We start from the raw sequence: 68,741 nt of genomic DNA, 5'->3' as shown, positions 1-68,741 counted from the left end.
CTTGCTCGCCTTTTACGCTCTTTAATATCAATTAATATACTTGAAAAAATGAAATCGGAACACTGCACTTGTCCCCCAAATTTTGGGGTGTGACGCACCTTATGTGTGGCTGAATATCTAGTCCGTGAAAACGCTCCTCCTCATCACGCTAGTATCCACAGCACTAACTATGAGTTTGCTCAAATGTCAAGATGTCTAGTTGCTTATTTTCTTTGTTAAAGGGACAAAATGACCAACTTTTGTAAACAGACATAATTCAAAGTAGCTAAAGCTTGTATTTTGATGAACTTAAATCCTGTAAGAAGAAAAAAAACGTAGTTCATATGTATGTATTAGTCAACCTAGATCACGGTCGCCATGTATTACCTTGAAATAAAACAACGGTTGGTCTCGGTGGTAAGTCGTAGACTCTTTTTTATTCAGAGCTAAACATGGCTTTAAATACAGAGAAGAGCATGCGCTTACGGCGCCTGTTCCAAGTCTGTCGCAACATGTGGGAGCATAGAGTCCCTCTTTGGGATCAGGGTGTGGTTCTCTCATGACGATGCTTTAGTTCGTATACATGTATCATAAGTATCTTCAGTTTACTTCCCCCACCTGGGTTTGAAGCCACAACCCTTTTTTCCCGAATAAAAAACAATCGGCCAAAGAGGCAAGTTTTTTTCGAGGTCTACTAAAACTTAAGCATCTGCAAAACAGATTTATAAATTAATATTCAAGTCAAAACATTAAAAAGACAACTATTAATAATGTTTGGCTAAGATTTTGGACCATAATGTTTTTTAATGTACTTTGAAATAATTTGATATACTAATCCGAGTTACTTTCAAAGATGCTTTTTACAAAACTTGTAATTTTGTTTCTTCAACAACAACCTCAGACAGGAGACGTGGCGTAGTGGTTAGCTCAGTTTCTTGCAATGAGAAAGGTCCCCAAGTCGATTCTCATACCCTACATTTCTCAAGGAAACTTTTACACGCTAAACTACACCCACAGACGGTGAACTCTGACCACTCTGATACTGGACATGACACTTCCTATCGGAAACAAATTGGACAATGTGATGAGTGGCTTTGCTGGCCAGGCACCTCTCCGACCCTCTCCCCCCAAATACATACAAAAGAATAAAAACTCTACTAGAAGACTTGGCATTTCAGCAAAACCTTCAACAGAAATTATAACCACCGTCACATGCAATGAATCTAACGTGTTTCACGGAAACGAAACCAATATTGCATTTACCAAATCAAAGTACGGTGGAACTCGCTTATATCGTCGCTCTCGGGACCGAGCCAAATCGACGATATAGACGGATTTTCTTTTACAGTTGCATAACGACGTTAATTACGCAAATAAATCTTAAATTACGAGTGCCTTAATACGATATAACACAAAAGAAGCTGCAATTTTTCAATCTTTATTTTAATTTCCAAGAAATCTTTCAAGGGTACTTTGCTTAAATGCCTTAACCATATAGAGCGACAAGAAAATTCTGACTCCGCGAGAAACCCAATACTGTTCTTGTACCAAGAAGTTCATGTATTTCACCTTGTATCCTGTGTGCTCTCCATTCAATGCCACAACCTTTCTCACTCTATTTGGCATCGGTTCAACCAAAGCTTCCAAGGCATTGCCATCAATAAGTGACCATGCCTTTTGCAATTAAGCTTTGAGTTGTGAAATTGTAGAGGCAGGAGACATTTTCGACACTCTCATTTTTAGAATTGCCCACAACTTTTCAATGAGATTCAGGTTAGGGGAATTGCCTGGCCACTCCTCTTTTCGCCAATACCGTTGAAAGTTATTTTCCAACAATTCAGTGGAGGTATTTTCTGTATGCGGTGGAGCGCTATCCTGCATGAAAATTTGGTTGGAAGTGACCTCGGTCAATCTTCTTCTTGTTAAAGGGTCTCTTTCTCAGCCACAACCAGGCATTGTCCTTTTTTAGAAGAGATCGGCGATGCTCAGTGGTATGGGCCAGGTCTGGAGAAAAGGCCCCTAACTGGTTGGCCAGTCCTAGAACAGACCTGAGCTCGATGAGCATTGTAGGTCTAGGGAAGTTGGCAATCATAGCGAGTTTGCCAGGATCAGGTTTGATAACTTCATTGCTCACAATATGACCTGCAAACTTCGCTGATTGTCCGATTTCTAATTTGGCAAGCAAAAGCTTAATTCCGGCGTCCTTGCACTTGAGTACTATCCGGAATTGTTGGAGACACTCATCTTTGGTCTCTGCTTGAATGAGCATGTCATCAACTAATTTCAATAACCACTGACGGATATCCCGGAATGGGAATCAGTCATGAGGTTGAAGATATCCATGCTAGACATTAATCCCATTGGAACAACAGTATATCTCCACTTTCCGCTCGGCAAGAGTAACGCTGTCAAGAGGGACGATTCATGGTCTAGGGTAATCTGAAAATAACCACGAATCGCGTCCAATTTGATAAACTATTTGCTGGTAGGTAGAACGCCTTTTAACACGTCACTGGCGGATGCAAATGGGTGTATAGGTCTTTTCACTGCTTTGTTGAGTTGTCTATACGTAGTCTGTAACTAGGTGCACTTTTTTGCCACCTGGTTTTTCAACGAAGTGGGCAGGGGAAGTCCACTTGGTTGGTTCGTCCCACTCGACTACAGCTCCCGCTGAAATTAATTCATCCATTAAAGCGTCGGATGTTTTTGATTATGAATTGGTATAGGTGGAGCAGTAGTCAATTGGCAAGGGTTTTTTCCTCGAGATTCGTCCATCTCAATCTTTGCAGGTCCCCCCACGATAATTCCGGCTGCACTACCTAAAGAAGTGCACATGACTTTGGGAAACTCCGCAATACAGAGTTCCATGTTGTCGTCTAGCCGTGGATCAAGTCGTGGATCAACCCTTTTCTCAAGTCTGTTTATATCAGTGAAGCCTTCCCTGAGTTTGGAGTTATTGTACCAAGATATCCCACTTTGTCTGTAGCGCATCTGCAGAGCCGGAAAATCCGGTGGAATGACTCCAAGCTTGATAAGGTCATGCCAAACTGTCAGAGGTTTCCCCTTGAGATCCGGGGAGAAGGCAACATCCAACAATGCCTCTCGTCCCAAGTGTGGCAAGATGACTCAAGTGTTTACGCAAATAGCGCCTTCATTGTGAAGAAGTGAGTTGTTGGCAGCAATTAGTTGTGTTCTAAAAGGCCTGAGGATCATCCTCTGTCCTAACATTCGGGAGGGGAATACTGTTCAAGTTGCGCCCGTGTCCGGGGTGGCTGTGATGCTGATTTTGGTGTCAGCTATAATGCAACGGAGAGAAATTGGTGGAGTGGCTGAGCTTAATCTCGCTTGCACACAGGCAACTCGGGAAAACGATGGACTCCAGCTTCCATGGTCCCAATGAGAAGGCGTAGTGTCTTATCTTGTCTACCTATATCTTTCCTGAGGTTGACGTCTCTCCCTGGAACGGCCTCTCTCAATCTTCCTACACATGCGTTCCAAATGACCTTTTTGTCTGCACTTGAAGCAAACAACATGGTACACTCCGCAAGTGTCGCCTTTTTTGTGCTCTTGGTCGCCACAATTTCCGCAATTTGCTTATATAGTGTCAATATGTTTTGTAATCCCTTCAAAACTGGAATATATTTCTACATTTACAGTTGCGGCTTTCTTAGCTTTCTGTGCGGTCTCGTAACCATGAGCGTGGGCCAGAACATCCTGAAGAGATGGATTATTAAGTTCCATAGGCTTTACGAAAAGCGGCGTTTCATTTCGGCATTTGAGGATTAAGTCAAATTTTGGTAAATCGTCCAAGGTCATATCCCCGAGTTCGGCAGCCGCACTTAATCTCTTCTGGCTTTGGAAAAAGTCCTTCATTGTTTGAGTCCGTGCTCTTTTGGCTCAAAACATTTTAAGCGTCGGTTGAAGAGAGGGTATACCTCTAGGAAATGCTCTTCTAGGTGTTGATGTATGTCTGAAAGAGGAGTGCTACCTCTAGTAATCTTATCAGTGACCAATGATTTGATCGTGGGTTCAAGCCTTGCTAACAGGAAAGCCTGGTGCTTGGACAGTGGCAGGAATTTCATCCTGGAAGAATCATGATAATCCCGGAAAGCCATGATCCAATCGGCTAATTCTGGTGGCGTGTGTTCGTCTGTGAGAATAAAGGGCTTCAATTCACTCTGAACTTTGAATTGCACTTTTTCAGCTAACATCGATGACATAGCAAATCACTTGTGTGCGTGGATCAACATCTGGTTCATTTCCGCATCCATGGCCGTTATGGCCGTCTCGGCTTCTTTCTCAGTTATCTGGCCTGTGTCCAATGTCGTCAAGTCGTTGTACAATTCGGCAATCTCATCGGTCTTGTCCTTGACCCGACCGACCAGCTTCAAGTACAACCTGCAATCGCCTTCTGCTGGATCGGTTGTGTTCAAAGCTGCCAGTTGATTCTTGTATCTGGTAAAGTGACCTTGGTGAGCCTTGATAGACTTCTTCAACACATCCATTTTGTGTGAAGTCTCTGGCTTTGATGGCTTTGGCGCTGCACTTGAGCTTCTTGAAAATTCACGATTCTATTACACCTGGATCACTCTTAATCCATGTGAGTGCAGGCAATTAGCGTGGGAGCGTGGTTCTTAATCATTGAAGAGTACCTTGACTGTGCCATGGTCGATCCCTAAGGCTGACGAGAATAAGGTTGATCTAGACAAAGTCAGAATCCAAACATGACTGGCTTTATTTCGTTTCCCCAACAAACAGTTGCACCTCTCCAGGTGAAACCTTAGGATGGCTACAATAGAACATGGAACACCAACAATACACCTGTTTCCCACCATGTTAGAGTTCCTTTACTGGATTTCCAATCTTAAGTTTATTTCGACCTCAAGTGTCCATTGCTTAATGTGACAGAGATAGAACAGACTCTCATCAGAACACATAACCCTTTTCGAATCATCAACAGACCGTGAGAGCTTGTCCTGGGCAAATTTTACCCGCGCAGTCTTTATTCTTGGGGTAAGAAGGGGCTTTTTCTATTACCAGTAAGACTTGGCACCCATTTGATTCTTGAAATGCACTCCGACAGTCTCTCTTGATATTGCCTAACATTTTTTGGTCAATTTTGAGGCCAACTTCCGGGTGCTTTGCCTTCTTTTTCCAAGGCTGAGGGAAAGAACATGCTGCACTACTCCTTTTACAACTTGCGGCCGACTAGATCTTGGTTTGTCTTTGTGTGTTTACCGGTTTTGTGGCGGGCCCACCAGCGTTTGACAGTGCTCAAAAAGAGCTTCAGGGTCTTGGCAATAGCAGGTTAGCTCATTCCGCCTTCAATCCTCCCAATTATCCTCCCACATTGGCTACTTTTTGAGTCAGGTGCCATTTTTTGAAGAGGGAAGGTGCTTAGAATTAATAGAGATTGGAAAAGGCAATGGACGATGATGATGCTTATGAAGTTGAATGTGGACAACAATCTAGATTTGTAAAGGCTTATTGCTAACCATTGAAAAGGTTGTTTTGCTTGCATAGTAATGGACAATTAGTGGTTGGACAAAGGAGCAAATTTAAAGAGGGTCTTAACTTTCCTGTCACAGTGTAGTTTTGTTTGCTTCTATTTCAAACTTTGCCAAAGTTTTGGGACAGAAATCTCGTGAGATTAGGTCTCTCCTAATCAACGACATCAGCATCCACAATGGCATCTTTGGAAGATCATCATAGGCTTGAAACTTGCTTCCTTGTTTTTAACTGAAAGATTGACTCTTGACGAAGGCAAATTCATACTCCGGACCAAGTTGAGCTTGAGATTCAGCCAAATGAGCCGGCAGGGCGATCATTTTTTTTTCTGTATTCTGTTTTGTTTTCAAGACAAAGTTGACAAGACCAGATGACATTTTTCAAAATTTCAAGTGAAAGGTTTATTTAACTGTGGTGGGTAATCAGAAATGAAAGATATTTTAGCAAAAATATAGTGGGCAAAAAATTGTGCATAAAAGTTAGCCTCAAAATGACAATATATCCGGAGTGAGGTGACGTCATAAGAGGAGTCAATTCATTTAAGAAACTGTAAGAATAAATCGGGACTTTGAAAAATCGACCATATAAGCGAATTGACGTTTAAAACAGCCACTAGCAAAATAATGAAAATGCAAAATGACATATGTATATAGACATACTAATAGCAAATTGAAGAGCCAGTCAAAAAGGGTGCACAAACTTACTAGAGTACCAAGAAACCAAGGATGACCAAATGATCAGCTCACGAAAACCCCAGACTCGGGTAATGTATGAACATCAGTTTTAGTTTGAGGTACATGAAGCTAGATTGCCAATCTTAAACAAAAAAAAACGGAAATTAAACAGGCTACAACAGGCGCAAAAACATGGCTAATTTGGAAATTACGTTCGTACAAGTTCCCAAATCTAAGAGTCTTCCCCTAAATCTGGTCAACCTAAAGGTACCATTGGTAAATTGCAGATCCATAACAGATCCATCCGAAGTCGTCGCTGCTCTAGGGACTCTTTCCCCTGTTCCCATTTCACGTTTGTTTGCTTATTATTGCTTCTTTGAAATGATTTGCTCGTTTTTGTTTGTTTGAAACCCTTTGAAATTTGGTTTTCCTTGTCTGTTCCAATCAGTAGTTATTAATGCCCATGTGAAGCTTTCTGTTAATATCAGGTAAAGGTGGTCTTGGAAAGTAGGCCTCAATACATGAGAAAAAGTGAGCGAGGTATAACTATTTGCCTGTCCAAGGCATTTTGTTCTACCTGTAACTTCAGTTCTATGCCATGCAGCTTTTTGCTTTGTTGGGACATCTCTTTTGATCACCCTAGTGTCAAACATAAGAAAGTGCTCTCGACGTATGCCATTGGTCAAAGAGAATCTCCTTTCCATCTTAAAAAAATGAGAATTTACAAAGATTATTTTCACGGAAAAGGGGCAAAATTAAAGGAAAAACTTATTCTTTGAGCGAAAATGGCGAAAAAATGCAAAAAAACACAATTTCCTAAATGATGCACTCACTTATGCAAAAGGAATAGAAAAATGAAGCTTTCTGAGAAAAATGAAAAATGGAATTCATTTGCATCTTTTGGACAGCCCTTGTGATAACTAAACAATATTAATTTCAAAAAATATCTTGCGCAATGAATGGTGGATATTTATAAATGTCCCGTTTCGAGTTTTGAACTGAAATCAGGGCCAAAACATTTCGCTCAAACATCTTGACAGCAAAAACTTTGAGCCTTCCCGTCACCTTTCTTCCCCATGTTTGTCCATTTTCATCACCTTTTCTGAGCAGAATCGCATCTACCTTGTAGTTAACTCCCGACTTAATCACTCTTGACTCTAAGGTTGGGCGCCATCAATGTAAAGGCCAAGCCAAAGGCCGAAGTCATCAAGGAGTGAGAAACTTATCTTGAGGTGGAAATTATGAACAACTTTCAGAGTTCCCCCTTTGTACATCATTTGCTTAATCTATAACTTTATTCAGGTAAACCTCAGCGGGGATTAAGTGAGCCTTGGATCTCTAGTACTTATCAATTATTCGGGATAAAAGATAATTGATATTTGGTTTTATGCCGATGCCGTTTATTTTTTGTCTTTGGTTTATTTCTACCTTTTCGGACATTTAGGCAAGCGCTGGTACCAGCAGACAAACTTGCCTGCCAATGCCAGTGATGCAAATTGGCGCTTAAAACTGGTTTAAACGAAGCTGACCTTTCCTTATATAGCAATGTGAAAGAAAGGTCAGCTTCTCAAAAAAGTGTATGAAGCCCCAAACTTGCATCCCTGACATTGGTACCAACTAGAGGGCTAGTACCAACAAACACACGAACCTACCAGAGCTTGTCTAAACGTCCCCATAGAGTTTCATTGAAAAGTTTTAATTTCAGAAAGTAGGCAACATTTTTTATAAAAGACATGAAACTTATACTCATTTGATCATATCCTAGATTAGAAGTTAGTTCTTATCGTAACTATTCAACCAAGAGCACGACAATCAATGAGTTGTAAGAGGTATACGGTAAGGAATAAAGGCTATAATATACGTAGAACTGTGCATCTTATCAGACAGAATTTCCCATTCCAATCCGAATTGAATTGAAGTCTGAATTTGAGTCGAGGCGAGCAAATTGTGGATTAGTCCAGGGACTCCAGGAACTAGTGTCCTTCATTAGCTCGACAATCATGAAACTATGCTCTTAACCCAATTTATTTGAAGTAAACGCTAAATTTGTGCCACTTGAAAAACACCTTTTTTATGCACTCAAATCTTTTGATAATACTCGTTTTATGCGGAAGAATGCCATTTCCAATCCCGTACTAATCTCTTTGTAAATTGATTTTTTATGTCTGACTTTGTAGTGGATTTGTAGGAAAATGCTTTCGGTTTTTACAACAAGAAATCATCCTTGGGCATCATTTGTTACGAGGTTTTGAGATTTTGATTCGATGTTCCGGAAGTTCCAAATCGTTCCAAAGCACTCAATGTCACTTTTGATTCTCTTGGATCTCTTCCTTTCTTTCCTTATGTATTCAGGTAATATTATATAACGCTGACATGACTTGTAGTTGCAATGCATTATTACTGTCACACAACTATTTTCTTTAAGATAGAATGAAAGCTTCATACAATATTCATCACAATTTAGAGGGCGTATCAATTACATTAACCATTAGAGAGCAATCACTAATTGCTTACTTTCTGTTGCGACAGACATGTCATGGGGCTATTTGTGGGTTTACATCGTTTATTACCTACTACCTTTGCTTCTCACTGGAAGTTTTGGTTTAATTGGGAAAACTCCATAATGAGATTTGAAGGAATCTTGTCATGTCTGTCATGTATAACGACGATTCCTTTGCTATTGATATAATCAGTCCTGCTTCTCTTACTTCATAAACGTAAAAAAATTACAATAACAGATACATCAGTTTAAAATGTAATAAATCATAATTACTTTACTGTCAAACTGTTTCATTTACTTTTCAGTAATGATTCAATAACATTTTCTTTTCCTCTTGTAAAAAAAACAAGAAGTTATTTACGAATGTTTTACCAACTATGCAAGAAAACTGCCTTGCAAATTTTGCCAGCAATTTGCACTCAGGATTTATTTGAAATTGTTAAGTGAAAAAATTAGGATTTACTTTCATTGCTTGAATTGGACTATTGGTGTTTCAACCAAAAAACGAAAGAATATGTAGTTGTCTATGGTTTCAACCATCTTCATATTTTCCCAAGAATTGTTTTGAAAACAAACATTGAACGACATCTTGTCATGGTGCGTTTGTATTTAGACATGCAAAGAAAATTGTTTGCACTTAATTTTTTTTAGATAATGCCTTGCTAATATCTGTTTATTTAGCACCATGACATGAGTTTGCCACAAACGCTGGAATTTGATGAGATACGTAGATTTGCCTCAAGCATATCAAGAACCGCGCGTAAAACGGTCAGATATAAAATATTTTGTGTGCTGAATGACGACGCATATTTCAGAATGATTTAAAAGTTTGTGCATGAAAACCTGTCATGTGGGCGAGAATGTAACTATAATCTGTTATTGATAACGCTCAATTACTAACATTGATCCAAAGGTACAGTACGTCCAAAAATTCATGGCGGTATTTAGTTTCGAAGGATTTCTGTAAGTAGCAGCAGGACTACGAGATGAAACTTGGCTGATGTAATCTTTTGAATGTTTGCCTCCCTTTCTGATCCAAGTTTGTTTGCAATTGCATTATCCAAAAGTACATAAACCCTCACATTGGAATTGTTCAAGGTCAGTTGTAAGTACCCTTCCTTTTCGGTGAAAGAGCAAGACATCGAGCTGCGGGCTCGGGCTGTTGACATGATTCAAGCCGGATGACCCAGAGGGCCGTTTACGAGAGTCTAAAGATCTCTTTGCGATCGGTGGATAACTGGTGCCACCAAGCAAAGGCTGGCAAATCACTACAAAACCGACCTGGCCGTGGAAGGCGCCCAAAGATCTCCACTGTTATAATGCTCATCATCGCCAAATCTCTTAACGAAGAAGCGGCGATTTAGGCAAAAGCTGGCACGAAGGCTGACTGCAAAAGGATATCCTGTGTCTAAGTCCTCAATCCATAAATATTTGAGCGAAACACTCGACGCTCAACCGTACAAACCCCAACTGCAACCAAAGCTAAGCAAGCCGTAACAAGAGGCACGGCTTCAACTCTGCAAGGATCGGAAGAACTGGAACTTAGAGGGCTGGAGGAGGGTATCATTCAGCGACGAGAGTTCATTCAAGCTTTTTCATCCTCCAAATCGCCAGACAGATCGCGTTTCGGCCAATAACATTGACAACGTCTCAAAAATACTGACTGTCCAGTTTCCATTGGAAATTCAAGTTTGGGCCGTTATCAGCCATCGGGCAGTTTTCGAATTGCATTTTATTCACAAAAAAACAGTCTGAGACTTCAGAGTATTTCGTTGATGAAATATTGTCCAGTTCATTTTTACTAGCTTTGTCAAGGACTTGCAAAAATTGGCACAATAACGAAGAAGAGGACCTTTTGCTGAAAGATGTTGATGTTGGTTTTATTCCCGGGATCGTTCCGTATTACAGCACATGAATCATAGACAGAGGGCGACATAATTCAATGAGATACACGCAACCTAAGCGTTATAAATAACGCGATACCACTACATCTGCCATTTACATTTATTTTATCTACACCAATAAAAATGAACTGCGATGTTTGCATATTCCCTTAAAAAAAAAAAGATTTTTATTAGTTGCCTGCTCGTCTCCCTCCCATGGTGTCATCTACATTTCAATCTTATAATGCATCGGTATACTGGGCGCTCAGAAAAAAGTCTAAATCTGAAACCTCATCAACATCCATCATTGCAAAAAATAGGATTAGGTCCACAATAAATACACAGGTTCTAGGACCAGTAAGGGATGTGGTCCGCCAATCGCCAATCACTTCTGAGCCACCTTGGAGGTGTGTGCTAATGCCCTATCCCGTTTGAGCACCACATGCCCATCCGGGAAGTTGGCTTGAACCCTCTGCAACGAGTGTCCTCCCAGGCCTTCACGTAGTCATTCCCCGTGAGCTTGCACCAGACCGGGAACCAGACCCGGGGGGCGGCCTGCCATCAAATGCCACAAAGGCCAGGGACATGGCGGAGCAAGGTGCTTCGTGGTGCTGAGTGCATGAACGGCCACGCCAACATCATCAGAGCTCATAGATCTCGGTCGGGGCCTTTCCAGCATCAAAAAGTGCGTGAATCTAATTTCGTTTGTCTCGTTTGGAAGTTATTTTCTTGGGACAATATTCCACCATGAGAGCAGAATTATCTCTTCTTTTACCAGTTTGAGAGCATAACCTTGATTAATTAGGCAAAAAAAAATATTTTTGCCGAACGCCCGGTACTTAGCATCGCCGAATAAAAGTTATTGACACAGGTCTGGCACTGCCCAAACATGCCAACAACACAGGAAAGACCACAAAAAGGAAAGACCTAGATACTAATATGTGTGTCAAAATTAAACTTGGAATCACACATTATAAATGTCACCTCTAGCTCGAGTTTCCCTGATGTCAAAAAGTGCCTCTAAAACTAGAAGATTTTGTTTGGGATAAGCTCCGATTGAACTAATGAGGTCATGTTTACTAAACAACCAAACCCTGACCGAATACGGTTTTGAATGCTTATTCCATCAAAAACTTTGGTGCTTTGTACATGTGCAAGTATTTTTTTTTGTATTTGGGTGCTAGGGTCGGAATGATGAGCCTCGCCGGGCCAGCAAAGCCAGCCATCGCATCGTCCTTATACTTTTTCCGATAGGCAGTGTCGTGTCCGTTTAAGTTTGGTTCTCCGTCTGTGGGCAGGGTTAGCGTCTTAGAGTTTCCTTGAGAAAGGTCGGGGAGGAGATTCGAACCGCCGACCTCTCTCGTATAAGGAAACTGCGCAAACCACTACACCATGTCTCCTTGTCTTTGGTTGCCTTCGAAAGATTAAATAGAGCTTTTTGTTTCTCAGTTGCTTTTATTTTGGAATTTTGCTTTTTAATGACCTGAACTGTCAACCAATTGATTTCATTTTTTTGTTGTTTTTTATCGTTGCTGAGGGAAGGATTGAGCCGGATCTATTTGGATCCGGAGGTAGGGATATTGTGGGATTGCTTTGGGTTTGGTTTATTTAGTTAGTTGAGCTCCGTCAAGTTTTCTTAGAAGATGGATCCACCACGGTATTGGCGAGTGTTGGACAATTGGACCTCTGCGCTCTTGGTGCGATCTTCGGCCTCCTCAAGCTCTTGTTGAGCTTTACGGTACTTGGCCAAGTTGAGGGCTGCAATCTCTTCGGCTTCCTCGATCTGTTTCTTGTAAGTTCTAATCTTCTGTTGAAGCTTAGTGGCCAATTCACTCATCCTCTCCTGGTTCTTGTGATCCTCGTCTTGTTGGAACTGGAGTTCCTTGATGCGACGCTCACACTTTTGGTAAGCCTTGTAAGTCTCCGAGGTTCCAGATTGGGTGTTGCCCAACTCGATCTCCAACTCGCGAATTCTAGATTCAAGTTTGGCCATGGCATTGCGGCCCATCTTGGCAGCCATATCATTGGCTTCGATGAGACGTTGCTCGAGCTCAACAAATTGACCTTCGAGAGCCCGCTTGTGCTTCTCCTGGGTATTGGAATGGTCTTGCTCAGCTCTCAACTCATCAGCAAGTCTGGCAGCATCAACCATGGCCTTCTTGGCCTTCTCCTCAGAGTTCTTAGCTTGATGGAGCATATCATCAATTTCGGCGTGCAAAGTGTGAATGGCACTCTCCAGTTGTCTCTTGTCGGCGGTGGCTCGGTTGTTGACGACAGTCATCTCATTGACAGCGCCTCGGGAGTCAGCCAATTCCTGGTCAGCTTGTCGCTTGCCACGATCAGCAGAGTCCAAAAGAGCACGAGCCTCCTCCAACTCGCCTTGAAGAGCATTGGCCTTGCGATCAGCAAGTCCGGCTCTCTCGGCAATCTCTTGGCGTTGACGGCTTTCTTCCTCATAGGACCCTTCCACGTCCCTGAGTTGTCCTTGGTAACGCTTAATGGACTTGTGTGCCTCGGCATTGGCCTTGTTGGCATGGTCCAACGCAATCTCCAGTTCATTGATATCCGATTCAAGCTTCTTCTTGATCCTAAGAGCCTCAGCCTTGGCTCGAGCCTCAGCCTCCAAAGAAGCTTGCATGGAGTCCATGGCACGCACATGGTTCTTCCTATAAGAAAAGATAAGGCGACGGTCAGGATGCTAGATCGCACAATTACCAGTGTATTCGAGTTTACCTGGTGTTTTCGAACTCCTCCTCCTTCTCTTGGATCTTGCGATCAATCTCTTGGCGGACTTGCCCCAATTCCAATTGGGCACGTAAGACTTTGTTCTCCTCTTGTTCAAGAGCGGCTTCTGCTTCCTCCAAAGCAGCTTGAAGCTCCTCTTTCTCGACCTCCAAACGGCGTCGTTGTTTGTCCAACTCGTGGATAGATCGGCCGCCATCTCCCAATTGCTCGAGCAAATCTCTGATTTCATCAGCCAAGTTCTTGTTCTCCCTCTTGACGACATCCAATTGCTCAACAGACTCGTCCCAAGCGGCACGAAGACGGAACAACTCACTGCTGTAGTTTCGAGCCTCGGTATTGGTTGCATCAACCTCAGCTTGGAGGTCCTCAACCTTGGCCTTCCATTCTCCGATGACCTTGTCAAAGTTGCGAGCCCGCTTCTCAGAAATAACGGCGGAAGCATGAACACGTTCATACTCGAGCTGAAGATCCTCAAGCTCAACCTCCAGACGTCCACGAGTTTTCTCAGTGCTTGACACCTTCACATTCAAAGACTCGATGGTTTCTTCAGCCTCGGAAATTCTTGCTTGGAGCTTGCCCTTGCAACTATCCAAATCCTCAATACGGCTCAAGCCCTCGGTCTCATACTTGGATCTCCACAATTGCGATTCGGCTTGGGCCTTGGACAAAGCTTTGAGCAAGTCAGATTTGTTCTCGGACTCCTGCTCGATGCGATCCCTCAAGGTCTCCAGTTCAGTGTTCAAGTTCTTAAACTTGCTCAACAGAGACGCTCTGTCCCGAGATTCGGCATCTGCCAACCGCTTGGTGTCCTCAAGTTGAGTGGTCAAAGAAATCTTTTGCTTCCCGAGCTGAGCAATGGAGTTCTCAGTATCCTCAATTTGACGTTGAAGATCTTGGTTCTCCACGTTCAGTTTCTTCTTGGAAGCCTCAGATTCGTTCAAGGCTCGAGCCAACTCGTCCAACTTCTGGTTTCCCTCCACAATCAATCCCTGGGTCATCTTTCCATTTTTCTCGATGTTGGCACGCTCACGCATGGCTTCCTCCAAAGCAGAACGGTTGTCTTGCAAGTCCCGCTCCATGTTGCCTTTGTCCTTCTCAGCCTTGGCCTTCATCTTATTGATGGAGTCGATCTGCTCTCCCAACTCAGACATGGTGTTGTTATGCTTTTGTCGCAAAGCGGCCAAAGTGCCCTCATGAGCAATGTTAGATTCCTCCAACTCAGCCTTGAGTTTGTGGAGCTCACTCTCACGTTTCTTGTTCAGCTCAATTTGGGTGGAAGTATGGTTACCAGCATCCTCGAGTTTCTCAGCCAAGTCCTCGATATCTCGGGACAAGATGGCCCGGTTTTTCTCTGCTTTGGCTCTGGCTTGTCTTTCCACAGCAAGCTCCTCATCCAACTCTTCGAGGCGAGTTTGGAGTTCCTTGATTTGCTTGCTATGTTTTCCTCCCAAAGTTTGCTCATCCTCGATCTTAGCCGACATGCTAGAAAGCTCTTTCTCCTTGCGCTGAATGGTTTGGCTCAACTCGGCTTTGATGCGCTCCAAGTCGGACACAGCCTCCTGAGTGAGCTTCAGATCTCCCTCCACTCGTCTCTTCAGCTTTTCAACATCAGCCTTGGACTTCTTCTCTCGTTCCAGGGAGTCCTCCACCTCGTCCAATGACAATTCGAGCTTGCATTTGACCTTGTTCAGGTGGTTACATTTATCCTCATAAGACTGGATGTCCTCCTCAATCTTCTGTTTACCCTCGCCAACGCCCTTCTTCTCTTTCTGAAGCTTGGCAATCATATCTTCTTGGTGAGTAATCTCCTCCTTTAGGGTTCTGATTTGGCCATCCTTGGTTAGCTTGTCCTCCTCGCATTGTTCCAATTGAGATTCTAACTCCTTGATTTCTCCTCTCAATCGATCAGCATCAAGGCGAACCTTTCCTCCTTGCGCTTCAATTTGAGCTTTTGCCTCCTCTTCAGATTTGACCCTGGTAACGGTATCATCCACTTGCTTTTGCAAGTCGTTTTTCATGCCCTCGATACGATTGGTCTTGTCAATAATGTCTTGAACTGCCGATCCACCGCTTTGAAGGGCAAGCTGAAGATCGGACTTTTCAGCGGATAAACGTTCATGCTCCTGGGTGACCTTCTTGCATTCAGCTACGGCCTTGGCCATGTTCTTCTCGGCAATAGCGATCTTCTCCTCGTACTCAGCTTTGTATTGAGCGAACTTTGTGCACTTCAAGTTGGGCTTGATGGCCAACCACAATTGCCACCACAACCAGGTCTTACCAATGTAGTAATTACGAATGGTTCGCTGACAGCAGTAAAGAGCCAACTTTTGATCTTGCATCTTCTTGAAGACCATACGAGATGTCTTACCACGGGCTTGGGATTGCAACCAAGAGAGAACCTCACCGATCCTGTCTTCGCGTACCTCCTCCATGTAACCCAAGATACCCGCCCTGAAGAACACCTTAGTGTGACCAAGACGGTACTTCTCAGGTTCCAACTTGATGACATCCAAGACAGCTTTGGCTGCAGCCTTGTCATTCTTGGCTTTGGCAACGGCGGCAGCTGCCAAAATGTTGTAGCGGACCCTGAATTCGGGATATTGAACCTTGTTGGGGAATCCCTTTCTGCAAATGGCAATACCAGCCAAGACACCGTTACATTGGTATTGATGCATAACAAGGCCAGACTCCACTCCTCCGGGTTTCTTGTGAGTGTTGGGCACCACACAACGGATGAACGCAGGATCAGTGGCGTACAGGGTCTTCATGAGGTCATCCAGTTGACCCTTGTAGAAAGAAGACACGGTCTTGCCACCGCCCTTCTTTCGGGGTCCACCGGAATCCTTTTTGGCCTCCAAGGGTTGACCAGGGTGATCCTTGAAACATTCGATCAACAACTTGTTGCTTCCGTTCTTAAACAATTCAACCACAGAGTCATTGAGAGGATCCTTGTTCTTCTCGAGCCATCCTGTTAGATTGTAGGAAACAGTAGCGGCATAATGGATCACGGCAAAGTGAGCATGGGGATCAGGCTTGGGACTGGCTTTTTGGAAGTTCTCACACTTTCCAAGTAAATTCTCGTGAAGCTTGGCGGCAAAAGTTTGATCAGTGGCCTTGGGGAAAAGAGACTCCTCTTCAAGAATGGCCAGGAGACCCATGGGCTTCTCAAACATGTCGATACATTTCTGCAAATCCATACCGAAATCCACATTGGCCCAATCTATACCCTCTCGAACGTATTCTTCTTGTTCCAAGACGAACATGTGCTGGTTGAAGAACTGTTGAAGTTTTTCGTTACAGAAGTTGATACAGATCTGTTCGAAGCCGTTGTAGTCGAAGATCTCGAAGCCAGCAATATCCAAGCATCCAATGTATTGGACTTTCTTCATGGATGGTTCCACTAGAGTCTCGTTACACTTCTCCATGATGAATCGGAAAGTCAGCTCATAGATCTTACGAGCGATACCAGCCACGGAGTTGGAAGCCTGAGGACAAGTTTGACCCTTGGTAACCCATTCGGTACCGACCTTCAGCTTTGGCTTGCAGAAGTAGTTGATCATCCATTCGGCATCAATGCCGCACAACTCAGCAACTTTCATTGCATTTTCATCAGTTTTGATTTCAGCCTGTTCCTCTTTGCCCACTGGCACAAAGTCCTTGGTCATGTTTCCCATGTGCATAACGACAGAGGTGAGCTTGTAGATGTTGTAGGTCTCCTCCTCGCTAAACCCAAGAATCCTGTAGGCATCATGGGCAAACTGCATGTCCTCTTTGTCGTCGATGGACTCCACAGAGGTCTTTCCTTGTGACACCCACCAATAGTCGTAGATGTTGTCAGACAGAAGGCACTTCTCTTTCAAATCAGGGACAGCATCTGACATCAGATTGTAGAAAGCGTGGTAACATCGCTCCAACTCGGCTTGGAAGGTCAATCGGGACTTCTCCAAGAGGTAGATAACCATGTCAGCCCCAGAGAGCTTGCCACCTTGGTTGAACCAGATACGGATGAACTTTCCAAATCGCGAGGAGTTGTCATTTCTCACGGTCTTGGCGTTACCCCAAGCTTCCAAGACGGGATTAGTCTGGACGATCTTGTCCTCAAGAGAGGCCTCGCCTTCTTTCTTCTTGCCAGAGGCACCAACGGAGGCAAAGTAAGCAATAACCTTCTTGGTGTTCTCAGTCTTTCCAGCTCCAGACTCGCCAGTAATCAGGATGGACTGATTTTTGCCGGCCAACATCATACCCTGGTAGGATCCTTCAGCTACACCAAAGATATGCGGGGGAGCCTCAGTTCGTCGCTTGCCAATGTACAAATCGATGGCTCGTTGAGTGTAGATGGGGAACCGTTTGTAGGGGTTAATGGCGATACAGAAGAGACCAGAGTAGGTGTAGATGAGCTCATTCTTGTACCTAACCACGGAGTTCCACAAGACGCAGGCGTCATTGAGGTAAGTCAAACCAGCCATGTCATCGCAACAGTCAAACTTGGGAGGATTGACCTGACCCACTTGATCCTTCTTGAAAACCTTTTTCTGAAATGGAAAGTGATCAAATTATTTTGGAGTCCAATTCATAAAGATTCAAAAAGGAACTGTTCACAACCATCAGGTTATAACTTTTCATTCAGCGTAGGAAGAATGTACTGTTCAAATTTGGTCTTGGTAAGCAAGTGCTTTCTTTGGTCTTCAATACCAACTGATGTTTTGGCAATAGTGATTGGTTCAAAAAAAGATAGGCTATTAAATTATTATTTGTACAGCAAATCGCAAGTGGCCAAGCAATCAGTTCAAGAACCCTAACCCATTTTCGTCACGAAGTCTTATGTGAGGGGGAAACATTCAAAAAGGGTCCATTGTGATATTTTATCAACTGAAGGGACGTATGTCCTGACCAAAAATCTGTGACAATCTTAGGATTATATATAGCATGTTTGCAGTCATTTTACCTCTTTGGTCTCCAAGATGGTGACGGTGACCTTATCTCCGTCCGTGGAGTCAATCAAACCCTCCAAGTATCCACCAGTGGCCTTCTCAGGCACCCAGCAGGACTTCTTTGCATCGTAAGGCTTCGCTTTGAGCTTAACCCTGAGCTCATCGGACACAATCAACCATGGAGACGGATCTGGATCGGGTCCTTCGCTCTTTTTGATGTGACCAGGCATTTTTAGAGAACTTTCAAGTCTTCCACGAGAATGAGAAATGAAGTGGATCAGCGAATGTGGACAAGGAGCTCTGGGATCTCCACCTATGGATGAAGCTCTAACGTCTAACCTCAAGAAATCTTGGGTTTATATACTTGAGCTCGTTGGGCAACCTCAACTCTTCAGGTCAGTCATATCACCGAGGTCGGTCTTGGCCATTGCCAAAACACGACCGTCGGGGTGGTCAGAAATAGTCATTGTTCCCATTTCAAGAACGCGTCCATCAGAACACACATTCATACATACATATCCGTTCCAAGCACGCCACCGACCCGGATGAGTCATGAAGCAGAAGTGGTCAGAGCTGGTTGGCTATTCAACCCTATCTACCAATCGCCCTCAGAAGGGGTGGAACAAGGTCATTTTCTTATTTTCAGCATGCTTCATGTGCGAATCGAGTCAAGTTATAGATTTATAAAAGAGAACTTGGATCAAGTTGGTGCGATCATATCTGAGCATTGAGACGAGTCGCATTGGATTGTTATGAAGTGGGTGGAGCTTTCCTCTTGACGTTGTTGCACTTGTCAATTCCCTTGGGAGGGACGAAAGATCAGTTTGGCAGTCTCAAGTACCTCGAAGCAAGTTAGTAGCTCTGAGGGCGAGAGAGAGAGAAGGAGGAGGAGGAGGACAATAGGCGAAATTTCCAAAGGAAAAAGATGAAACACTGACACCTCACGTCCACTTCAAATGCTCATTATTCAGTCCTTTGACAAGAGTTACGTGTCACTTGAAAGTGTCATGATGGAGGAGCTAAAGCCAAAGTTCTTCAGAGCTTCGCGTACTTTGAAGAGCGTTGAAATATGCATGTCCCAAGTTCTCATGGGCATTGTTTATTGTGACATTTCTAAAGCTAATGCACGCTCATAATGGCCATTTGAAATCCGTGGATCCCATATCTCTCCAATTTGAAGGAGCTGTTCCAAAAATACCAACAACTGGAACCAGCCCTGTCATTCGACTCAATTTGTTGCTAAGACTCGCTCGATTAGCTTTGTTTTGAAATGTTGATGGTGAAGATTCATCGGGTGACCCAGGAATGTCGAAGGTTCAATTGACTTATGTGCTGCTGTCATGAGCATGTAATTTGTATTCCCTTGGCCGCCGTTTTAAGAAAGATGGAAAATTAGCGACACGGGGTCCAAATTTCCTTGTTGAGACTCTCGATTCAAAATACACGGACTAACTTCTTGAGTGGGAGAAAGTTAGAGTTGTTGTTTCGCGGAGTGAAACAGATAAATGAAGTCACACATTCTTGGCCACGTGTCACCAGACGCATTTGTTTGCTCAAATTCTCAAATGACTGGAGAGAAGTGGAGAGATATGTTAGGGCTTCATCACAAAAGTCGAAAGGTAGCTAGCATGTAAAATGAATTATGTATACATTTCAACTTTGCACGGTGGTCGCACTCTAATGCGTGGACTTGACATGGCCATTGTACGAGTAGTAAACACATGAAGTACATCTTTGTTCTCGCATTTGCCTAATACGAGAGATATCTCAAGCAAGAATGTGCTTTAAATACTATTACCACTTGTGTTTCGTAGCCTTTCAATTCAAGTGAAGATTAGCAAAACCATAAGTCTGTATTTTCTTATACGTACGTATAAGCTTTGATCAAAGGTTTCTTTTGATTTTTAACTGATCTGATCCAAACCTCAAAATGAAAACGCTCTCATTATGCCACCTGACTTCTTTGATAGAATCATTAGCCAAGACGAACTTTGCCCTTTTTGGTTCTTTTTATCTCTTTTGCTGGCTGGGAATGTAATCCCCAGTACGACTGAAATTAGACATAATATTTATTCTATTTTGAGTTGTTAATCTTTATATGATATTTGGACTACCACCGAATTTGATTTGGCAAACCTAGCGAAGCCGTGTTGTATGTAGGGTTGGCTGGTTTTTTTTCTTACTCATGATGGTCCGAACATTTCGTAGAAAAGATGTTATGAGTTAGTTTTGCGGTTTGCATTGTTTAAATACTGACTCGTTTAGATATGTTTACTCTTTTACTCCCCACATTATGAGGAAATTTGAATTTCAAAACGTCTAACACATTTCTAGACATTTATTTTGTAGAAATATACCAATAAAATGATCATACATTTCTCGCTAACTTCCCTCAATAAACTAGTCACTACGCAAACTGTTTCGTTAATTTTCCAGATAGAAGTGTTTAAAAACAATTAGATATCAATTTAGTGATTCTCAAAGTTATTGGGGCTTGGGCGGAAAGTTCTAGATTGTTTCTGCATGTCGTTTTTTTGGCAATCATGGGAAATGTCCAGCTAGCTCTATTAACACGCCAAATAGAAAGGGCTCATGATATGTGCCTAATATGCAAGACAATAAGATGCTGTAATGTCCACAATTTAGTGTAGCTGACATTTTCATCTCAATTACTTGCATTTTTACCATTAAATATTGTGACATTAAAAGACACACCTGATTTTACCAGGCGGAATGATGGACTCCGCTATGATTCGTGAATAGGGATAGACAAGTGATCCGATAAAAGAAACTGAAGTACGTACGTCCAACAAATCACCCAAGGTCACCCTGCTCCTATTGCAATACACTATTAAACTTGGTGCATCAAAATGGTGATGATGACTTTGATGGCGGTGATGATATGGTGGTTATTCCTCGCGAGCTGCCAATGCACTTTGCTGAGAACTCCGGACTGAGGATGATCATGTGCTTTGGATGTGTTCAAGACATCTCGTGAAATGTCATCGACCAATTTAAATCTGATGCATTTCCTTGTTAGACAATTGGATCAAAATTATGGCATCCAGCCCGAACATTTTTACTCTCTTCGAGAAAAATGGTGTCCCTATTTCTCGGATTGGTCCATGTTACGACAAGGTATTAGGCCTGGAGGAGCCCTAAAGCGCAAATGAGGTGCCTTGTTAACTAGTGTAATGTACAGACATACGTACGTACATGCATGCAATCCAAGGGAAACACATCGGGGAATAGTAGAAGGACGTTAGTTAAGGGGGAAATGTCAATTCATATCCTTGCCAGAAAGTAAGTAGCTCGTCGTTCTTGACAAACTGCACTTATTCTGGGATGTGTTTCACATTGAGATGATAAGCAGGGCCGTGGTGAGAAGAACGAAAAAAAGACATCGTGGAATCGCCGACGGTCCGTCGTACGTATCTTGAAGGTTGAATCGATTTATATCCCCCAAAATGAGACACCGCCAAATGTTGTTGTTTCAAATGACGCGGTTCAAGTTGACGAATGGCTGGTTTATTAATCCTGAGCGATGCCACAGATTGTCAGAACGATTATGATTTGGACATGAATGCCAACGAGATTAAACTGGATGCGTTGTGTTCACGTGGCGAAAAGTGCAAAAGATTCATCAATAATCCCCGTTTGAACACATTAAAACTCAATTAGCGAACTGTTGCTAACGACGATTTGTTTTTTAATTGTAAATACTGTAAGTGCAGAAGTCTCCATGAGTAAAAATGTTTATGAAATTATGTTTTCTAACAATATACAGACCACTTTGGAGGGAAATTTTGAAACCTGGCTGTACGAAATAATACAAAGCTTTGAGGAAATGCAAATGGATGTGCCTTAAAATGGCGACATGAAAATATATGCTCAGGATTATGGCCACTTTGTTAGGCTTTCAGTGACCATTCTTTGAGATTAAGCATTGAAGGTAAAGTATGACTCCCTTTCTCAATCGATTGCAACAAATGTCACATATTATATCATTACCGGTTTTGAAATAAATGACAAAAAGTCCAAATATTGGCCAATAGTTGAAAGTCGGCTTTAATATACTAGAAATTTATCAAAATGTTTTAAAGACACATTGGTCATCTTGGAACCCACCTAGTTTGGGTTTAGTTTTTCCGTTTCGTGATCTTGGAAAAAGGTGCTTTTCTACATTTTTCTACTAGTGCTAGTATACGTACCAGAGCTGTGCATCGGAGCCGACAGGGTCTCCGAATACAATCCGAAGTGATTTTTTGTAATCCAAATCCGAATTCGAGAATTTCTTCCCATTCCGACCGAATCCGAATCAGAAATTTTCTGCTCAATCCAAATCTGAATCCGAATCCGAGATATATTTGCTTAATCCGACTATAATCCGAGACATTATCAAATTCAAATCTGATTTGTTCACCCAATTGACTTTAAAAATAATTCATTTAACTTTAACTAAATGTGCATTTTGCCACTTAAACGTTTTAGAATGATGTGATTGAATGAAGTTGCCTTGGTCAAAATTCAATTTTCCTGTTGCAATAATGTCATTTTTTGTAACACTAATAGCATAGCATAACTTGTCTTTATTTCATATGCGTCAATTGTAGTACTATTGAATATAGTTCTGTTATCGAATGGTGCAACAATTGTTAATTTACAGGCTTGATATGCTGAGGTATGCTAATTTCCTTTTTCCTAATATTGACTGTATGGCCAACAAATACTTTGATTCTTTTCTCTTTTTGTGAAATTTTGGGTTTCTTTATTTGCGTGGGATTACCTAACAATTGTTATAACTTTTGAGACAGTATGTCCATTCACAGATTTTAATTTTGATGTTCTTTGATTTCCCTCACATTTCCAATCCGATTTTTTTCCCCAATCCGAATCCGAAAATTGTTGGTAAATCCGAATCCGATGCACGGCTCTAAAACGTACCCCGCACGCATAATACATATGAGTAATGTTTTATTAGAATGGACCTCGAAGTGGAACAAGATTTCGATTGACGGAGGGGGTCTTTCAAAAGAAGTAGGAAACGAAAGGACCAACGAGATTCAGAAACCTGCAAGGATCTTGACCATTCTCAAAACCAGAGTAATCACACGATTTCTCATTGTTGCATTTCCGCTTTGATAGCGTTGTCAAAAGGTATCAAATTGAAAGCAAAAGCGAAAAAAAGATTGCCTTCTGAACAAACGTAGACCAAAACGGAACAAAGCATTAGACTCAACGGAAAAACTATAGATTCAACGTACAGACTCTCTTCAGTTGATCAAGGTTAAACTTTATTGCTTGTTGAAAATTCTCAACCAATTTCCAGACTTGCTTTACACAAAAACTTCTACCCTTAAAAACACTGGGATAGACGACATAACTTGAAAAAACACTTTAAGGAAAATCAAAGACATGCATGATCTCAGAGTAGTAAGATTATTGTTTTACCAGAATATCCATCATGGTTGCAAGTAAACAGGTATTATTCAATGAAAAATCATCATTAATCATCAAATTTTGTTGATGAGTGAAAGACTGATTGTCAAAAATGTTCTTGAGATTTGGTCTGAATGGATTTCCATGAATGGCTAGCGACACATCAGCATCATTGTCAATGCCATGAAGCTCTAAAAAAGTTTGGATAACAACATGTGATGATAAATGATCATGGCCTGAGGACTGATTAGTACCGGGCAACATGCCATCAGGAAAATTATGTCCATGGCGAGTGAAAATGAAAAACCATTGTGGTGCTTCGGTCTGTTTAAAGAAGGCTACAAGTTTGATAGAGGACTGTGTGTCAGAGAACCGTCAATGAGTAGTTTTTTTTAAAACCCTTAATACGTGGGATTGTAAAACACGATTCGTTTCCCAAAACCATTCGATCATATAAAAGTTCAGTCAAGAATCAATAACAAAATGTTGTTTTACTCGAAAGCAATAAGATGAAGACCCCCAAAAAGGCAACCATTGGCTGACCAAGGATAAGGAATGTTTTAGCACTTATTGAAATAGAAACACTTTTATAGACTTTCTACCAGTTGTACAAAGTGAAATATATACGATTGTTATTCATTTTTCATTGATATTTTACCTCATTCCATTTAAGACTTAGAGTATGTGTATTTTAACTTGCTTGGTATTGGTTTATTTGATGAAAAACAAAATCAAACTTATTGAAATCAACGGTACTAAGCGTAAAACGAAAAGTCATCAAAATGTGAATTTTTCTCAATTACAATGTGTTCAAGTCAATAGAATACTTTAACAAGTCATGATCATCTGGCTAGAGCAGTGGTCGCTCCTCCAAGAGGGTTCGCATCCTTTATCTCAGAGTTACGCGCGTCATTTTCTTTGCTTAGTGGAGTGAGGGGGTGCTGCAGGGCTGTTGCCTCGCGCAGGCGGTCAAAATTTTTTAGGGTATATATCAAAGCGGATTATGACATTTACACCATCAGTGGCTGAAGTGGGATCACAGGGAAAACATCTCCAACAATTGGAGTACTACTGAAGGACTTGAAAATCTCAACACAGCTTCAGTGAGGATCCGGGAACAATTTTCTCAGCCATGAAGACATTGGTAAGATCTCGGGCTTTTTTTTTATTGTTCCCTTGAAAGTAGCTCTACTTCAGTTAGCTATCAACAGGGTTGTGTCAATTCAGTCTCCCATGCAAATGAGAAATTGACCCAAAGCCTTTCTCAAGGATGTTTTAGTTGCCTTTCGCCTCAAAGAAAATTGACTTGGAGACATCTTAACGAATTTTAAAGCAAGCTATGTTCATTACTCGAAGAATACACTCACTCCCATAGCACTCAAACTGTACTGGAGAAAATCATCCAGTTCCTACGAGTCGACATTAGGGCTTAATATTCAAGTAATACTTCTCAATACAAGAACACACTTTTTATCGACTGACCGAAGATATGTTGGCGATTTTACCAACTATTTTAGTCAATGTTGTTTAGTGGGACTTCGAATTAGACCTATCTTTTAGACACAATGACGAGCATCAATAAACTGCAGATGCAATAATAATAACTACCACTATTGGGAATGGAATTCCCGGCTGCTCAAGACGAAAACCTAAGTCGTCTTACTGAACATGACATTCAAATAATACCTGATCCACCAACGAATCAGAGCTGGTGGATATGGCTAACCTTTGATGATATCGTTGATGAGGAATTTTTCAAAACGTGGCCATTTTGAAGCCTAGCTATTCTTTCGAAACGTTCACGGTTAAAACGACCTGAGATCGAAACCCAATAAAAATCTTAGATCGGTCACTACTCTCGCCTTCCGACAATGGCTGCAAAGAGTTGGGCCTATTTCAAGTTCAAGGAAACGAGGCATTTCTCTTCAATGAATTGGCCTTTTGGTTTGATGATATCTCAGTGTAATGGGAAGAAGTTCAGGAGATGCTCTTTCAGGGAAAAGAATCACCGTTCTTTTGTCCATTCGGTGAACTCTTCCAGGCTCGACCGAAGCATCCAAATCACGGAAGCTCCTGTTGCCTGACATTTGGAGGCGCAATGATCAAACATTTGAATTGGCATTTTTTCCAATGGATGAAGCTTAAAAGTGCAAAGAAATATACTTCGTCTTTCCTCTTTTATGTAGTCTTTGATCTTGGTGATCGGATTGTCAGCCTTGGTCTTGGCTGATCATGGTGGACACGGTGATGATCACTACGGCGCTCATCACAAGAAGTGCCACTACAAGTATAAAACCATTTACGAAACCATCTACGAGACCATCTACAAGGAAAAATGCGAGCACGACTACAAGGAAAAGTGCGAAACATATTACGAGACCAAATACAAAACCGAATACAAGAAGGAATGTCAGACCGTCTACGACGAGAAATGTCTGACCGACTACAAGACCGATTATAAAGAGGAGTGTCATACGGACTACGAGGAAAAGGTAAGGTCATGAAATCTCAATATCCACATCCACAAACGATTCGAGCAAATCGTGTTTCGCTTTCAGTGTCATACCTACTATGAAACAAAGTACGAGACTGACTACAAGGAGGAATGCCACACTGTCTACAAGAAGAAATGTCACGAGGTGGGATACGGTTACCACAAGGAGACCAAGTGTGATCATGTCCCGGACAAGAAGTGCAAGAATGTACCCTTCCAGGTGAGTGAGACATGACTGAGCAATTCGTTATTACCTTCTTTCTTTTCCGGGTCTACGTGCTGTAATGTCCCCTTGGAGTACATACACTTCCGGATTTCCCCCCAATTAGCTGCGTAACTTCATCGATTCATAGATCATGTGCTGACTGCTGAGTAATTGACGTTCAGATTGTTGTTGAGAGTAATTGACCACTGCCGGAAGGAAGGCAAGTTGTCATTCTAAGTAATTTCCTTTTTTCGGATAGTTGCTTGAGGGAAAACACGCGGTGATTCCATGACATCAAATTAGATGCCCTCTGGACACTATTCGGTTTCATCCAGCTCGAAAGATTCCAACTCAGGAGTTTGTTTGTGTATTATATATTTCCCTCTCTATAGGTGCCGAAGCAAATCCCCAAGAAGTCGTGCAAGAACATCCCCAAGAAGTCATGTAAGAAGGTCCCCTTCCAAGTGCCATTCCAACAATGCCATCCCGTCCCACGTAAGGAGTGCAAGGATATTCCCGTCGAGGTTCCATTCCAAGTGCCCAAGAAGAAGTGCGATAAGATACCCGTCAAACATTGCCACAAGGTTCCCGAGAAGGTCCCCAAGAAGGTAAGCAACCATAACACTCCAGAAGTCAGGAAAACCAAAAAGACTACTTAAGCATAAAACAAGCTCAACCCACAAAGCCTAATTGATTGTCTTTCCCTGCATAGGTGCCCAAGCAAGTCAAGAAGAAGATTTGTGAGCATGGATATGAAGATCATCACGATTCTGGATATGGAGGCCACGGTGGTGACCATGGTGGACATGGTGGATACGGAGGACATGGTGGACACGGGGGACATGGTGGACATGGCGGGCTCAGCTATTCTAGTCATGGACCGGGACACAACAGTTACTTCCACTCATCTGGACCTGGCTTCAAGGGAGGCAGTTTGGGAGGTGGCGGATTTGGCTTTGGGAGCGTCGGCTTTGATTACCATGAAGATGGATTCGACGGATTTGGTCGAGAGAACCCCGCCGAGAAACGAGATGTCCTTCCTGCTGAGGCCAAGAACGACGAGGTCCAGCCGGCTGCTCCAGTTGCCACCCAAAAAGAGGCTGATAATGCCAAAGACGCTCCTAAAGTGGCCCAAGCCCCACCACCCGCTAAGAATGAGTCAAGTGCCAAAAAGGCAGGAAAAAAGGATTTTCCCACCTTTGCCGATTTTGGCAGCTTCGGTGCTGGCTTTAACCGCCGTTCCGGTCAAGAATAATTGGTGGTAGTCTCTATTGACCTAACTTAGGCAGGTTTTTCATGTTGTTGCTCTATTCACGTATGGTCATTTGACAAAAGTGTCCATTGAGTTATCTTATATTTCCTTTTTATTTATTCACTCCAAGGAAATATTGTTTCTTATCTCAAATTCTGTGATACCCGGGAAGCCCGATGTATGTTTTGATTTCTTCCGAACCACATTATTTCCTGCTGTTACTTACAACCATTGCCATTTTCCGGTGAATTGAAGCCTTGTTTTGTTGGGCTTGGTGCAACCTAAATGTATCGTTTATTTATGCCAAATAAAAGCTATTTCATCCAACATTGAACATCTCTTCACCCTTGAACCCTTTGCCTGACATTTGGTTGTATGAACTGGCCGAAACGTAAATTGAGGTTTTTGCGAACGTTCTGTGGTACGCGGCAGAAAAGCAGGATTGAAATGACACAATAATGATTTTAAAACACTTTCATATTTCTGGTACACAAATCTTAACGAGGAATAGATAGCTGTGCCAGCAACAAACCGAAGCGAAACGCCAAGTTAATATTCCCCATTGACAAGAAACCACTGATGTGCAGCCGGCCAATACTTTCAGTATACCAATACTTGAGGGCGGCTTTATACTAGAACGGAAAACCGAGATGGAATCCGGTTTGAAGATTGAAGTGGGATTAGTGCCGGGGCGATTTTTGGTGTTTGAGTCCTTGTGTTCGACTTGAGTACAGTGAAAGACTGGAGTCCTCCGCTGGACTCAAGTCTTTTGCTGAACTCGCCTCAGCACTAGTCCTACTTCAATCCTCAAACCGAATTCAATCTCGGTATTCTAAGCTAGTGAAAGGCCGCCCTTAGTGTAAAGTCGCCCTTAGACGGTAGATCCAATGAAACTAAGGGCGGCTTTTCATTACGGTGGAAAACGAGGAATGAATCCGGTTTGAGGATTGAGGTGGGACTTGTCCTGGGGTGAGTCCAGTAGAGGACTCGAGTCTTTCAATATACGCAAGTTGACTAAGAAGACTCATATTGCGAATTTAAGCCAAACAATTCGATTTCTTTTTTTTCAGAAATCTGGACTTAAGTCTTTTAGAAAGGACTCAACTCGAGTCTGGACTCGCCCCAGCACTAATCATACTTCCATCCTCAAAGCAGCGCTGCCAGATGGCGGTTTAGCCCGCCAGATTTTGCTACTTCTGGGGTTTTAGATTCTGTCTGGAGGGGGAGATTTTTCTTTTGGCGGTCAAGATGAATCTGGCCGTTTTGAACTTTGTGTGGCGGGGAATTTTCAACATTGACGAATAGGCTGATTTAGGTGGGTTGCTGGCGTTTTTTGACCCAAATATCAAGGAAACTGGCATATTTTTTCTCAGCTTTGAGCATACTTTGCAAGAATAGAAGTTGTCGCATTGCACATTCAGTTTCATACTTCAGAGCAATTGATTAATTTACAACGCACTTTTGGGAACATTCATAAATTGAATTGTGAATCATGCATCACTTGTTTGATCATCAATTAATTTCTTTAGAAATAACATGGCTATAGAGATAGAGTACATACATTACCGTTTCAATAGAGGTTTTCAAAGTTTTCAAGTTGATGTTTTCAACTTCAGAGGCAATCACTGTTCTCACGGCTACTCTCTCAATAAATGGATGGCATGTGGCACAATTTTGGACAAAACGGCAATGATTTTTTAACTAACATCAAGGTGTAGCCAAATAAACATAATTTTTACTTGTTTCAGCATTACAAAAACTACCCCATCTGTTCCCCTCTTTTGAAAAACCAAACCATAGACAAATATGCAGGGCCACTATGAAAGCTTTCAGAGTTGAATATCATCTTCAAATATCTGGTTACAATAGTCCGTGGTGAAAGCAAGTTCTGTGTATGACACAAACAGTTAACGGAAGGCCAGTAAATTCATATCATGCAGAAAATCATCGGATTGTACATTGAAGTGCCCTAGAATACTAAGAGAATATCTGGCGGTTTGTTTTAAAATATATTTGACGGTGAATGTCTTTCACTGGCATTTTTGGGGGTCATCTGGCGTTTTTAGCCTGTCGCGACCTGGAAGCACTGCCTCAAACCGGATTCAATCCTGGTTTCCATCGTAGTGTAAAGCCGACCTAACCAACGCATCTCCTATAAAGGCCCTTATTTGCAACGTCACACAACCCAAAGAAAACGGGAAGAGGCACGATAGATTGCTAAATAAACTGCTCTTGCCTTCCCTGGAACGCAATTTCATTACTGGACATTATGTGACTCGGGGCACTAATTATAAATAAGATTTTGACAGAATTAGTAATAAACAACACAGACGCATTATAATTCAATGAAAAGCCCAATTGGCCTTTTACTTGGTAGAGGCTGAATAACAAAGCGCCCTCTGAAGTGCAGAAAGTAAAACATAATTCTTGCTGCGCAAGGGGGCCAAGAACACATCAAGGGATCAAGCTCTAGATCAAGCCAAGTCGTTGAAGGGTGCCATTAGTAGAGATAACATGGACTGTAGCCGAACTCGAAATGAGTCAAGATTTAAACGTTCAGGTTGTTCCATCGCTCAGCCCAGACCGAAATGCTGGCAGTTATTTGGCCCAGACGCACCTAGAAAGTGTCAGGTTATCATCAAAATCATTTCGAATCCAATGGGGTTATATTTTAGCCAACCCCAAACCCAAGGAGTCCATGCTTTAGCCCAATCATGTTGCCAACTGATTAACTTAAATTGGAACCCGTGATGTTGTGGTTAGCACAGTGTTCTAGTATGAGAAGGGTCCTCGGTTCGAATCTCCTCTCCAATAGTTCTCAAGGAACCTTTTAGATGCTAACCGTGCCAACAGACGGAGAACCAAAACTGGTACGGACACGACACTGCCTATTGGCAAAAGTATAAGGACGATGTGATGGCTGGCTTTGCTGGCTGGGCGAGGCTCATCCCTCTGACCCTAGCACCCAAGTACAAAAAATATGAAAATCTCATGTGACTACTGATAGCATCTTGTCAATTATTCATTTATTGGCTGCATAATTTGATTTTGAATAGATTTTTAGGATTGAATGCCAATGTTACAAAGTTAGAGAAAACCAAAACATGACTATCAGACTCTAGACCAAAGATAGCTTTTCAGTGAGGCACAATTTGTCTGTTTTTGGGTTACAAAAGCGTGAAAATGATTTAAAAAGGTAAAAAAAGTTGCAGCTCCTTTGCATATAAATATTTGGTGGTCTAAGACAACATAGTTTGCTTGAGTATTGTTTATTTACGAACTCTTTCTTCCGAAATTCCTTACCACTGCCGGCAATGGGAGGAATGGGATCCTCAGCAGTTGAAGATGAAAAGTAATATATCTTATTTTATTTATCTTCCAATTGTTAACATGTCTGATCCACCAATGAACCAGGGTTGGTGGATTGGCTAACCCTTGATAAAGGGTTGATCAGGAATTTTGGTCAAAAACTTGTCCAGGTCTGAATTGAATCCTGCTATTGGGTCAACTCCAACATATTTGGGACACTACATTGTACAATGATGAACTTACTGCTTCTTGGGTTGAGAAATATCATCTTAGTTTTGAATTAATGAGAAATTGAATTTTAAAGCAATCTTACGGCTAGAACTTCAAACACTAGATTCAAATTTTGAAACACCCTCATAGTCAAGGATAAGTTAAATGAATGGTTTGTAAAATAAATATCATCATTGTGTGAAAATATCCGACACTTGTTTAGAAACAAATAGCTTTATAAAAATTCGCTATAAAATTGAGATATATGTCTTTGACAAATTTTTAATTCCAACTAACGCCTGCATTCTAGGGAAGAGATAGTCAAAATGGAGAAATTTGCAAATAAATAAAGAATTGCGAATATTAGATTACAGATATATAATTCATTTCTCATCAGGTTGCTTAGGAAAGCATAATGTGAAAACAATGTCATTTTGAGCAAGCGCAACTCCCCGTGTTTACCTTTTCCCTCGCACAGCTGACAAAAGAACATGTCATCGAAAGGGCTTGGACACTATCGATAAGTGCTTTAAATGGAACGTTATGTATACAACCTAACTGGAAACTATCATTGCGACGGAAGTGTACATGCAACCAATACAACACAAAAGCAAATGTGTGGTAGATGTCTGTCACTTGCTTTTGTAAAGTTCCCTATTGAATCACACTTTCTAGTCACTGTTATAAGACAGTTGAATTCAAAAAAGGATTTTTCGATGATCAGCTTACCCGTCGAGTCTCAACAGTGAGATGGCTGACTCGGTGGTTGAAAAGCCTTATTAAAAAGGTTGACACACGTATCCAAACGAATCTTGTTATATTTAAAGTATAAAAGCGTTTAATGGAAGTAGTAATTTAAAATAGCGATAAAATCAAAAGTGCTATTCATGCCTTTGCAAGATATAGAAAACTGCTGAGATGGATTTGCGTATATTATCTCAAAACTTGATCAGGCTTTTTGACCACCGTGGTGAGATGGGTGAGACGACAGGAGATAAAACGACTGTATCCAAGAATCCAGCCTTAGATTTATCCAAAAAATGACGAAAATCCTTCAGGTTCCCCAAAGTATTTGGTTACAGTTATGTTACTGTTACAATTTGCGAAAACAACGTTTTTGTACCAAAATTGCAAAAAAAGTTCAGGGCTTACTTCAATCTCAAAAAAAATATTTTTCCGGCTCCTTACGATAACCATTGTGCTAGAGGGCATCCCTGAATCGAATTACTCATGAACGACACACATCCCGGAATATACGTTTTATAGCCCCTCTCGCAGTGGGCAGGATCGAATTTCCTGAACTGGAAGAGACGTAGCCATGAAATTCGAAGCCCTTTTCGAACAATCTTTATGGTCTTTAAACGTGCCAAGAGAGCGATTCGATTCTGGACTTTTCCTTTTTGATTACTTTTCCGTCGCATTAAATGATCGTCTTCCTTCCACCCACTCCCACGAATGATCAAAGAATCAATCCAAAACAGGATTCACAGCCGAAGAAAAGTACCTTCTTTCCAAACTAACAATGACTAAGTGGCAATGTTGGGTCATCTGGTCGATTCTAAGTCTCCTTCAAGCTCATCCTTCCCAAGCCAGAAGTGATGGAGCACCTTTGGAAGCTTGTGACACCATGATTCCTGGACATCAAGACACTTCTCCAAAACCAGGGCAATCCGCTCTCCACGAGGTCTCTATTGCAAAAGGTCTTGAACCCGGTGCGTTTATCATAAGTCTACACAGTGCTGCCAATGTGCCATTCAAGGGGTTCTTCATTCAAGCCCGCAATGTGGCCAAAAATAACTCCGAAGCCATTGGCACGTGGGATATCTCCAATTTGAGTGGTGTGGCCCGCACCGCCAATTGTTCAGGTCAGCCTAATTCAGCTGTGACCCATGTTGACAATCAGCTAAAAACCAGTGTGACGTTCACGTGGCAATCGCCTAGGAAATATACTGGCAGAGTTGTGTTTGAAGCGACTGTGGTTCAGGACTTCCACAACTATTGGACTGGAATCCGATCCTCTGAGCTCCCCCTATTGGCTGGAATCAGTCAAAGTGGGTTTTTGGATATCAAAGAACCCACAGCGCCGAAGGCCATGGCGGTTAATGTGGAAACTACTGCACCCACCCCTATTAATCGACTTCCTGGCCCTGTGGAATCTGCTCAGACTAAAAATAACAATACCAAACCTCTCAATCACCACGATCCCAAAACAATGGAGCAAATCGGCTTGAACGTGACGGAAAAACATTTTCAGTCCGGGGGAAAGGTCATTTCCTCTGAGGTTGAGAAAATTGTGGTAGTGTTTGTCACCCTTGCTCTGATAAAATGAGACAGGAATCAACGCTTGTAGAGAGAATAATAAGAACAGTGATCTTTCTGACAACATAAACTTTTGAGCACAGCTCTTCTTTGAGATTGTTTAAGGGTGTGAATTGTCATCTTTAACGTAGATGTAGTCCGTTTTGAGCGCCTTATACAATTTGTAGCCTCTTTTGGTCATCATCTTTCGGATCACAGATTTCTTAGAGTGTTCAACTTCGATGGACAGGGTCCTGATATTCACTTTGTCGAATGGTATCGTGAGGAGCACCTTAATCTCGGCTCCTTCAATGTCCAAACTGAAATAATCCACGGTAGGATTGCCCATGGCCAATAATAGCGAGTACAGAGGATAACATTGGACCCTGTACAATGATCTCCCTTTTGTTATTCCACTGCGAAGATTCATCATATTCTGATCCGGCAAATGATCGGTATCTGCAAAGAGTTCATGAGATTCATACAACGTAAGTTTGCGCCAAGTTTGGCGTGATTCAGTTATTCGTACCTAAAATGCCTCCGAAAACATCGGCCGAATCGAAAGCGACTTGCTCGGGATATTTATGAATGGACAAGCATGCATTAGCGGCCACTGAACGATTCCTAGCTGGATTCATCATAAGACTTTGAAATGCCTCTGTATTGGGTTCAATGAGAAGGCCAGTCCAGCCCCGTTCTTTTTCAAAGAACAAAGAATTGCTCAGGTACTGCCCATCCCAAGCTCCGGCTTCAATGAAGAAGCCCGACCGTTTGCCTTGTAGGAAGTGGTCAATAATGGCAGACTGGTTGATTTGGCCGAATTCGGTTGAACCCAGGCTCGGTTTGGGCACCTTTGTAAGGTTAGTCTGAAATGGAAGCGGAAGTTTCAATCGCGTCTTTATATTGCTCTTTGAGCATTCCAGACATGGAAAGAATGTCATTTTTCAAAGCTTCTCTTTCTCTGCAATCGCTGACCGAAAAATGAACAAGAAGATGAGTACAAAATTATTAATTTATGATGAGACTCTCGAGGAAATATCTGCGGTCGCATTCCTTGCTGCTTTGAGGGATGCGTGCGGGAAAAATCATCATCAATTGTCCTTAAACCAATAATTGACTTAGATCATCCCAATTTAAAGATATGAGGACTTTCAAAAAAGAACATAAACAACCAAATGCCCAAATGCCAAATGGTGGCGTAATTTCAATCACAAACTCGAATAAAAAATGCAAAAAGTACTTTCCTTTTGACATGTAGGCAATGTTTTTGGGGAAAAGGAGACCCGATTCTCGCTCTTTCTGATTGTGCACTCAAACAGAATGATAGAATAAAGCTATTTGTAATTCAAAACAAAACACCTTTAACAAAAATAAAACAGGCAGCACATCTTTCAATCTAACTTAGTACCCTAAAGCATCCAAACTTAGGTGTAAATCAGATCTTGAAAATACCCCCCAAATCAGTCACAGCTTTGAGGAACTAAACAAAATTCAAAGGTCATTCATCACACTAGACGCATGACTCTCCGTACACAGGAATTCAAGACAATTTCAACCCATCGCTTGCTGTGGGTAACGTGAACGTTTCTCGGTCAACTTTCCTTTTCTACAAAATGGCCACCGGAGACGAAATCAAACCCAAAGCTAAGGCAAATGCATGCCTCTGGCGATTTCGAGTACCATATTCTCAGGCAAGAGATCAAGGGGTTGTTGCCTCGGTCAGCTGCAGTACAGAGCTCTCCAGGTTGGCTACCATAGGCTACAAACAAGTTTCTTCTTCAGCCAACTCGGTTGATTTCTTCTCAACCTCTCTGCTGCCCTTGCCTAAGGCCCATGAATGAGCAATGAGAAGAATATTCTTTTGTGCTGAAACCAGTACCAACTAACAGCATTAGATGCACTTTCTCACTTTCCCGACCGGTTGGTTCATTGAGCACCAAACCACTTCAGTGATATGGGTAAAAATATTAGTGGTCCAAATGTGACCATGGATTTGTGACTCAGACCTGGGCGGTATGGAAATTTCATCCATGCGCTTCAAAGCTTAAACTTCAAAGGCATGTGGATGTTTCAGGCGGAATATTTTTGAGGGTCGTTGAACTCTGAATTCCGTGCATTTCCCGTTTCGGACGTCGGTAGACATTGCAAATTGAAAATGCTAGCTTTACTATCTTTATCTGACCAATCTTGTCTAAAGCATGAACCGCTCGTTTGATTATTTGCCGCAACCGCTGGCACATTTTTATTTCCAATAGTGCGGTTACCATGTTCAAGGGAAATCTCAACTTACCTTCTGAAACTGAGCAATGTCCATGAGAACGTTATCCTGAAGGTATTGTATAAGATCAGGGTCGTGTGGTTGTAATGTTCCCGGGGCTTTTAATAAATCGGCAAAGGTAAAAGTCCGAGAGTTTTGGAATCCTTTGCTAATAATGTGGATGGGGATGATGAAGCCCAATGCGGTCAATAAGATTGAAAATGCCACTCGACGGCGATGACATCGTAACAAAGCGTTCATATTCAATCCAAATTTCCACTTCACGTTAAGTTCACAGTAATTTGCTCTTTGTCATCTGAAAGAGAAAGTTGTCATTTCTAAAACATATTTTTCAGGCTTTGTAAAGCCCATTGACAAAGCTGATGATTGGTTGAAATCTCTTCATTTGTCCGATCTCGTCGAGAACGAAATTGTCGTTGGAAAGAAGGTGTTTTTCTCTGTTCAGATTTCTGTGGTTTTACGGAGTTTGGTCAAAGAGACAAAGTCATTGAACGTCTTGTCGAACTAAACAAAAGCGGTACAAAAAAGCTTCCATGATATAGACCAACTGATGTTCCACACCAATGCTTTCGTTTGATTCCGCCAAAGCACAGCACAGCCTTGCAATTCTTGAACTAAACAACTCAGATTCCCTTTATCACCATTTGATGTTAGAAACTGCAGTACTACCCGTCAATAATCAGGCCAAGATCATTACCAAAAGATTTTAAAAAAAACCGGCCCATTAGCCGACGTAAGATAATCGCTCCTAAGTAAACCTGATCAGCTTCAGTCGTTGCTTAACTGTACCTTAACTTTCGATGATGCTGATGTAACATTTGTTTCCTTGTTTGCCACACTTGCCACTGGTTGCTTCAGTTGACAATTGATTGACTGACAACCCCGAAGCACTCGAGCATATTACGCGCTTTCAGGCGCAGCTCTGCACAAGGGGAGAGCCGAAACCCAACTGATCGTCAAGCTTGAATTTGAAGCGGATCTTTTTCGTTAGCTCTCTCGTACATTTTGAGGAAGGCAGCTATTCTAGTTTTCAATTCACTCTTCTCAACCATACATGGTCGTAGGTAATTCTATTTGTAGAAATTTGTGTCAATCACAAGTGCTGGTTTAGAAATAAATCAGTCAATGAAGCAAGCTGAAACGCACAAGTAAGTTGGCGTGACAAGTTGAAAGCTAGTCTTGAAATATAAGACAAAGCTTTTTAGTCCCTAGAATCGGTACATGGTTGTAGAGTTTCTCTCTTGCCATAAGTGAAGCCCTCGTCATTGAAGAGGGTCTTACGATTCGTCAGTTGGAAGGTAGTAAGAGTGCAGCAGTCGCCGAACTCACCAAACGGCCCCCAAGTACTTGCGAAGGGAGTAGGCAAGGCACTAAAGATAAGTCGTACAACCAACAAAGAAATCTCCCATAGTGAGTTGCAGAATTTAAAGAGAAATCAAATGTGTTCCTCACAAACCCGAGCCTCCGAAAGAAAATTCAAGCACAGCCATTCAACTTGGAAAACATATTTATTGAACTCATTTAAAATGCACGCTAATTCATTCCTGAGAGCACTCTAGAGGTACATTGTCGGTCGCATCAATCGAAGCTCAACTGGCGGAAAGATCCTTCCATGCCGAACAGATTCGAGTGGTTCTTGGACTTTCCAGGCCGCTTCTTCTCGTTTGATTTGAATTTGCCTTGCTCTAGAAACCATTTCTGGTGTTTTTCCATTTTACGCCTCAGCTCATCTGGAATGGAGGTGCTTTGGTAAATCATGGAGCCAAAAATATTGGTCTTTAGGTCTCACCAATGTGATCCTGAAGTACACCATTGGTTCCACCAAACTCTTTGGGGAGAATCTCAGTTCCCACTGCCTCGTGGAGCATGGTCAAATCCCCCTTGGGATGCACAATGAGTCGATCCCGCATCTTCTCTTTACTGAAGCTCTTCATCATCCCAAAGATAGCCTCCATTAAGCTGGGCATGTTCAAAAAGTGCATGCCTTTGGGACGTTGAGGATAAGCATCCTATAATAGTACAAAATGAACGACCAAGGGGTCATGTCACGTTGCTTTGAAAAGGATCATCATTCTTGGACCAATAGAACATTCACCTGCCATATGGTCATGGCCTTCTTGCCCAAGGAGGGCGAGAACTGTGTGGCATGGCCCAAAGTCATGCCCTCCATGTCCTGAACTCCAACGAAGCCGGTGATACTGCTCTGATCCGCTTCGTGCATAAGCATTTCCGAAATCATCATGGAAAACTTCATTTGATCGCTGATGTTATGTCGACGAGGATCGATGGCCGAACCCCTCATGACCATTACTCGGCGACCGTTCTTGTCGTAACCTTTTAAAGGCACAGCCACGCTAAAAGTGGGATTTTAGTCTTAGAGCGCACACAGTATTTTTTGAATGTAGATTTTGAATTTCCGGACGCATAACAAACAGGTTCAGAAAGAACAAATATTTTGCCGTTTCCCCCTTTAGCGTCGAATGTGATGTTAAGTCCTTGTCTTTGAAATTTTTTCAAGGCAGGATCAATGAAAGTAACAAGGAAATGTATGCTGAATGCTTCTGAAGTGTGATCTATTATACAACTCAATTGCAATATTCGTTCAATGATGTAATCAAACAAGGATAGACGTTAAGCTTTGAGGTCTTTGTTAGCGGTCAAAAAATATGTAATGAATGAATTATGAAAATGCAATTTGCCATTCGTGCTTGAACTATCACAAACACACTTACAACAAGATGTAACTGAACTTACGTAATTTTACCTGCAATTATATCACAAGCAAGATCGGGAGACATTTTTTAATTTACCCTAAATCAATGAACTCTTGCACAATGGGGTCCATGGCATCCCAGTTATCAAACCATTCTGGACAAGCAGCCCGACAAGCATTGTAAACGTCTAGTTTCTCTTTAGTTCTCTCCAAACTGAACTTGCAGCCTCTCAGGAACATCAATATATGTTGATCATCTGGAAGACACGTTGACGATTTTGGGTTTGAGTTTGGGTTGGGATGGCATATTTTTTTTTTCATAATAACAAGGTTTGCTGCCACTCTTGGTCATGTCAGTTAGTGAAAAATGTTATACAAATGTGTATGATTGAAAAGTTAAGTGTAAAGTTGATTCTTAACATCAAATATATTTACCTGTGTTGATGTATTTGTGTAGATGGGGTTGTTTTTTAATCCAGCTTTGGATGGCCTTGATATCCTCCTTGGTCCGATTGGGGTCTTCATTGAGTTCAGTTTTTGCGATTTGAGCCAATTCTTTGGCGTCAATCACTCCAGGGAGAGCAGGCATGCTGCTTATCTATTTCTAATCTATTTGTTACTGTGAACATTAATGTTCACAAGTAACGACAAAATTATAATCTTGCTAAAAAAAAATCCCACTATCTCTTTTTGCTTTCAAGTACAAGGTAACCTATAAGTTCGGTTAAGACCCAACGCTGAACAGCTGCGTATGTAAAAGTGAGTAACAATAAAAAGATGAGTTTCAACATTACTTTCCTCCTAAAATCCCATATTTCGTTGGGGTAGCCGTTTCATAAACTTATGCTGTAAATTGTGTCATTTTGCCTTGAGTCAGCTCGACTTGCAACGCGCAAAATTCGGACGGCGTATTTGAAATTTCTCTTGCTATTCCTTTTATATCACTATCCTAATTCGTAAAAGCATGCTTTGATTAGTGAACGTGAGCTTTAGAGTTCATAAATAGAACAGTATTGCCAGAATTTTGATAATATTTTACATACAGAGCATTCTCACTTCGAAGCAAAACATTTAATTATTTAGGTTATTACAATTCTAATCTAATATGGGTCGTTTCTTACTCTTATAATTCAAGTCCTTTTTAACTAAAAGAGCCCAGAACGGGTAAGTTTAAAATCGGTTTTTCAACTAATTCTTCAACACTTTGCTTTTGTGTTAGGCCTTTCCCATATGTTCATAGTTCAGCAAATCTTCAAGAAATCGTTTTGTTCAGGCGAAGTGAATAAAAAAATGATTTTCCCTACGAGTATCAAAAATCGATTGGTGAGTGATTATCACGCACACATCTGTAAAGGCATACTTTGAAAGGTAACACTAAAAGACAGAAATTCAATCAGAATGCTTGATCCAAAGCCAACGAATGGATGGTCGTCGGCCCAAACTGGTATTTTTAAATTTTGGACGACTGTGACATTTGTGTGCTGCCCAGAGATCGGTATGTGAATGGACTGACAGTCCGCGTGCTTCGTGACTTTCCTTCCTCTCTGTATAATTTTTCATTCGGCCGTCGTCATCTCTCATAGAGTCTGCCGCTCTTCAATTCATATTTGTTTCTAAGTCGAACTTTGCCGAATCTCTCGTAACTGTCAAATTACGCTAAATATGAACAGCCTTATCAAAATAGGCATGTAATGGCCTCACTTGTATAAAATAGCTACACCCAGCAAATTTACAACTGATAACAGGAATAACTGGGTTTGAGCAACTCCCGTTTACTTCGCCACAAACGGCCGAGCATCCACGCGTACTTTAAGCGGAATGGAAAAATCTTTCGGTTGAATTAAAGATTCAATAATCGAGGAATTTAGATATATTGATTTATCGCGGGTATGAGATGAGTTACCAAAATGATTTCTCTATCATAATACGGGTCGAGAAAATACTTAATCCTTTAAGGCCAGGTATTATTTCTTTATTATCTCAAAATGGCGCCACGTATTATCATCGATTTTCTTCCCAAAAACTGCAAGATAGTCCATTCAACTATACTACTATACATATACAAACTGCAAAATGAAATACATTACATATGGAAACATATAACTCATATCAATTCATTTTCAGTTGAACGAGTTCAGCCATGTGTTAAAACATTGAGAATGAAGTAATATTGATAAGTGCTCGTGTGTCCGAGATTACCTTAAGGTTGATGCTTCTCTCAACATTACAGGATCATACATTTGGATCAAAAGTAACAAATTCACGATTAAGATACTAAATGTCGAAGTAATTGATTAACAGTGGGTATATTGCAGATGGTTGTCCAAACTGGCTTTCCCTACAGTAGCATCATTTCATGTTAATTTGTGTGCAAACAATTATTCGCATTCAAATGTCCACGTTTGTTGCTCGACGGCATAACAAGATATTCTTCCGAGCTTCGCTTATGATTATCTTGTGCTCAATATCAAGCTGGAATTGGAGCTCAAGAAAGCTAATGGAAAGAGACCTGAAGAATTTTCTTTCTCAACTAACCAATGTTATTTCACTTATGGTATGTTAACTGATCGAAAGAGACCAACTTTATTTTTCGTTTCTCCGAACATCTTCACTTTTAATGAGAATACATCTCAAATTTCAATTCGGTCGGACCAAAAGGTCAAAAGTTGTGCCCTCTTAAAGTTCACAACATAACTGAAAGAACTGCAAAGAAAGGAAGAACCAGCTCTTATCTAGTAACTTTTGGAACCTTCAGTGGTACGTATTCATTTTTTGAATTGCCAAAAGAGAGTCCCGAGTTACTTAAATCAAACTTATATTCAATATTGAAGATAGCTGGTGGATGGATTTCTTGTGATTTTGTAGGTGGGCCAACCGCACATGTTCTCAAAACTTCACCCAAGAACACTAATCCACAGAAAGAGATGCACAACAAATAGAGAAAGAAAGGTCCTTGAAGATCTTCCAGGGTCAGTGGCTTTGTTAAAGGTTGCGACCTGAGAGTTTTCCAAGCCAGTTTTGGTTGGTCAGCGTTGGACCGGGATCTCATCTCGGACAGAGCCTGGCTCTTCCAATGGATCAAGTGCCCTGTCATATCGGCATGCAATGTGCCCATATTTAAGGCCTCAATGAACATACCCCTGGGCTGCACTGCCCATGCAGTTCCGAACCTATAGATGAATAGGATATACGTCAAACGAAATAAGATTTTAGGGTGGGCGAAATTTGAACTTGCATCTTCATTCAAGTTGTATTTTAGAATATTCAATTTACCTTCGCAAAGTAAACATTTCACTCATTGGAAACTTCCCTCTTTCGCCTCTTTAACTTTTAGACTTGGCGCAAATCAGCAAAAATGATTGTGGTTGAAAATTGAAATTTTTAGTAGAACACTTTAAAGGGCCCTTTGCAAATGTCAGTCTTAACTGATCCTTCACTTTGAACCATATGTGCCTTAAAAATGTCGATTTTTCTTCACATTCGTAAGATTTCTTTGAATAGAAACGATATTGGCCGAAGCATTGGATCATTGGGCCCTAGTCAGACACGGATGATTCACGCACGAAGTTCTATAAATGTGGACTGAGAACGAGCTTCAAGTTAAATTGGCCTCCTCTTGGTCATAGCAACTCTGAGCCACTTTTTGAATTAAAATAATAGAATAAGAAACGTAGATCTCTTCGATTAAAAGCAGATCATCTTTTATATATTTTACTTGTAAGGTTGTTCGCTTCAAAGTTATATTATCAAAAGCTTATGAAGGTGACCATTTGCAGGACGAAAATTCGAATTTGATGTAGTGTTTTCTACTTAGCTTTGGACATATCTCCTAAGTTTCCTAAGCATAGTTTGGGGCTCAAATTTGACCAAGTTCATCTCTTCAACAAGATCTTGTGGTCGTATGAAGTGCTTATTTGGAATAACATGAACGGTTTAGGAGGTAAGAAATTTTGGCTTCCGTTCGCAGTCCACATCTCTAGAAGTCCATGAATTATGCTATTCCTTCTTAAAGGTTTCTCCCCTAGAAACACGGCAAGCTTCTTTTACCTGAATGTATTGTAATTGGCCAAATGCAACAGCGGCCGACCAAAAGCATCAATATAATCGGCATGCACAGAGGCTTCAAGGGCAAATCGATAATCCATAAATATCATTTGACCGTCAATCACTTTTTTGTATGCTTCGCTAAAACTCTCAATCCACAATTTATTTTTCCATATTCGACGGTAATCCAGATTGTTTGCACTCGAAAAGGCGATGGTTGTGGACCCTTGGTAATTATACATTCCAATAGGAATTTTCGACTCTAGCATCAACCGGGGTGTGTCCAAAGGCCTTTGCATTCCCGGTGAAGTCATGAAGGCCACCAGGTTACCAGTATAAGCGGAAAATATAATCAGTCTGTAGATATATTAGTAACCACAACAACCCATGCTTAGCTCATTTTCAGTCAATCACACAAGCTTACGTGAACATCCACCAGGCGGTCAAGAAAACACGTGGCGACTCTCTCGTGGGCAAGAACTGGTTGTCTATGTGGACATCTTTCACCAAAGCACTAAAGATGAACAAATAGGAGTTGCCCAAGTCACGGATGTGCGAGACGGGATCCGGTGGAGAGTATTTATCCAGCCAATTCAAGGCAGGGCCCGCCAAAACTTAAACAATTCGGCATTTTTGGATGGATGATTCATCAAATATGTTTTTAACCTACTTGTGGCTAGAATCACAAACATCCATGTGTACAGTGAAAATGGTTTGAAGATGGCCGGCCAATTTGGGTTGGGTTTGGGTAATGGACAGACCCAATCGAAATACTCAGGAACATAATGATGAGTAAAATCGATGACATCTTCCCGCTTGAAAAGGGAAACACAAGCTGCTTGAATTTGCGTTTAGATTCGATAAAACTCGGGAACGCCCACTGATGCTATTTTGAAGTTGAGGCGTAATGGCGAAGAACTTTGTTGAAAATGCAGAGTTCTTCTTTCTTTTCCACGCAACGTGAGAAAGATTCTTAAAATCACAGTTTATATCGGTTCTACAGAAAAAAATATCTCTGGACTGAAACCTATTGTTTTTGCGCACGTTCAAAAATTAATGGAATGTCAGTTACATAATGGTTGTTCGAAATCTTTGTAGATACTTGATTCAATGGTTTTAATTGAGCTAACTCAGCAATTGTTCAGTCGAAGGGATTGAGACACGTTAAAAAAGCTCACCACTCAGTTTGACAAGTTTCCTTTTCAATAGTTGTCAGAAGTGCACTTCAAGGTTGTTAAAAACTCCAACAAACAAAGGCAGAACCCGTAGCCCTCCCCTCACCCCCCAAAAAGATACCTCCGAGTGTTTCTGAACTTCTTTTGAAACAAAAATGCAGATTCAAGGTCGCATGGTGGTATCATTATTAACCCAAAATGAGTCTAAAATGTTACGTAAATGTAAAATTTATACTCTACTTACCTCTGGGTTCACGGCTATTCCTGACATGGACCAATTAGAGAGACCGTAGAGAGCGTGACCAATGAGACCAGACCAGGTTTCATTTTCTAGTTTTCCCCATGCGCCATCTGGCGGATTTACCACCTTCATTCTAAATATGACAATCCAAAACTTCCCTTCATTCTCCAATTGAAAGGCAGAGTTTGCCAGCGTTACTTACCTGAAGTTATACTTCCTAGCTAAATACTCGGTTAAAAGAAATTCCAGGCCTGAGTAGGTGCCATCCGGTCTTTTGATGATGAATGGTGAGTACTCAAGGGTAGCCAACGTGTATTGATAGCCCTTCATGTTCTTGAGCAAATCGGGGTAAGCCGTGGATTCAGGTAACTGCCGTGAAGAAGCAGCCATTGATTAGTATAAATCTTCGTCCAAACCTTTCAAATAACCCATGCACCTTTTGATGAAGTAAGGTCGAAAAATGCCTGGTCGGTGCGAACGAGCCAAAGGTGTCAAAAACGTGGCCCTCGAAAGAGCACCCTCTGGACGGTTTCCAGCATTCGATTTCCTTAAAGCTGATGAGAACTAAACAAGATGGAATGAGGATAAGAATTGATCAACGGGAAAGAGGCTCATATAAAGGTCATTCTCAGTTCATTAATTTCTAGACAAGGTGTCAGTGACCAATGTGGGGCACCGAGGTAGCTACCAATGAACCTTGGAGTGATCGAAGATACCGACAGCTCACAAACAAGGATGGACAGATCAACTTGGACTAAGTTTAACTCCATCGAGGAAAAAAAAGTACTCTTTCAAAAAATTCAAAAAATCACAGCTGATGTAGATTCCATTGTACTCTCCTTTAAGTAACAATACACGTTTGGAAGGACCGGCAGGGATTGATCACCTTGGCGTGATTTGCATGACCGAATGAAGCTTTACTCAGTTTTTTTGGAGTACGTTATTGAATTCTAGGGCCAAAGAACGAAACTGAAGATCTTGTCCATACTTCAGACAATAATTTTACGGTGGATGAATAATCCGAGGTGGTTATCTCACACTGAGTTTTGTTTCATGAGTCCAACTCCCCAGGATCTTAGGTGAGGCCAAAAACATGTCAGCGTAGACGAGGGATACAATAGAGTTGTCAAGTGATTGCCTTAACTTTCTGGACATGCTCATTTCATTTCATCACTGAGAACATACTTGACTTCACGTCGTACGGTGGTTATGAGTTTTGATAAAGTGTTTGCTTACATGCTAAGAGTTTTAGTTGCGTTTTTCTTTGTCATAAAGACAAAAGGAGTAACTTTTAAAAGAAATCGTTTTACATATGTATATTAGTATATTGGATGCTATAAGGCACATTGAATAACCCTGTAAAAATATACCCTTTAAAGTTTTGACGCATCTTGGCATTTTTCTACCTCAAAAAGTCATAGGGAACAACATTGATTTTATTGCTTTATGGAATTCTAGCCCACATAAAAGAACTTACATACCTAAAAACATTATAAAAACTATTTTTTTTCACCTACTCAATGTAAATTGGGAGCACACTTAGTTAGCTCTTGAATACGATTTATGATATCACTTATATCACCGCTAATTAGTTATGTACATGGGATTTTGTGGTCCAAATTTCATTGTGTTTAGCCCCAAAATGCCCCGGTTATATGTTAATTCAATTTTCCACAGAATTGTTATCGATTTTCAATATCACAAAAATGAAAGATATTTTTCTTTGCTTGCACAATCTCACAATAGCTAAAAATGCTATATGATGTGACTTAAAACACACTAAAAGTGTAATCTTTTAAAATGTGTTTTACAATCATCACGTGTACGCTTAACTGAAATATATTCAAGAGGTAAGTAAGAGTGCTCCAAATTCACATTGGGTAGGTTTTTACTTTTTTTAGTTTTTATAAAGTTTTTAAGTACGTAAGTTATTTATATGGGATAGAATTCCGTAAAACAATAAAATCAAAGTTGTTCCCCATGACTTTTTGAGGTAGAAAAATGCCAAGATGTGTCTGGGAATTTCCCTGGAAGCTAGATAGGGCTTTTTGATCACCATGATCACTTTCAGAAGCATGGCCAATCAAAATTACTCACACACTTTGTTATGTATTGATACAAATTTTCAAAAACAATTATTTAGCATATCCTTAGTTATTACCCAGGCTCAGAAAAAAATATTTTTGAGGGCCAAATAATTACTAAGAATATTAAAAGCACGAAATATTTTTTTACAGCAAAAGAAATTTCTAACACAAAGACATAAGGCTGTTTAAAAGACCCGTAAAAAGATAACATGAAACCAACTTTTCAACATTTTGAACTAATAACAAGGATTTCAAAGTAGCCCATTATTTTGAAATCTTCAAAAAACAAAAGCTTTCAAAATGTTCTTCTAGCTTGGACCCCCAAATTACTACCCTAAACCAGTTATTCAAATCAAATTTGTTTACTCCGGGTTACTCTCAGTTATTTTTCAATGTGAAGAGACCCGGGCTTAAAAAACAGGTAACAAGGTATATTTCGCACGACTTCCAAGGACACCCAATAAATCACGACAGCATACTCTCGCTCTTTTTTCTCATCTGGCCATCATACCAGAAAACTCGTTATTGTAATGCAGGCCTAAAAGGCCAAGAAGAGACTACATTGGGGCAGACGAGCAATCACAAACCGAGCCCGCGGTTAGATTCGGATATCGTCGGAACAAGTAGTTTATTTAGCAATTTGCCGTGCCTCTTTCCGCTTCGTTTGGGCTGTATGACGTTGCAAATAAGAGCCCTTATTGGTTTAGCCCATAAATATGGACGTACCTCGATGACCAAGACTAGTCATCAGGACTGCACCATTAGTCTTGTCATGAGGCAAGTTCGTCCTGTCCATAGCTTTCTTGAAGCTCAAGGAAAAGCAACTTTCAACGTATGCCTGGCAGCACTTATATCTTAACTAACAAATCGGGCGGAAGTTTCTACAGACAGCCTCAATGTACTTGCGGCTGAATTGGCTTTTTATGACTAGTCTTGGTCGAGGTACGTCCATAATTCTATGCTTAACAAATCAAGTGTGGGAGTGATCACGGACTTCTAGAAATATGGACTGCGAACGAGTTTCCCGCCAAATCGGCCTGCTCTTGGTCATAGCCACTCTGAGCCATTTTTCGAATTAAAGTAATGAAATAAGAAACGTAGATCTCCTCAATTAACGGTAGGTCAATTTTATATCATTTACATGCAAAGTCGATCGTTTCAAAGTTATGTTGTCAAAAGCTTATGTAGCTGACCAAGAGCAGGCGGAAAATTCAAATTGTATGTAGTGTTTACTACATAACTTTGAACATGTCTCCTGAGTACCCTAAGCATAGGTTTGGGCTCAAACTTGGCTGAGTTCATCTATTCAACAAGATCTTGTGGTCGTATGATATGCTTATTTGAAATAAGATGAGCGGTTTAGGAGATAGGATATATTTCCTTCCGTTTGCAGTCCATATCTCTAGAAGTCCGTGGAGTGATGAAGGGCTAACTTACGTGTACTGTGCATTTTCACAACAAAGTGACTAATTTTACTTTTCAATATTGGAGTCAACAGGATAGCGTTGTTCGTACGTAGGTTGAATTGGAGCTGGATTCAAACCTCTTTGGATTAGGTCTCACCCTGGTTATGGATTCAAAACTCGAGACCTTCGAGGTCCCTTTCCCCTCACTTACACTGAGCAAATCAACATTATCAATGCTCATTAGCATGATGTGATGACAGGAAATCTTTGAATTTCAGGACTCTTTCCCAAATCATTGGTTGCATTTTTGTTTCAAAGTGTTGTCTTGATAACGCAAAAACTTGAAGTATTAGCCATCTAAAAATTTAGTAAAGTTAATTGTAACGAGTACCGTCATTACATTTTTTGGCGGGTAACGGTTGCGTAACGAATTACTCTTTTTGGGCAAAGTAATAGTAAGTGCAGTCCGTTCCTTTAATGACGGACGACTAATGCCCTGGTATTCAGAGAAGCTACGAAAGGTACTTGTTACTGTACGTTTTCAAAAGCATTCATGAGCTTTGTTTTGTCAGGTGCTGCCGGGAATTCCATTTCCGGTAACGTTCGGGAAGTCCAAAAAAAGCGTCTTCCCAAAGTGCGTTAGGAGTCAAGAAATAAGGCATTAAATGTGTCCAGGTTTATCTGCCAGACCCTGTCTATGCACTTTATACTTGAAAGGTTATTTATATGGACCTTGGGGATTCCCCAATGTTGATGGTCGACAATGTTGCCAACAGTTGAGCAAGATTTATCTTCGTCGACATCATTCTTTACTCCAAGATGGTAATCAATTAGTTTTCAATATAGACAATTTTACCTGTATGTGCATGGTACTGAAATTCTTGGAATGAATAGATGGCCTCAGATATGCTTTCATGATTCGAAGTTATGAATAAATGAGTCTGATGCTTATTGAATCGATCTAATTCTCCTCTAAGTCTGATGTATCGTTTGAGCAAATCAGAATCGTTTCCCATGACCACAATCGTCTCGCATCTCGAACTATCCATGTAGAGCAAAATAATATTGATGGACTGGATTCATTAATTAAAAGATATTTTCAAATGCCATTGTTCAGCTCACTTTCTTGGTAGTGGTATCCATCGGCTTTTTAACGCTTCTTCCACCTGGACCCATCTTAATGGCTTCGTTAGGCCACCTCCAATTTCTCGAATTAGAGCTCGGAACTCTGGACTTGTCGCACTCGATGCTTGATTGAACTCCACATCGCAATTTTTGAGATCAATCACCCCGGATAAGGCCTGTTCCAAAGACCAAGACCATGATGAATGGACGCAAAGTGCCATGACCACCATCCATGGCCATTGTAAGAGGAGCATTGTTCCGTTATCTCCCGAAAATCAAGTACTAGTCACTTTGAATCTGGGATGGACGACTTGTTAGCTATTTGAACAGTCGGTCCACATTGGACGAATGATTTGGAAGGACTCCTGTGTCGTTGGCGATGTTGAATAATTGACGGATTGAGGTGGTTTCATCTAGCAATAATGAGCAATGAGATGTTTACTCTATAATGAATCAGGTTTTTTTCTCGATGAAACACGCACGTATGTTTGTCCGCTGCCATATGTTTCATTCTTCATTGAAAAACCAACAATGAACGGCTATTGTTTGAGTTAGTCTACGTAGCTGTCGACTCTACGGACTCTACATTTTGACGGAAAGTAATTCAGAATTCAGATTGGAGAGCCTTCTCTCGAAATAGTAATGAAATTGCTTTGCGTGTCACTTCCGATGTTTAATCAAGATATGAAAGTAATTTAAAATGGTAAGGGATGACACGAAAGCTTTTATCGACCATAATTTTGGTTGATGTTCCATTTTCCAACTTTTGGATCGAAGACCACTTTTTTGGTTTGGTTCTTCAAGGGCTTTTCTAACCGCTACAGGGAATGCAATCCCCAGTACTATTAAAATGAAAGGTTATCAATCTTTGTACGATATTTGATCTACCAACGAATTTGAGTTGGCACACCGAGCTAGTCCTTGAATATATGGTTGATCAGGAATGCTATCTAAAAGTTAGTCCAAGTCTGACTTGAAAGATGCAACCGGATCAACAAAGCCTACGTATTCCCTACGAATATTAGAGGGAAGCAAATCAAACAATGAAGAAGCCTTTGAATCAATTTGGTTTCGATTTTCAACCGAATCAAAATTAGACACTTATTGAATTATTGCATTCCATTTATCATCTGCATTTCTATAGGGTACAGGGTGTACTATGTACAGAACGGGATTATATCGTAATGAGGATTTTAGTAGTTCTTCAAGAAAAGGAACGGATTAGTTCTCGTTATTTTGGCCAAATGGAGTAATTTGTTACTGGACTCGTAAAAAGTAATCATTACGTTACTCTCTACAAACACTTTTCCTTAAAATCTAAATGACCACTACTTTTGGAGCATTGACTCATAATATACAGCTTTACAAACATATTAAACGTAGATCAAGGAAATGCACCCGTAAACTTTCAAAAAGATAAAATAAAACAAATAATTTGAAAGGATGTGCCATGAAATGAAATCGATGAACATTTCCATTTTGGTTGTTAGTGTTTACAACTGATTGTTGAAGGCGTTCAAATTTAACTCGAGACAGTCATGATAGAGAAAATAATGCATATATTATTTAGCATCTTGAGCTTTCGTGTTTATAACTTCCAGTGGTATAATAGTAATTCCACAAGAGACAACAAATAAGTGGTATGGTAGTCATAAACCCGACTTACAGCTTACCCAAATACATTATTATTTAAGCCAGAAAAATAAGAAAGGAAAGAAGCATGGTGTTAAGTACTCAAACCAAAGAATGAATGGCTACTAATGTTTATTTTGTCATGTTTCGATACTCTACAACAAGAGATTGAAGACCGCTCTGGCGGCTGAAATACAAAATGAGTATCGAGTAATTTCTTTTTTGTGTCGCTATAATTGCACCATTTTGAGATGTAATGGGATTGCAGTTACCTTTCTCGAAACAAGGATTGAATTAGCTATTTCCTAACTTGTGATTTCGTTACGGGTGCTTTGATCGTATTCTTTCATATATTCCGCTTTATATAAATGAAAGGATTGCTGTTGAGAGCCTATAAGAAGCAAAAAACAATTCTTATATTCTAGTGAAATAAACTTTTCCACTGAAAACAAATGCTCTTGATTTGATTTGTAGCGAACATTCAAACATTTTCCAAGAAATGGTACATTTCTTCATAAATCGGCGCAATTCTAAATTTCTCGCAGAAATGTCACAAAAATGTGGTCGTGTTTCTTAAAGTTACCACTAGGACCCGGAATCAATTTGATATTTTTCATCTTGACAATTAACAAAGTTTCATCTAAATCGTAGAATCGTCGAAGTGCTACTGGCAAAAGGTTCAACAGGACAGGACCTCTGTTCAAGACAAAACCGGCTTTAAGATTTTTCAAGATCTTATTGTCCATAGAATTCACAAACATTACCCCTTATATCGTCCATCTCGTCGAACGCTGATGATACCAAGTTAGTTTTTGGAAGAAATTATGTTAACACTCAAGACCTACAAAACGACCTAGATCAGGTTTATGATTTGGTGGCTGTAAAAAAAATGAAGTTGAACGGTGAAAAGTTTAGAGCCATGACGTTTGATCCCAGGAGCATCGAACAACCGACCTATTTAGATAATTGTCAAAAACCAATAGAGATGGTCGCCTCGGTCAAAGATCTGGGAATAGTTGTTGCGAATGATGGAAAGTTCGAGGAACATATCCAAATTAAAGTGAGCAAGGCCTTCCAGACATGCGGATGGATATACCGCACCTTCAAATCCCGAGACCCATTTACCATGAAATCTTTATCCAAATCAATTGTACAACCGCACTTGGAGTACGCAGCCCCAGTTTGGGCCCCCATGACCTCAGCAGGTCTAAATAAGATTGAAAGAGTGCAGAGGAGCTTCACGCGAAATATTGCAAGCAGGAGCCATTTAAGTTATTGGGATCGGTTCAAACCCTTGGATGCATACAGTACTTAAAGAAGATACGAGCGATATAAGATTATCTGCATATTTAAATGCCTCCATGGCCTTTGCCACAACCCGGGAGTTATACACACATTGAGCGATAGAAGAGGTATCAGTTGTACCATTCGATATCGAATGAATTCGTGGACAATAAGATCTTGAAGCATCTTAAAGCCGGTTTTGTCTTGAACAGAGGCCCTGTCCTGTTGAACCTTTTGCCAGGAGCACTTCGACGATTCTACGATTTAGATGAACCTTTGTTAAGTTTTAAGCGCGATCTTGATCGATTTTTGCAATCAATACCTGCTCAACCTTACGTTCAGGAATGTTTCAGAGCGGCAAACTCGAACTCAGTGTTCCCTCTTGTGTCGATGAACACATATCCATAACATCGGATTGTTGTGCTCTTCAAGAGCAACTTATTTTTGCGATTTTGCACAGAAAAGTTGTATTTTCACAGAATATAAGCTCAGTAAATTGATGTTGAAAAATCCTAAAGGTATTCGTCTGGAAAAGAAGCAGGAAAAATCATGAAATAGAAGAAAGTGGACAGATTGTTTCATTTTTTTATTTTTAAAGAAAACGGGGGAAAATCAAGTTAAGAACACACGTCATTTTGAGCCCAAATGGTGAAAACTGAAAAAGAAAACGCAAAATACTAAGAAAAGTGAGAAAATGCATTTGCTAAATTTTTTATAGCCCTGTCGATCATCCTTAATCAACTCATTCCATTTTGGGGGCCCACAAATATAACTGAATATCCGTTCACAGTTGAGGTTGTTGCACACATGCAAACGCATTTTTTATCATTTTTTCAATTGTCAGGGTTATTTGTATTTTTGCATTTGTCAATATTTTCAGTAAAAACCGTTCTTTTCATTGCTTTTGCACCTACCTAGAAAAAGTAAAAGTGTTGCAAACAAGTTTTGTTCTAGGGCAACCTCATTTAAAATTCATCATGATGCAAGCGGTTTCTGTTCCAAGCAAATATAAAGGGTTACAAAGTTAGTTTAATAATCCAGCCCAATATAAAGTTCGTTTATTGCGACATTTCTAAACGTCATTAGGACCCAATTATTCTCGACATACTGATGTTGTCGTGTCTTTGGCACTCTTTGGTTTGGAGCTCAATGCCCAATTTCCCCTTTCAGGCTTCAGGCAGTTGAAGTGGGAAATGGGACGTGCTTGAGCGATCAAGTAGAATCGAGCGCTTATATAGAAAGTATTGGCACTCTTTTTCGTGCTCGCTTACATTTTTGACTACCCCCATTTTTTCAATGCTTGATAATTTTCCTCATGATGCTGTTTTAAAAAAGGAAATTGATGGGCAATAGGAAAAATCAGCATTTTCCTTTCTGTTGCACTTTTTTATGCATTTTTTTCCAGTTTTCTTTGTGTTTTTCTTGGGGGTCTCTAGAGGTTGTGACAAGCCCTCTAGTTGTGACTAATGCCAAGGGTTGGACCGGTTGGACACACATGGGGGCACTCAAGGACATCATCCTAAACGCAGACGATGTCAACAAAGCAACCAAGAAGAATGCTAGAGTTGTTCGGCCGTGGAATGAATTTCAAGTCATGAAAAAGGGTGATTAAGTTTGTCTGATTGTAATAGCTTGTTAGAGTCTATTCGCCCTCAAAGGAACGTCTTATGGCACATTTTTTGTTGCTTTTGATCACGCAAGTAGTTGGTTAGAGCCATGTGTGTGGGTGTTCATGCTTTTGTCACGCCCTGTGTTATCGTAATTTACGTTTCATGGGGCTCTGATGATTCTAGATTGGAAGCAGTCATTGCAAGCAATCCTCATTTTCAGAATACTCATGTCTCTCTAGCGACCCCCAAAGAATGAACATATTCATTCCTCTTGAAGTCAGTTCGACAGTGTGCAGAGAAAATACGAAGGGTATCTGATTCTGCACCTCTTCAAAAGCATCCATGAGCTTTGTCCCAACCCTGGATTTAGGGTCAATTGTAGTGACCGTAGAGGCTTAATGTGCGTTTTTGAGAGCACCTTCAAGCCCTCAACAATCCAGACGAGTTCGAACAATGAAGTCCACTTCTCTTCGCTCTCGGGCTCCTTCATTGTTCAATTTGCTTCCCTCTAACATTGGTAGGGAATACGTAGGCCTTGTTGAACCGGTTGCATCTTTCAAGTCAAACTTGGACAAATTTTTAGATAGCATTCCACATCAACACTACATAGAGAGATTAATTTCTAGAGTCTGTACATGGTGTTTGAATATAATGTGTGGATTTGGACTTAGAGAACCAGTTTCCCCTACTTGCATCCACAGCCCTCTGGTGCACTGCAATTTATCTGTCAATTACAAATATCTTGATGAGTTGTCTAGCCTTATCTGCGACCTGTACATATACTCTTATATCTTATATACTCCGACTGTCTGTTCCAGGCTTCCCTTGCCTTTCCTGTCACCATATTTCCTTTCCAACCACATTTCTTCCACTCTCTGACATTCCCCTTTTGTCTTCGCCCTTGTCTTAGGACCCAGATGTAGATCTTCCTGGCACGCCAGCTTCCATTCCTCGAATAAGACAACCATTTCGCAGTTCTCCTCGATGGATTCAATCCCGAGAGATCTTTTTGTGTGGCTCATAGATTGGTCTATAGATTTGATCTATGAATTGTCGAGTATCTTCCTCTGTGTCACTTACAGGTGTTGGATGTGTTTGCACACTCTTCAACTTGTTGGTCCCATTACAAGTAGTTTCCAAGGACTAGCTCGGTCTGCCAACTCAAACTCGTTGGTAGACCAAATATCATATAAAGCTTGAATGATAATAAAGAGGCGAATTTTTAGAATGTATTTATTGCGAGAAGCATGTCTCATTGGATATATAGAAGTGGTACATGAATGTCAATTCAATTATGTTCGCACATGGCGATTTGGGGCCCATTCTAGGATCAATTATAACCTCTCATCTTAATAATAGTATTGTGGATTACATTCCTGCAGCGGTTAGAAAAGCCCGTGAATAACCAAACCAAAAAGTCTTCTAGATCAGAATTGCAATAAGTAACATTGATTGTTCAAGTAGTTTTTCTAGATTAAACCTCAGGATGGAATCTAACTTCTCAAATTATGCTTTGATTGTGCCAAGGGAAAAGCACATATTTGCTGAAAGTTCTTCTCCAAAAAAGCCACTTTATCCGGATTCTGTGTCTTAGGTTACTTCTTATGATCAAAGAAATTTCAAAAGCAAAATATATGTTTCAGCAGAAGTAGTGGTTACATTAGGATTCTTCTGTACCCCACGTTGTTATACCGAGATTTCTTTGTACTCGGTTCAAGTTATAATTCAAGAAATCCCACACAAAATGGCTGGAATCGACGATAAGCCACTAACAAAAAGATCTCCATATCCAGCCATCAACAGCGATTCTACCCACAACCAATGACCATATCTGAATAGTGAAGTTTCAAAATTATTTCCCTTTCCGTAAAAAGAACCAGTAATCGTCGTTGGACTGCAATTGATGAGACACAAGTGCGCGTATCAAGTTGTTTATTATTCCAAGTTGGAACAAGGGCACAAGACGTATAGGTCAGTTTGGAGTTACTACTTGTTTTTTTCGAACAGCCCTTGGAACACTTGAAATAGGAAGAATACAAAGACAAGCTGTGGTTTCAATATAGTAATTGAACAACACGATCAAGTTGTGGTACGTCATGGATTTCGAAAGGACAAAAAAATGTTACAGGGATCCCGAAATCCGACGGCAAAATATGAAATAGTTTCTGATACTTTCATCCCTGTCAACAAATTTAGGGGGACAGTCTACTACGTACAACCTCGGGTTACACACACAAACAGGCGTTTTCGCAAAAGAGGCCTGGGGACGATAGTAAATCGACAAATAAATGAATTATATATTTCTCCACCACCTTAGGCCTGGGTGGCGATTGAAAGGGTAGTAAAAAAAGGGGGTTTGAGGTGTGTCTGTGTGGAACAATGGGGGTAGGGAGTGGAAGGGGGTCGGTAAGTAAACCAACCAAAAGCAAAGGGATGAAAAAATGCTCACAAGTCACGTCAATGCTGTCAATATTTCGTACTTCTGGAGAAGACCCTCCCAACAAACTTTGCGATCATGAAGTGAATTCTGTATTTTGTTGAAGATAGTCGATAATGTTGCGGTTGTTGCTCATGTAGTGGAAGATAATATCACAGTATAGAACACCTGTTTAACCACTGCATAAGGTTCCTTCCCCGAGCATCGTCCTTGCCCAATTGGTGACCCCGTTCTTGGCGAGGGGGGTTTTGAGCTTCCTGTAAAATCAAAGGTCAAACAAGTTGATCGTTAAGTTTTGTTTCGATTTCAGTGAAGAATTTGCCCTTCTCAGAGGGAGACGAAAAAAACAACAATTCAGACATTTGGACAAAGAGCAAGGAACAAAAATCAGAACGGTTTTATGGTCAGTTGAAGTAACAATCAGCCATCGTTTTCACTCACGACATAGATTTAACATCTCCTTCAAAAGACCAAAGGAGGAGTATTGAGTAGAATTTCAAAATGTCGGACTCTTAGACTCATGCTTAGAAAAGATTATGAGGAACACAAGAAAGCTCGGTTGAACGAAGTAGAAAGTTTTAGAAGTGGCTGACGGGAAAAAAATTGAAATCCCTGAAGAAATTAATTAGGTTTTGAATTTGGTCATGTCTTCTTTTCTCTGAGGTCTCTTGGCTTAGTCGGTAACAAAATATGTCCGTCACAAAGTGGCATTGAAATACTACATTTTGAATTAGCCACCCCTGATTTTAGGGTAAAGATAAAATGGTATAATTTGGGCAACACTGGAAGTTCATTCAAAGCGAAACTTTGAAAGCGATAAATTTCCGAGGATATGTTTTACTCCTATCTACGGCCGTGTTGCTAGTATTGCCACAAGATCCAATCAGTTCTCATATGGAGTCTTAGTAAGGCTCCAAAAAAGAACTAGTTAAGGGCCATTCACGCTTAAGGCTGAGCTTATCAGTGTGCTTTATCAGGTTGCGAAGTTCAAACCAAAGTTTGGTATGCACTTAAAAGACCCTAGAACGTGTTTCGATTTTATTCTTAAGCCAGTCAAAGCTTATTTCTGAACAAGAAAATTTCACAATCAAGATAAAAATTGAACGTTTTTGCCATTTTTCTGTAACACTTTTTTACATGATCAACTTGATTTCACAACCAATCAAAAGTGAGAGATCCAAGAGGATATTCTAATGGCATGAGACATCCAAATTCAAACCTTTCCCAGAATTTCCATGATTGAATCTTCAAAAAAGTAAGGGAGGAAAGAAAGGTTCTGTTGAAAGAGCACAAGGTTTTCCGAGGCTTTGCAAACTGGCACAAATGTGAACTTTTTCCCAAAAAAATAGAGCCGCCAATTCCATTGATCCCAACCGTTTACCTGCTGTAGCGTTGATTTTGAAAATAGAAGGAAAAAGGCCGAAGGCGGAGAGAGAAAGAGTGAATGAATGAATGAGAGAGAGAGAGAGAGAAAGAAAGGCGTTCATTAATAATATTCTTCCTTTTCTCATCCTTCACATATCTCAAATGGAACTAAGCAAGGCCAATAAGGGTCTTACCAATCGCTTCTCCATCTTTGCCTTGATATCCCGGGCCAAGGTGAAAAACGCGTCTTCAACATTGATTGAGGCTTTGGCGGAGGTCTCCATGAACTTGATCCCATATTCTATCGCGAGCTCCTCACCGCGCTCTTTTGAAACCTTCAAGATGCACAAGATTACTCGACATTGTCCTTTAGACGTGATTCCATGAGGCAGAAATATCCCCTCTTACCTGTCGTCTGTCGTTCATGTCGCATTTGTTGCCCAAGATCATTTTCTCCACGTCGGCCGACGCGTGCTCCTCGATGTTTCTGATCCAGTTCTTGATGTTATCAAAAGACTTCTCATTGGTGATATCATACACCAACATGATGCCCATGGCCCCGCGATAATAGGCCGTGGTGATGGTACGGAAGCGTTCTTGACCCGCAGTGTCCCAAATCTGCAGCTTGATCTTCTTTCCATCCAGCTCGATTGTGCGAATTTTGAAATCAATACCTAGAAGGGATAAAAAAACACATTGGCTGTTTTAGTGCATTTTATCGTCTCACAGGTTTGATCCAACTTTTGCTTTGGCGTGCTTGAAGTGACAGGATCCGAGCCTTGTCTGGCGTTGTCGAGTGGTGTTTCTCGAGCTCCAAGTCAAATCGTCTTCAATTACGTTGGGAAACTTGAGAAGCAGGAATGGGGCTCGAGGAAGTAAACAAGAAAATGGAACGTGAATGACTCCCTTTCTGGTCTCTTTTCCATTCAAAACTCTTTGTCGATGGAACATTTTGAGATGCGCTCCATTTGAAGTTAGCTCTAAAGCCGGGAATACGACTTTACAAAGTCAAACAAGAATCTGCGAGGAGTCAAGTTAGACGAGACATTTCTTGACCGTCTTAAGTTAGAAAAAGGGCAATTTTGATGAGTTAATTAAACGAACAACACTTCATATGTCAAGGCTGGTGAACATGACGTGCTCAATTTGCCTAGTTAGCGCCTTCTTTTGATAGTTCTTGAGTTCAGAATTGAGTGCTCAAGGCCAGTGGGGAATGAATGTGCTCCGCTCAAAATCCCATGGGGGTACAATGCCTAAGTGTGAGATTTCCGTCACACCCATTGGATAGATCAAATGCCTTAGCCAAACATTCTCGGTCAGAAATCCAATTCAAACAAGCTGTATCACCATGCCCCAAAGTGGACTCATTCCAAAATGTTTTAACAATGACAAAGACCCCTGATTCTGATGACCAGGATATGTTTTCCCTTAGTTTGCCTCACCCATTTTTGATTGCCTCATTTTAATAACTATACATAATCAAACACCACTTTTTGGAGTCAAGGCACGGGATCACGCCAACGAAAACAAACCTCTGTCGAAAGATGGATACTAAATTTGCAACTACCATCATCTCGGTCTTTGGCCCGTTTTGATGTTTGTGTTCCTGATTTAGACCATGGAAGAAGAAGCTATGCCTTTCAATGATGATTGTCACTCAATGGAAAGGCCGAAAATTCGACAACCTGACTGGAAAAGCTGTAGCTCCAACGGTAATTGGCTCATTTCTAGCCCACATCTCCTCATCGCTCACTTGGTTGGATGTTCCTGCACACACAACTGCTTCATGTATTACATCAGGATTTGAACATTCGTCAAAAACTTGTGCTATGTCCATTTGGGACGGTTTCCCGCTCCAATTCATTACAAGAAAAATTGCTTTGAAAAAGTTTAATCTAATAATGAATACCCCTTCCATCCGTTATTGGCCTGAAAGTTATCCTGGCCATGCTTGCTTGGGTAACCCTCTTTCAATTCTGACATAAACACATTAACAACATGACAATCCGAAAACTTGATGTGGGACGTCTCACCAATGGTTGAGATGAAAGTGGCGTTGAATGCGTCTTCGGAGAATCTGAAGAGAACACATGTCTTGCCCACCCCGGAATCGCCGATGAGGAGCAATTTGAACAAGTAGTCATACGTCTTGGCCATGATGATTAAGCACGCAAGTTTGAGGTGTGCTCGTACGAGTAGGATTCGCCCACGAACGGCCAGGAGACCAAACCAAAGAACGGGCCGTGTGCTGGATACGGGATCAATGGGATGGCTCGTATATATATGGATATATGTGGATAGATATGGATGGATGGATGGATGGATCCACTCTTCGGTCTCGGTCTTATGTATAATATCGGATGTGTGTGCGTGAGCGAGATTGAGAGCCCAACCCAGCTGAAATTGGTGTGGTAGGATGATGTTCGGTGGGTGGGTGGGTGGGGGCTGCTCTGTCCGTCCGTCTGTCTGACTGAGCTCACTGTTCCTCCTGGACTCACTCACGTCTCGTCAGCAGCTTGAGTCAGTCAGTCTGACAAAAAGTTTACTTCAGGACCACGAGAACGAAACAGATCCGGGCAGACCATAAAAGCCAGACAAAAAGGGTCAGGATCTCAGTCATCAGTGGATGGAGGGGAGTAATCTTGCAGCTTGGTCACATATTTTGTCTTTGGTTTGTGTTTGGGGAGATTGGTAGAATTTTTGGCTGCTTTTTCTTTTGTGTATGAATAGAAACTTTTTGGAGGAGAACGTACATTTTCCCTTATATTTCTTGGTTTGTGAGCAAATCAATACTCTCCTCCCTCTCCTTCTGTAGTTTTGAACCAGAATACAAAACGGTTATTTCCCGGCTTAAGCTAGCTTAAGAGTCAAATTCTAAAGGTTATGGTTAACAAATCATAGGGATTTCTTTGTATGATGTGCCTTATTTTTTTAGTTTTATTAGGTACTTCTTCAAAGTTTGTAATGCATGTGCCATTTTTCTCGTATGCCTGGATTCTTTTCAAAAGCCTTTTGTTTATCGATTTTGGAAACTCCTTGGCCCAACAAACTGGATGCTTCTAAGCCCATAGGCAAAGTTAATGCATGAACACAAAATACTGGGCAACGAAAAATATTTTGGATCAACTGCTTCTTAAAATGAGTATTTTCCACGTCCAAAGCCCGCTACAATTATGCTAGGTTATAATTATAATTGTTCATTGATGAGGCTTCTCCAATAAGTTTTCAGTTTTGTTCAAGACCAAATGATGGCAAACAAGTAATCAAAAACTGGGGAAGTTTGTGAAATAATGCGAAACTGGTTTTGAGAAAGACCCCATTCTTTTTCTTTCCATAATATGACACTATGAGCATTGTAACTTTTGACATTTGGCAGCGATTTTGGGGGGAGCGTTGGCGGATGAATGCAGAACTTGGCAACACTCTGATCTGCCGCCTTTACTACCTCCAAATATTCATCAGCTGCCTCCATGAAACTCAAGCAAAAAACCTGGAAACGGGTAGGGTGGGTTCAAAATGCTAATCGTGAAGTTTTTGGACAAATAATATGGGGCCTGAATGCTGGATAACGTCAAAATGTATAATCTAAATAATCATCGTGGTCACACATGCCCTGAGTCTTACGAACCTTTTGGCGCCTGAAACAACCTCCATCAAACTTTTGATGCCAAAAATAGTTGTCAGATAAATTGCTGGTCTTTCTTTTGTTATAAAACGGATTCATCAATTTAGGAAATAAATAATGGGTTTTATCACTCGCTCATTCAATATGAAGGTTGTCTTATCAAGAGGATGCTAGATTGGTTTTATATGTTGCGTGAATTGTTTTGGAGTGTGTATGTTCTTTGAAGTTAATTATCAGTAGTCAAAAAGTTAAATTGGTGAGTTTAAATTTAGCTTTATCTATTTTGGCCACTTTTGCACTAGTTTTTTCTTAATTCGTATTTTCTAGAATAACGTGAAACATTTGATTATTGATATTTGAGAAAAATTTGGCTCGAAATTGTTTCCAAATGACTTTTGGCATGCTTTCATTTCGGGGGTAAAAAGCAAAGGATAGATAAAAAGTTCAAGATTTAACATCTTTCAATTTCAATCACATCCCTATTTGGACGGCGTACTCTTAAAGGCTAATGTTTTTGCTTGTTCTATTACACAGTTGAAGGCAAATCATCCCTTTTTCTTTGATTTTTATCATAGTTTATTTGCACGCTAATGACATTCATAAAAGTGTGTGCTTAAATATTTTACACAAATATGGTTGAGTAAAAGAATCGAAATGCTTAGAATGCGATACAACAACACAGATGACAAAAATTAGTTCAACGCACTTAAAAGTTGAAAGTTATGGGGGGGGAGTTGCATACAGTAAAAAGACTGGTGGGTAAAAGTAAATCTTGCTGAAATTCTTGGTTATTGCAGTCAGTGGGTGGGCAAGACTGAACAGACCCTTTATCAGCTCCCGTCATTGATTGCATTGGGCTGGGATCCGGGCAAAGGTGCGTGACCGCCAATATTCCAAAGGGATGTCAGGCCAAGGACAATAAGGTATTGTTAAGTCCTTCACCGGGAACGACAACTTGTGTTTGGACTTCACCTTTGGAAACGTGAGGCTCTCAGTGTTGGACACTAACCTTGCCAGCCCAATGGTTCATATGACATTTGTCCAAATATTAACCTTATGTTGAAAAAGCCTTATATTATGGTTTCAAAAGACACTTCAAAATTTGAAACTATACCTAGTAGTTTTGGATAAGAGTCTGGATTGAAATTTCATTTTTTGTTACTTCAGTGACCTAGACCCAAATTACCAAAGAAAGTGGTTTATGTTGAATGAAGCATGCAATGGCTCAGTGATGGGAATACAATATTCGTTAATCCAAGCTATTGACCCAAAATCTACTTTTAAATCATACTTTATAATTAACTGCAATGAGGAAAATGTGATTCTTTTGTTCGAAATTAACATCAATTGAACAATAGAGGCATCTACCTCCCGGCCTTGTAGATGTTTAGAAAGAAGGTAAAAGAGCCTGTGTTAATCTTGTACTGTATTTTCTGGCTAAGTTGCCACGCAATTTTCCTGCCGTAGCCTTGAATTCATTTTGTTGTTTGAAAAAGTGACAGTAAACCAACCCTGGCCGAATGATTTCTAAATCACCAGGGTAACCAAATTCGTCAAACCAAATATTTCTCCACATTTTTTTTGTCTCCGGAACAAGAAAGAATCACCAAAATAAGGGTTCAGCCTTTTGATACATGGCCAGGTCATTTACAACTTACCAATCTGCCTTTGGAATAATCATTGTCAAAGACGATTCCTTTGAAAGCTTGATGTAGGGTTCTTGTAGATCTTGTGTTGTTTTAGAGCAATCATTAATATCAAATGAGGCAAATTCTTGGAGCAAATGACTAACCGTCATTAGACCTTCATCTCAAGATCGTCTAACCAAGATGCATATCATCCAATTCTTCAATCCAACCCATCGAAAATAAAGGGAATATTGGGAAGTTGCGTGATTTGCATCAGGGTCCGCATTGTTTGTACACATTCTGGGACTAAAGTTGTGTTAGATGTGATATCCCGGTGATGAGCATCACGAAGCGTTCAAGACAAAGTGTCGTGGTCCTTCAAGTCTCGCAGAATGTTCCTCGTTAGATCCGTATCCTTGACACGGGTTCCCGGGCTTCGATTAACTTATCTGTGTCAAAACATTGCCTCCAAACAATGGTATTCTCAAGAACCAATCGAGCAAGAAGTCACTTTTGGCAAGCTAGCCGAAGAGGCCAGTTTGATACTCAAATCCAGCATAGACCGTGGCGTAGCCTTGGAGAAGTTCCAAGACCATGACGCGTTGGATAAAATGGAGGCTAAAATTGCAGACACCTATCGTCCGCGACCCTCCGATTACTTGTATCAAATCCACCAGTTCTTGTCCAAGAACGATTTGAAAAGCGCGCTCAATGTTCTTGAGCGCGACATGCGACAGGAGTACGTCAAACCAGCTGTTGGCCACTTCCGGTTGCTGATTCATGCTTGCGGTAAAGTGGGCCACGTGCGTAAAGCGTATGAGCTGTACAAAGAGTATGTATCTCGCAGCTTGGATTGGAACCATGGGATTCTGGCAGACATGTTCAATGCTTGTGCTAATGCTTCGGAGAAACCGTATGCTTTGGCCAAAGCTAAGCAGTTAAGACTCAATCTAGCCAAGCGCAATGTTCAAATGAGTAAAGTGACTTATCATAATATGCTCAAAGCTTTTGGTCGTTGCGGTGATCTGGAACTGGCCTTCTCGATCTTGGACGAGATGAAGACTAAGAATGTATTGATTGATTCTGAGACACTAAATCACTTACTTCATGGATGCGTCAGTGATAAAGAAGCCGGATTTAGACACGCCATTGCTGCCTGGAAATTGGTGGAGAAGAAGAAAGTCCGACCTGATAGTTTTTCCTATAAGCTTTTGCTTCGAGCGACCCAGGAATGCGGTGCAGGAGATCAAAGCTTTTATTATGATATACTTTTAGCTTGCATGACTGTGGAAGAAGCACGGGAACATCGACAGAAAGTCCTTAACTCTGGTCAGGCTCAAAGCCAATATCAACCTGGTCCCAACAATGGCGAAATGATCGAAAATGGACTACAAACCGTGGATAGAAGTCAATTGGTTGCCAATCAGGCAAATCATCTCCCCAACGTGTTGCACCAAAAACCCAATCTCAACGGTGTCATTGGACTGGGAAGTCTTTTGACGCCTCAAAACAGATTTCTCATTTTGGGTGGATTGGATGGGTTCTTTGCTCACTTGAAAAGCCAAAAGATCAAGCCTGATATCATCACATTCACTCTGGTGCTTAATCTCATTCCGGATAATGTTCAAGCGGAAGCTGACTTGCTCCAGAAGATTGGCCACTTCGATGTGAAACCGGATATTGACTTTTTCAACCAACTCATCAAACGGCGAGCCATGAGGAAAGACTACGCCCATGGAAAAGATACCCTTCAGCTTGTGAATAAGTTCGGGCTCTCCATTGATATCATGACCTATGGCAATTTGGCGTTGTGTTGTGACTCACGTGTGAGTGCCTTAGATCTATTACGCGATATGGAAGAAAACAGCTACAAACCAACAATAGAGATCCTTCACGTTTTCTTAAAAGGTGCTGCCATGAGAAAAAGTCCCCGTGATGTACTCCTTTTCATGCAAATCATGGATCGAAATGCTATCAAACCCAATCCCAGAGTGCTCAAGACATTAGAGAAGTTCAATCAAATTTTCAAGAATCTTGTCAAACAATGGGAGCGAGGTGAAAAAGACCTGTACCAACTTCCCAAACCCATGCACTACGAGGTCAAGAATGGCTTTGAATATTGGACAAAGTTTGCCCATTTCTACAAGTCGTGGCTCCGTAAAACCGAAATGGATCCTTTGGAACACCCTTTAAAGCAATATCTCACTGACAAAGACATGAAAAAGGCAGATGAGGGTGTGCCTTATTTGAAACGAATAATTGATCACTCGGATTCATGAAAGGTCAATGCCCAAAGACGACTTTATCATTTTGTTCCTACGTCATGCAACGCTTTGACACGATTTCATACAAGAAGGAAATAAACGCTAGAAATAATCCCATGCCCCAAGCCACCAATGGTCCATAAAAGTGTTCCAAAAGCAAAGGCTTTAATCCAAATGTGACCTGGTTCAAAGGTTCCAAATCCTGTAAGTACAAGGTGCAAATGTGAGTCCACCTGATCGAAACTCTCAAGCAGAAATAGTTGTGTTACTTCTTCAGCGATAGGTCGGGTTCGCCCATAGGAATAAATGGCCCGAAAGTAGTGTGCCATTCCCATATTGTTCATCTCCAAATCACTGAAAAGATTGAATATAAGTAAAACACTCCAAGTAATTAGTTATTAAGCCACACTACAATTGGGCAATGATGTCGGTGTAAGGAGAGTTCTTCCTCATCAAGTGGCCATTGTTATTGAGATCTTTGACATCTTTACTGATGTGGAACAATTGCTTGCCGTTAGGTAGGGTAAACCAATCTTGAACGGCCGTTGGTGTATGCCAAATCAGGGCCTTTTCGTTTTTCGGGAGCAGGAATATTCTTTTGGCAGTTGTAAGAACAGAGCCATATCCAAGATCAAAGTTTGTGTCCTCCTGTTGAGCTTGGACTCTCTTGTATACTTGGCCAAAAATAGAGTTTTCGTCACTAGACTGAGCAAAATAACAACATGATAAGAATTTGCCTAAGAGAAGCCTTCTAAAGTTTTCAACCTCAAAAGCTTCTTGAAATTTGCTGCCTTGGGTGAAGACGATGGTATAATCGGACTCCAGTAACTCCTCCCAAGTGTCAGGTACGTAAGAAAACCTGGGCATGGTCAAGTATGTGATGAGCACTGAGGTGTAAATCAAGCCAATGAGTAAGCAAAATATCGTCCATATCCAGGCTAATACTAGGCCCCTCGGATTTTGAGGTGATTGGAAGGATCCTAAAAAACATATCCCTTCATAGACTAGTAATTACTTGATGGCAACTTGTATGCCCACCTTTCCCCACAAGAATGGCCAAGAGTTTGATCCCACTCCAAAGCATATCTGAAGCGTTCTCATCAATTAGAATCACATAGGTCAATATGAAGGCTGCCAGGGAACCCAGAATCGCTATCCAAACCCGCAAACTCAAAGGGCCAACGGGCCCAAAGAAAGAGGCCTTGAGAGTGGGAATTTGCGTGTAAAAGGTCGTCCCGGTAAATGCGAAGAGAGGCCCATAACCGAAGTCGAATCTTGCGTTCCGGGCTATTGTTCTGCCCATTATGATGGACATGTGGCCCACCTGAAACAATGTATGGAACATGCGTCATTTTGATTTTCTAGCTGACTTTAGACTTCTTCCAAAAAAGATACTTACCCCATTCTCGACGTCCAACATCATTTCTTCAGAGGTATTGTACGGCTTAAGGACGTAGCTATTGAAAGACTAGATGCGTTGAATAACTGAACTAAGAGGCTATTCGTTCCCACTTTTAAACTCGCTTTCGGTACTAAAAGTTATGACAACTGTTCTTTTGAATTGGGGAGGAGTAGCCATTTCATTCTCATTATCTTATCTATCTTCACTATCTTATGGTATTCTACTAAACAATGAGAAGAAAAATAATAATTTAGGAATCCAAAACATCTTTTATGTGTATCGTAGAAAAATATACTACCTCGATATATTTCTTTTTAAATCTTCTAGTTTTCCGCACTTTTAGTCGAGACTCTTGACGTTTTTTTAGATAGCTAACATCATTGTTAACGATAAATCACCATGTATAAAACACTTTTAGGAACTCGAAATTTTGGAGCACAAAAATCATTTTGATTCCAACCCTGAAGATGGCCAAAAGCTTCAAGCCACCCAAAATCAAATTGGGACCTCTTGTACTCTTGCTTCTAGATGACAGTAGAAAAGGGTGGCTTCATCAAAACTGAACTTACTTGAGGTTAAAATTGTGTTTGCGAGCATGCATTTCCAAAATAGCGTGGTAAGTCCCAGAATACTCCTCCTCGTCTTTTTCGTTACGTTTGACCACCACTGGACCGACCCTGGTTTCCAATTTGGTACAAATGGTGAAGTTTTGACCTTGAAAATTTGAGTACTTCTCCGGGAAAAGCTCGCCATTAGATGGTAGCTCTGAACCTAAACATAAAGTATGCTGAAATCATGACAATGACTTATTTTTCTATTTGTTTACGGTTCGAAAAGACAATCAAAGTTTGATTATAAGATAAGAAATATCGGTATTATGCTACAAATAATCATTACCTCGTTTCCAAAGACCCAAAAGAGTCAGGGTAGGTCGTGGAGAATCCTTATTGTATTGAAAGATTGTGTGCAGTTGCAAATATTCTTGTTCCTCAAAATGATAAAAATGCTTTTGCCAATCACATAAAAGAACAAGATTGAGTTTCGCTAGTTTACCTGATGAATAATCAAAAGATTACGTTTAATTGCTAATCGGTCAACTCTGGTGACATTCTCCGGGGGTTTAAATTGAACAAATACAATGAAGATGTTATGTTTGAATTGGAACATTGGTCGGCTCTGTAAAAAAAAAACATGTCAACATCTAGAGCATCAAAGAGCATAAAAATATGAATGAGAACCTGATTGAAAAGTGTAAATATATCTTCTGGAGCGTTGCAATCAAAAATAAAAACGCCCCTTCGGATTTGGACTTGGCTTTCGTTGTAGAAATCTGGATCAGACGTTATGGTCAAATCCTTGGAACGGAGTAATTCTTGTCGAACGGTACTTGTAGTATGAATATACACATCCATCTTTGGGAAAGAATGGATTAAAAGATCCAAGAAATCAACTTGAAGTTGACTCCTGAGTGCTCCAATCTCTGATCCAAGCAAGAGCACAAGGAAAACCGAGATGTGGAAAGGTAACATGGTTTTGTCTGAACTGGCAAATTCAATCAAGTACCACGTTTTATAAGGCAAATTTTGCCACACGATTGAAAGTTTCGTGTCATATTCTTAAGAAGACATTTGAAACATTTGAAGGCCAGATTATGTTTCCATGGGGTACTTACGTATTTACAAAAAAGAGACTTTTGAAGGCGGACCTGCGGAGTCAACTTTGAGATAGACTGAGTCAACCTTCAACATAATACTTATATTAGTACAAGGAGTACTGTATTTCCGTTCATGGTTTAAGCCATGAATGGTTGGAATCTGGACGTGGAGACTAAGGCTGAGAGTTAATGACTTCGATTCGAAGCAATGGGTTGTATTCATCTTAAAATGAGACTGGTTCCATGACCAATTCACTATGACACAGTGCTTCAATTTTTACTTGAATGGAATAACTGAGTTCAAAGTTATGCCCTCTCAATGCTCATTAAATAATAAATAACTCTTCACAGAATGGATGAGTTGACCTTCTTGTGATAATCTATGCCCTATTATGTAGTGCATTTCAAACAGGCATAACTTCTTACACAAGGGTTTAGATCGACCTAAGATTTGAAGTATGCAATGGTAGCGACCTTGAGCCATTCTCATTATGCGAATAATACAATGAGTTTATGCTGGATTCAAAGACCAAAACAATGCAGTGTCAATTGTTGTTCCAAACAGTTTCGAATGTCTGTAAGCTTTGGATCACCAAGGTATGGATGACCTTCTGTCTTTAGCTACCATTGAAATACTTATAAGATTTGTTCGGGAAAGTGAACGTCATTGTTTCGGCAATTTTCTTAAGAAGTGTTTGCAAATAGGATTCATTTTGTCTTATGACACTCATCTCACTGTTTTAAGCGATGAATTAGCTCATCAACATATTGATGAACGCTGTTCAATGAAGGACCTTGGGATTCGCTTTCCAACTAGGATCATGTTTTCCTCCATAAAGGTTTCAACCTATTGCAACTTTAAATAGAACTTCGGATACAAATTATGGTGCAGGTAATTCAACTCATATATTTTCAAAAAAGCCAGATCGAGAGGTCAACAACGCGGTTAGTTAGAGATGACCTTCGACGGGTCCTGGTGGAGCCACTCCCCGGAAAATTCTGCGTTCAATTTTAACTGGAATCGAGGGTGACGAGGAGGGGAGAAGCATAATGCAGTGGGACCGACACTAAATAAGGGTTTTTGGTTGGTATTGTGGAACAAAGGGGAACAAATGATGAGACAAGGGCAGGAAATGACAATATCAGCTTTATGGCGTACGCACTACATTAATCTTATCGATCGCCTAACACTGGAATATTTCCGAGGTCGTCACATTATTGCTTATACCAAAAGTATGGAACAATGAAATATATTGGTCCAAGTTGACCTTTTCTTGGCAGATATCCGTGGAGAACAAATTGAACTTTGTGCAGCTTTTTTACCACGTTTCCTTGTTTGCTCAC

General features: G+C 40.8%; 10 protein-coding genes across 11 annotated transcripts in view; 4 read left to right on the top strand and 6 right to left on the bottom strand.

The window, feature by feature from the left end:
- Nucleotides 1-11,979: 11,979 nt before the first annotated feature.
- LOC131881281 (myosin heavy chain, muscle-like) lies at nt 11,980-18,513 on the bottom strand. Its single transcript, XM_059228109.1, has 3 exons — nt 18,235-18,513; nt 13,278-17,821; nt 11,980-13,210 (listed from the first exon to the last, which is right to left on the bottom strand). The coding sequence occupies exons 1-3, from the start codon at nt 18,448-18,450 to the stop codon at nt 12,181-12,183; spliced, it is 5,790 nt and encodes a 1,929-aa protein (XP_059084092.1). The 5' UTR covers nt 18,451-18,513; the 3' UTR covers nt 11,980-12,180.
- Nucleotides 18,514-24,543: 6,030 nt separating this feature from the next.
- Nucleotides 24,544-27,937, top strand: LOC131880371 (uncharacterized). The gene is made up of 5 exons (XM_059226994.1): nt 24,544-24,803; nt 25,846-26,151; nt 26,218-26,373; nt 26,751-26,966; nt 27,071-27,937. Exons 1-5 carry the CDS (start codon nt 24,792-24,794, stop codon nt 27,611-27,613), a joined length of 1,233 nt encoding a protein of 410 aa, XP_059082977.1. The 5' UTR covers nt 24,544-24,791; the 3' UTR covers nt 27,614-27,937.
- A 4,445-nt stretch (nt 27,938-32,382) lies between these two features.
- LOC131884752 (putative defense protein 2) lies at nt 32,383-33,531 on the top strand. The gene has a single exon (XM_059232627.1). It carries the CDS (start codon nt 32,652-32,654, stop codon nt 33,456-33,458), a length of 807 nt encoding a protein of 268 aa, XP_059088610.1. The 5' UTR covers nt 32,383-32,651; the 3' UTR covers nt 33,459-33,531.
- On the bottom strand, nt 33,420-36,650 carry LOC131884746 (protein Star-like). Its single transcript, XM_059232613.1, has 4 exons — nt 36,495-36,650; nt 35,718-36,000; nt 33,957-34,293; nt 33,420-33,886 (listed from the first exon to the last, which is right to left on the bottom strand). Exons 2-4 carry the CDS (start codon nt 35,943-35,945, stop codon nt 33,549-33,551), a joined length of 903 nt encoding a protein of 300 aa, XP_059088596.1. The 5' UTR covers nt 35,946-36,000; nt 36,495-36,650; the 3' UTR covers nt 33,420-33,548.
- Nucleotides 36,651-37,194: 544 nt separating this feature from the next.
- LOC131878566 (retinol-binding protein pinta-like) lies at nt 37,195-39,070 on the bottom strand. The gene is made up of 5 exons (XM_059224578.1): nt 38,854-39,070; nt 38,516-38,675; nt 37,801-38,059; nt 37,495-37,714; nt 37,195-37,435 (listed from the first exon to the last, which is right to left on the bottom strand). Exons 1-5 carry the CDS (start codon nt 39,005-39,007, stop codon nt 37,284-37,286), a joined length of 945 nt encoding a protein of 314 aa, XP_059080561.1. The 5' UTR covers nt 39,008-39,070; the 3' UTR covers nt 37,195-37,283.
- Nucleotides 39,071-41,066: 1,996 nt separating this feature from the next.
- Nucleotides 41,067-48,764, bottom strand: LOC131881783 (ionotropic receptor 21a-like). The gene is made up of 9 exons (XM_059228743.1): nt 48,494-48,764; nt 48,228-48,412; nt 44,315-44,442; nt 44,081-44,247; nt 43,882-44,011; nt 43,133-43,277; nt 42,887-43,076; nt 42,466-42,819; nt 41,067-41,588 (listed from the first exon to the last, which is right to left on the bottom strand). Exons 1-9 carry the CDS (start codon nt 48,748-48,750, stop codon nt 41,147-41,149), a joined length of 1,998 nt encoding a protein of 665 aa, XP_059084726.1. The 5' UTR covers nt 48,751-48,764; the 3' UTR covers nt 41,067-41,146.
- Nucleotides 48,765-54,937: 6,173 nt separating this feature from the next.
- Nucleotides 54,938-59,257, bottom strand: LOC131886033 (ras-related protein Rab-8A-like). The gene is made up of 4 exons (XM_059234254.1): nt 58,858-59,257; nt 57,233-57,498; nt 57,019-57,159; nt 54,938-55,716 (listed from the first exon to the last, which is right to left on the bottom strand). The coding sequence occupies exons 1-4, from the start codon at nt 58,979-58,981 to the stop codon at nt 55,612-55,614; spliced, it is 636 nt and encodes a 211-aa protein (XP_059090237.1). The 5' UTR covers nt 58,982-59,257; the 3' UTR covers nt 54,938-55,611.
- Nucleotides 59,258-62,277: 3,020 nt separating this feature from the next.
- Nucleotides 62,278-64,454, top strand: LOC131885936 (pentatricopeptide repeat-containing protein 1, mitochondrial-like). Its single transcript, XM_059234147.1, has one exon. It carries the CDS (start codon nt 62,470-62,472, stop codon nt 64,354-64,356), a length of 1,887 nt encoding a protein of 628 aa, XP_059090130.1. The 5' UTR covers nt 62,278-62,469; the 3' UTR covers nt 64,357-64,454.
- The window catches only part of LOC131885946 (uncharacterized), a 12,986-nt gene continuing 8,638 nt past the window's right edge, over nt 64,394-68,741 (bottom strand). The window contains exons 1-10 of one of the 2 annotated variants that reach the window (XM_059234159.1): nt 66,982-67,520; nt 66,797-66,919; nt 66,641-66,731; nt 66,313-66,514; nt 65,741-65,798; nt 65,380-65,665; nt 65,107-65,321; nt 64,754-65,046; nt 64,611-64,695; nt 64,394-64,543 (exon numbers count right to left, since the gene is read on the bottom strand). In XM_059234159.1, the coding sequence (XP_059090142.1) occupies nt 64,394-64,543; nt 64,611-64,695; nt 64,754-65,046; nt 65,107-65,321; nt 65,380-65,665; nt 65,741-65,798; nt 66,313-66,514; nt 66,641-66,731; nt 66,797-66,919; nt 66,982-67,272 (1,794 nt within the window). In that variant the 5' untranslated portion in view covers nt 67,273-67,520. Of the gene's footprint in view, nt 64,544-64,610; nt 64,696-64,753; nt 65,047-65,106; nt 65,322-65,379; nt 65,666-65,740; nt 65,799-66,312; nt 66,515-66,640; nt 66,732-66,796; nt 66,920-66,981; nt 67,521-68,741 lie in introns of those variants that run through there. The other variant, XM_059234168.1, reaches the window with a different exon arrangement.
- LOC131886018 (uncharacterized) overlaps nt 68,720-68,741 on the top strand; it is a 3,797-nt gene continuing 3,775 nt past the window's right edge. The window contains exon 1 of the mRNA XM_059234229.1: nt 68,720-68,741. This exon is cut by the window's right edge and continues 559 nt beyond it. The gene's annotated coding sequence lies outside the window, so the exon portion shown is untranslated.

This window comes from Tigriopus californicus, chromosome 1 (assembly GCF_007210705.1).
Source record: "Tigriopus californicus strain San Diego chromosome 1, Tcal_SD_v2.1, whole genome shotgun sequence".
Taxonomy (NCBI): domain Eukaryota; kingdom Metazoa; phylum Arthropoda; class Copepoda; order Harpacticoida; family Harpacticidae; genus Tigriopus; species Tigriopus californicus.
Note: the sequence above shows the minus strand (reverse complement) of the source record. Positions and strands in the feature narration are given on the sequence as shown.

What these genes read in the sequence shown, in the direction of transcription:
- LOC131881281 (XM_059228109.1), bottom strand. Translation starts at nt 18,450, where the DNA reads ATGCCTGGTCACATCAAAAAGAGCGAAGGACCCGATCCAGATCCGTCT. An exon ending in CCATCTTGGAGACCAAAGAG is followed by an intron (nt 17,822 to 18,234) that starts GTAAAATGACTG and finishes TTTCCATTTCAG; the next exon opens with AAAAAGGTTTTCAAGAAGGA. An exon ending in GAGGAGTTCGAAAACACCAG is followed by an intron (nt 13,211 to 13,277) that starts GTAAACTCGAAT and finishes CTTTTCTTATAG; the next exon opens with GAAGAACCATGTGCGTGCCA.
- LOC131880371 (XM_059226994.1), top strand. An exon ending in ATACGGACTACGAGGAAAAG is followed by an intron (nt 26,152 to 26,217) that starts GTAAGGTCATGA and finishes TTTCGCTTTCAG; the next exon opens with TGTCATACCTACTATGAAAC. An exon ending in GCAAGAATGTACCCTTCCAG is followed by an intron (nt 26,374 to 26,750) that starts GTGAGTGAGACA and finishes CCCTCTCTATAG; the next exon opens with GTGCCGAAGCAAATCCCCAA.
- LOC131884752 (XM_059232627.1), top strand. Translation starts at nt 32,652, where the DNA reads ATGACTAAGTGGCAATGTTGGGTCATCTGGTCGATTCTAAGTCTCCTT.
- LOC131884746 (XM_059232613.1), bottom strand. Translation starts at nt 35,945, where the DNA reads ATGAACGCTTTGTTACGATGTCATCGCCGTCGAGTGGCATTTTCAATC. An exon ending in ACATTGCTCAGTTTCAGAAG is followed by an intron (nt 34,294 to 35,717) that starts GTAAGTTGAGAT and finishes CTTCCATTTCAG; the next exon opens with ACTAACCTTACAAAGGTGCC. An exon ending in TGTTTTCGGAGGCATTTTAG is followed by an intron (nt 33,887 to 33,956) that starts GTACGAATAACT and finishes AACTCTTTGCAG; the next exon opens with ATACCGATCATTTGCCGGAT.
- LOC131878566 (XM_059224578.1), bottom strand. Translation starts at nt 39,007, where the DNA reads ATGCCTGCTCTCCCTGGAGTGATTGACGCCAAAGAATTGGCTCAAATC. An exon ending in ACACAAATACATCAACACAG is followed by an intron (nt 38,676 to 38,853) that starts GTAAATATATTT and finishes CGTGTCTTCCAG; the next exon opens with ATGATCAACATATATTGATG. An exon ending in CAAGAGTTCATTGATTTAGG is followed by an intron (nt 38,060 to 38,515) that starts GTAAATTAAAAA and finishes TCCCACTTTTAG; the next exon opens with CGTGGCTGTGCCTTTAAAAG.
- LOC131881783 (XM_059228743.1), bottom strand. Translation starts at nt 48,750, where the DNA reads ATGCTCCTCTTACAATGGCCATGGATGGTGGTCATGGCACTTTGCGTC. An exon ending in CGACCTTACTTCATCAAAAG is followed by an intron (nt 44,248 to 44,314) that starts GTGCATGGGTTA and finishes TCTTCACGGCAG; the next exon opens with TTACCTGAATCCACGGCTTA. An exon ending in GCCAATTACAATACATTCAG is followed by an intron (nt 41,589 to 42,465) that starts GTAAAAGAAGCT and finishes ATTCATCTATAG; the next exon opens with GTTCGGAACTGCATGGGCAG.
- LOC131886033 (XM_059234254.1), bottom strand. Translation starts at nt 58,981, where the DNA reads ATGGCCAAGACGTATGACTACTTGTTCAAATTGCTCCTCATCGGCGAT. An exon ending in CACTTTCATCTCAACCATTG is followed by an intron (nt 57,499 to 58,857) that starts GTGAGACGTCCC and finishes TATCCCTTCTAG; the next exon opens with GTATTGATTTCAAAATTCGC. An exon ending in ACATGAACGACAGACGACAG is followed by an intron (nt 57,160 to 57,232) that starts GTAAGAGGGGAT and finishes TGCATCTTGAAG; the next exon opens with GTTTCAAAAGAGCGCGGTGA.
- LOC131885936 (XM_059234147.1), top strand. Translation starts at nt 62,470, where the DNA reads ATGTTCCTCGTTAGATCCGTATCCTTGACACGGGTTCCCGGGCTTCGA.